The sequence below is a fragment of the Gadus macrocephalus genome, chromosome 19 (assembly GCF_031168955.1).
Source record: "Gadus macrocephalus chromosome 19, ASM3116895v1".
NCBI lineage: Eukaryota > Metazoa > Chordata > Actinopteri > Gadiformes > Gadidae > Gadus > Gadus macrocephalus.
The window spans coordinates 494,784-566,872 of NC_082400.1; the positions used below are offsets into that span (position 1 = coordinate 494,784).

The 72,089-nt window shown below is 44.1% G+C and overlaps 3 protein-coding genes and 1 long non-coding RNA gene across 5 annotated transcripts; 1 reads left to right on the plus strand and 3 right to left on the minus strand.

Annotated features, from left to right (window-relative positions):
• Positions 1 to 5,659: 5,659 nt before the first annotated feature.
• LOC132447848 (uncharacterized) lies at positions 5,660 to 8,544 on the minus strand. Its single transcript, XM_060038844.1, has 7 exons — positions 8,438 to 8,544; positions 8,099 to 8,215; positions 7,941 to 8,016; positions 7,614 to 7,865; positions 7,143 to 7,314; positions 6,858 to 7,006; positions 5,660 to 6,757 (listed from the first exon to the last, which is right to left on the minus strand). The coding sequence occupies exons 4-7, from the start codon at positions 7,741 to 7,743 to the stop codon at positions 6,570 to 6,572; spliced, it is 639 nt and encodes a 212-aa protein (XP_059894827.1). The 5' UTR covers positions 7,744 to 7,865; positions 7,941 to 8,016; positions 8,099 to 8,215; positions 8,438 to 8,544; the 3' UTR covers positions 5,660 to 6,569.
• Positions 8,545 to 14,877: 6,333 nt separating this feature from the next.
• Positions 14,878 to 16,379, minus strand: LOC132447847 (THAP domain-containing protein 10-like). 2 transcript variants are annotated; one of them, XR_009523224.1, is made up of 3 exons: positions 16,029 to 16,170; positions 15,106 to 15,635; positions 14,878 to 15,006 (listed from the first exon to the last, which is right to left on the minus strand). XR_009523224.1 is itself a non-coding variant. In XM_060038843.1 (3 exons), exons 1-3 carry the CDS (start codon positions 16,377 to 16,379, stop codon positions 15,102 to 15,104), a joined length of 720 nt encoding a protein of 239 aa, XP_059894826.1. The 2 variants fall into 2 exon arrangements, 1 of the variants encoding a protein (XP_059894826.1); XM_060038843.1 differs by lacking the exon at positions 14,878 to 15,006 and having other exon boundaries at positions 15,102 to 15,328; positions 15,494 to 15,635; positions 16,029 to 16,379.
• Positions 16,380 to 25,130: 8,751 nt separating this feature from the next.
• Positions 25,131 to 26,780, plus strand: LOC132447852 (uncharacterized). Its single transcript, XR_009523234.1, has 2 exons — positions 25,131 to 25,385; positions 26,370 to 26,780. It is a non-coding gene; the product is annotated as an uncharacterized LOC132447852 (long non-coding RNA).
• A 978-nt stretch (positions 26,781 to 27,758) lies between these two features.
• LOC132447556 (uncharacterized) lies at positions 27,759 to 38,925 on the minus strand. The gene is made up of 4 exons (XM_060038387.1): positions 38,618 to 38,925; positions 37,799 to 38,181; positions 37,489 to 37,698; positions 27,759 to 27,958 (listed from the first exon to the last, which is right to left on the minus strand). The coding sequence occupies exons 1-4, from the start codon at positions 38,923 to 38,925 to the stop codon at positions 27,759 to 27,761; spliced, it is 1,101 nt and encodes a 366-aa protein (XP_059894370.1).
• Positions 38,926 to 72,089: the final 33,164 nt, after the last annotated feature.

A 72,089-nucleotide genomic window follows, 5' to 3' on the forward strand; every position in this document is an offset into this window, starting at 1 on the left:
GTTTGTTTGTTTATGCCACAGACAAATAAAGTGGCATTGTTAACTATTAAAGATGTTGTTTTACTGTTTAAATGAATGTTGCCTTCACAGGGCTCATCTCTTAAACACATGGCAAGTCATGATGATTTAAGATCAGGTTAATAAACAGGGCGATGAATGGATTTTAATGAAGACCTCACTTCATATAACTAACGTATAATGTGTAACAAGCTATAATGTTTAATATGTAACCCTTTTGTACGTAATGCTTGATTTACTGTATAGAATGTATTTTGGGCATCGTAGGCGGGAAGGTTAATGCTAATGAGGAACACGGCCTATAGTTTAGAGCGTTCTGATTGGCCGAAGTGCATATGAGAGCAACACAATTGGCATGAATGACCAATTCCCTCCGGAGATACATGACAGGCGTAAAGTACTTTTCCCTATCATGAGAGAACATCGGAGCCATAACAGCCGCGTTGCCCTGGTAGTCGACAAATTGTACATCAATAATCAACTGTTCAGAGACTCCAGCATCACTCCCTGGTTATTTTAATGTCACAATCCCAGTAGGCCTGTGTATTGGCATGCTGGACTTGTTTTATGGCTAGTTCAAGCATTGATGGGACTTTTTCCAAACCGGGTCTTCCTAAGGGCCTGGCATTAGCTCATTTAAACATCTGCAGCTTGAGGAATAAAACACATGAACTCTCAGCGAAATTGATGGACAATGGAATTCATGTAATGGCTATAACTGAAACACACTTGGATAGTACATTTGATGACTCATTGATATCAATTGAGGGTTTTTCCATGTTCAGAAAAGATAGAAATAGATTTGGCGGGGGCGTGGCAATCTACGTGAAACATCATATACCAGTAAAACTAAGACCTGATTTGATGAATGACAACATTGAGGCATTGTGGTTACAGGTTAATTTACCCCATACTAGCCCAATACTGATTGGTTGTTGCTATAGACCACCCAACTCTAGAATAGAATATCTCAATGGAATCTGTGATATGTTTGACAGAGTTGCAGATGAAAATAGAGAAATGTACTGTCTTGGTGATTTTAATGTGAACTGGTTTGAAGATGGCTGCTCTATGAAGAAAAGGTTGCTTGATATGACCAATACTTGTCATTTGAGTCAAATTGTTTCCATACCAACTAGGAATGCTCTGAACCGAGATGGAGCTCAATCATCCTCCTGTATAGATCATATTTATACAAATGTGCCTGACAGGTGTTCCAAGGTAATGTCATTGTTAGTTGGCTTCAGTGACCATGACCTGGTTGCTGTGTCCAGAAAGTCAAAGATCCCAAAAGCAAAGTCAAAGATAATCTGTGCTAGGTCATATAAGAATTTCAGCAACAATGTTTTCTTAGAAGATGTCAAGTATGCTCAATGGTCTAAAGTCTGTGTTGAACCTGATGCTGAAAAATCTTTAAATATTTTTATGGATTTGTTCGTACCCATTGTAAACAAACATGCACCACTTAAGAAATTCACTGTCAAGCCTATTGGAGCTCCCTGGATTGATGAGGAGTTAAAGAACTTAATGAAACAAAGAAATGAGCTAAAAAGATGCTTTATTGCCTCTGGTTCAGTCAATGATAAAAGTGCATATTGTAAAATACGGAATCTAGTTACGAAGGTGAACAGAGAAAAAAAGAGAGAATTGTATCGGCAAAGGATTGATAGAGCCCAACATGACAGTAAGAAATTATGGAAAGTGATGAATGATATTATCGGTCGGAGTACTAATGCTTCTGCATCCTTCATTGAAACTGATAATGGTGTATTTATTTCTAAGCCTAAGGATATGTCAAATTACCTGAATAAGTATTTTGTGGAAAAAGTTGAAAATTTGAGGGGGGGCTTTTGTACAAATGTAAAGAACAAATCGTGTCTGCTCATTGATGATCTCATAATGAAAGGCAAACAGTGTACTTTTGAGTTCAATTCGGTTGAAATCAAGGAGGTTGAAAAATTGTTACGATCCATTTCTAAAGACTCTGCTGGTATAGATTGTATTGATGGTAAATTACTCAGAATAGCTGTTGATTATATAGCTCTTCCTGTATGTCACATATTTAATTCCTGTCTATCTAATGGAACCTGTCCTAAAATCTGGAAAGAAGGAAAAATTATTCCCATACCAAAAGATACCAAATCAACATTCAGTGGTCCTAACTGTAGACCTATAACAATCCTACCTGTTTTGAGTAAAATTTTAGAAAGGATTGTATATAACCAAATTCATGATTATATGTCTAAGAATGATTTGATAAGTAATGCACAACATGCCTACAGAGAGGGTCATTCCACCTGCACAGCCTTGGTAAAAATGACTGACGATTGGTTAAGGGGGATTGACAATTCATTGTTATCTGGTGCTGTCATGTTGGACTTCAGCGCTGCATTTGACCTAATTGACCATAAGTTGTTGATTGAAAAACTCACGCATTATGGTTTTGGACCTATGGCAATCTCTTGGTTTGAAAATTATTTATCTTTCAGAACTCAACAGGTTTTCTTGAATGGTACTCTGTCCAACAGCATTAACATAGACTGTGGTGTGCCGCAAGGAAGTTGTTTGGGTCCGCTCTTATTTTCAATTTTTACGAATGATCTCCCACTTGTTATTCAAGAATCCACTTTGGTTTTATACGCTGACGATTCTACACTGTACTATTCTGCATCTTCATGCTGTAAACTTAAGTCCGTTCTGTCACAAGATCTGAAAGCAGTGGTCAATTGGGTTACTGCAAATAGACTTGTTTTAAATCTATCAAAAACTGTCAGCATTGTCTTTGGATCTCGGCATAATGTAGCCAGTCAGCCTATGCTTGATCTGCAGATTTCTAGTCAGCCAGTCAAGCAGGAGAGCAAGTTAAAGCTTCTGGGACTTTCTATTTGTAACACTCTGTCCTGGACTGATCATGTTAGGCAGATAGTTGCCAAGATGAGTAGGAGCATTGCTACGGTCCGGAAATGTGCCACCTACTTACCAGCTACTTTACGGAGACAGGTTGTTCAAACATTAGTATTATGCCATCTCGACTATTGTTCTGTTATTTGGGCCTCTGCCTCTAAGACTGACCTAAGCAAACTACAAACTGTACAAAACCGGGCTGCTAGACTTGCCCTTGATAGATCTTACAGATCAAATGTAGATCAGATGCATTCTGATCTCAAGTGGCCTAAAGCTCTTGATAGGTTATCCATTAGGTCCTTGATATTTATTAAGAATGTAATTTCCACTCATGTTCCTAGAGCTCTTTTTAATGAAATTGTTTTTTGCTCTGATGCTCATTCATACGGTACTAGATCTGCAACAGCAGGGCTAGTTGTGCTCCCACACTGTAGGAGTAATAGGTCCATTCTTCTATAGGTCCATTTCTTTGTGGAATATACTCCCTTCGCACATTCGTGTTATACCTGTGAAGAGGGAATTCAAGAGGCAAATTAAATCCTATTTTTATTTATGTTAAATATGAACTCGGGACTCTGACTTGGCTTGGCGCTCAATGAATTATGTTTGTTTGTTTGACTGTTGCTATGTATTTGTAGTTTTGTCACTACTTTTACTGTATTTGAGTGATGATTAATTGTTTGTATGTTCTGATTTTAATTGGACCCCAGGAAGACTAGTCTGCCGCTTCTGCGACAACTAATGGGGATCCACAATAAACAATAAACAATAAACAATGGGGAATATAAATCGGATCCTGAAGACTGTTCGGGAGTTCTTTGCAAACAAACTCAGGTGATGTTGTTACTCTCTGCAGTGACAATTAAGCCTTGATCATTCAACACTAGTTGTAGCTTCCAGCAGAAACAGTTGCATAATTTGGATTATTAGAATAAATGTAAGCTTCATAAAAGAATAGTTTATTAAGAATGACACCACATTTAAATATATATTATATATTTATCTGCATTTATAGTATGTTTACAAGCTTACCTGTTAATGTAATCAATGTATAGCGGAACTATTGTTCTGAGGTGCAAGAGGTGACGTTTATTGTTGTAGCACCAGCATCGGAGCATGCAGCGCATGCCCAACTGCTCGTTGAGATAAGTGGGGGAATATTACATTTGTTAGTTCAACGAGAGACACACAGGAGAGAAGTTGCCTTTGTGTTACCCGTTTCACTCCCTGAAGTTAACGCGGCCAATGAGGTTTGCATAGTTCTTTAACTTGTAATTATTATGTGCTATTCTCTGATAATATTCGTGTATGATTTATATGCTTTTGTTTAGTTCTCACGGCATGTTTGATGGCAAAGAGGATGATGAGACTCAGCTAATAAATGCCCGTAAACAAGAAAGCCTTGTGTCCGTGACTGTTGACTGGAGGGAGCTACAGTGAGAACTCAGCCTGCACGACACGAGGTGGAGACGTGGAGGGAAGATGATCCGCGCCTGCCGTTCGTCGACGGAGCTGCTAGCAAGTTTACATTGAATTCGAGCATCAACAGATAGATTGTGCATACACTGTTAACATATTAAGAGGCAAGCAGAACCCGGGCGCATTGCATGGTTAAACCTACAAGAAGTCTAATATTTAAACCAAGTTAAAGCCCATGGTGCAGGTTAACCGGAAGTTTTGATTAATGGGTACATAAAGCACTCAAAATATGTATATAAAGTTAGAAATGTCTCCAAAATGGTGTTAAAGTCCAGTTTTTGTAGTTTTTGGTTAGTAACGGTTATTTTTTACGCAATTTGGCGATGACGTCACGTAAGGTAGACGCATACTAGAACTAGCATTATGGCGGACGGGGATGAGGAAGAGGTAGCAAGACCCACTGTCAACATTTATGATGGCCCACAGCCATATAATTTCGAACCGGTTAGGCGTATGAGGGGAAATGAGGAAATACCGAGAGCCGATGGCCGTCAAAGACAAATAAATGCATGGTCAGAGGAGAATGAGTGGAGAGTTAGTGAAGTGTCCTGGTGAGTTGCTACCATTTAGAAACGCAGCAAGGAGCGCTGGAGCTAGTAGTCTATGAACAGCAGTGCATACAATAACTTATTTATTTTTACTGTCAGTGAATAGCATCGAATGAAAGTCAACGTTTTCTTTATATCTAGTGACAGTGATTATGTCATTGGCTCAGATAAGTACCCTAAACTTAGTCAGAAGATCCAGAAATAGAAGGCATATTATGCCTTCTATTTCTTCTAAATATGGGCTAGCTTGACAGTCCCACCTGTGAACCCCTAGTGTTTATTCTAAGCTTTTACCTTTCTCCGGTGAAAATGTTGTTTGCAAACGTAGCCGACGCCGAGTAGGCTGGTTATGTCTTCAGTGTGATTATTTTTGATAGTGCTAACTCGTTTTCCTCGTGATTGATTGTCATTGAAACTGTCAGGGTACCGCTTACCGGGAGAGAGCAGTAAGCGTGTCTGTGTCGCTGTGTTTGGCAGGCGTCTGTGTGGGCGGTGTCGTCCCATGGAAACTGTGGTGGAGAGCTTGTGTTGTAGGGAGGTGAGCGCGTTTTGGTCGCTGGTCGAGGAGCTCACCCCGCGGCCAGCAGATATAACGTGCCTAACGCAGCATCCTGGATTTGAGGCATGCTGCCTGAATCCGTTTGTGCTAAAAAATAGCATACACACACTTCAGGCAGGATCATGGTCCCCTTCAAGCCAGCACGCACGAGTATGTTCATGGTTTATGTTTACTTTACAAATCTTTTTACACTGAGTCATTTGAACCAACAGTTATAGGTGACAGGAGATGTGTTGCATACACAATAAACATGCATAAGAAACAGGCTTAAAATGACGTTTCCAACCTACTTACAGAGTTTTAAACTTAAGAATCGTTCCTACTTATCCCTAGGCAATACCGGTACACTGCGTACAGGCAAGCTATACGCTGGGCTTATGGCGTTTTAGGGAGGAGTATAAGGAAGCCTCTACCCTCTTGTGTGGTTTCAACCATCAGACAGCAATTCCAGAATGATGACCAGACGTATCAGGGCTTTCAATGGCCTTGTTTGGATGAAAATGAATAAAAATAATAGTTATGCTTATTCTGTTGTGATCATTCAATTGCCCTTAAAATGTTATAAAGTACACAGAACACATGCATTTTGGATAAAAAAAAGTTGATTGGAATTGCTTGTAATGGTTACTGAACAAAGACACAGGTTGGAATTAAATCTATATAAAAAAATGGTTAGGCACAAAACATACAAGGAACACTGATGAAGGGCTAGACCCGCAATGTTTAATTCTAATTCTAATTAATTCTGCAATAGTGTAGTCATACCCGAGGGTCAGTTGATGGTTCTCTTTCTCTCACACACACACACACACACACACACACACACACACACACACACACACACACACATGCACACTATTTCATGCATGCATACATGCAGTGATACATGCAAAAGCACATCAAGCAGACACAGTGAGCCCAGACAACACCGCACACAGAGGTTGACAAGGCACAGGTAAAATGATTACCAAATTATTTTGAATTATATACAAAGAAATTTCATGCAAATAATAACAACTAAATCATTGGACTTGTCCGTGGAAAAAAATAATAATGTGAAATTAGGTTTTCTTGAAGCGTGACTGCCGGGCTAGGTAGAGGCTGATGGCCTCCTCCTTAGGAATCTGTTCGAAGGATTTGGCGATGGGGGCGGGTGCATCGGAGGACAAATTGGCGCCAACTTCTCGAAGAACCGCGGGTGAATTGGCGTAGCTCTCCCGAAGGGCCTTCATTAATGATGTTGCATAACCTGCAGACATAATAATAATAATATTACTTTATAAAGATCATTGTCACTGATCACTCGTGCGCCATCTCAAAATATGATAGAACTGCCTGACACTGCTTACCGTATGAGGCTGCCTCTTTGATGGGACGCACCACATGGGCACCTTTTCTGAAGCGCGGATACCGCACGCAGTACTTCTCCGTCCCGTCACTTCTCCGTGCTGTCTCGCGATTGGCATTGTGATTATAATGCAGCGCCGCTAAGAGAAGCCTACAAAATAACACATTTGAGAAAACCTTTGAAACTTGGTGTATGACAAAATACTACAATAGGCACGTTAATAGGTACTATTATTACTATAAAAGGCATAATAATTGGCAGTGTTATTCCATTGGATAGCACTGACCTGCTATACATCCCAAGGTATGAAAACCCTGTGTGCTTGGGCGCGAAGTGCAAGATGAGGGAGTGGTAAGCCTCAAGGGAGAAGGTCTGGTGCTGTGGAGACAGCTGATGGACATCTTTCAGCAAGGCAGCCCTCATCATTATGTTCTCCAACTTGACTGCTGCCAATGAGCCTGAAAAGACCAAGACAGGTAGGCAGGGAGGCAGACAGACACACAGACGGAAAACGTACAAATAGACATTAGACAGGAAGATGGATACAGACAGAATTCCTTTTTGAAATGGAAACACATGAAATTGTCCTGCATATGAATTATAGCAAACATAAACAGTAAACAGAATGTTATGAGATTGCCAGGGAATGAAAAAACAATTTCATCACAAAGGTCACATGTCAAAGCATCCAGACAATTACTCAAAGACAGCAAATAAAACAAAACTATGTAGAGTGTGCATAATACCAGTACTGTACCTGGGTCCAGCCACTCTTTGTTGCGCTGATCTCCGTCTAGAGGGCCATGGGCACAACTGGAGAAGGCAGGGGTGTCATGGTCATGGATGTCCTGGATGTGGTTCACTAAACTTCTCCATTTGGCCTCCATGACCGCTGGGTTGCCATCTGGGGTTGAGGCTGCAGTCCAATAGAGGTGATTCACTATAGCTGGCCTCCACAACTGTAGTTGGTCACACTCTTTGGATGCTGCATCCAATGCCTTCCCCAGACCTGTTTTAGAACAAATGGTATTAATTGATATGCACTAACAAAAACTGCTTCAAGGTTCCAACAATGGATACATACTTTTGGCAATGTGCCACACGTCAAAATAATGCTGTGTCCCTTCAGGGATCAGCTCCTCTCTCACCCATTTGGCAACCTAAGGAGAAAAAAACCACTAACATCCAGCTTCAGTGCAATTCAGATATTTACATTCTATACTGCATTTTTATTGTAAATACCTGGCGATGTCGGTCCGTGATCAGCGTTGCCAAATGCAGGTCGTTTCCCCTCAGCAGGGCAACACTGCGCTTGAGCCCTTCAAGCTCACACCATGAGCTGTTGGGGACCTCTGAGCTCTGCAACATGACATAACAGTGTAAGTGTAGAATGCTGGTGGTGTTGAAGGAGGCGTTAATGAACCGAAGCGTTGCTGGTCCAGGCATTATGATACACTACTCTAGTTAGGCAATACACAATAAAGCTCTATGCATGGTTGTAGTGGAAAGATGTTATATTAAGATACAATCCTTTTACCAAATTGCAGAGTTCATTTCTTTGTCTAATAACATCAGGTTTACCTGAACAAGCTGAACATCCACCACCTTGTTCACTCTGTCCTCTATCAGAGAGTATGACCCATACTTTGCGCAGTGCCCAGGAGAATCTGACCTGGAATTAATTACAATTTATGTTTCAAGTTTTTAAAACCATGGTCTGTAAAGACAATCCACCATGTCAACTGCAAATGCCAACTAAAGCCACCCTACATGATAACAAATGACAAAATCAAAACGTGGAACTGGTCTAGCTCTCACACTGGTTTACCTGCAGTCACCAGCAAGAACTAGCCCGCCATCCATTGCCCGTAGGTCACTAAAATTCTTGGCTTGATCATTCTGCCAGGCCTGAACGATTACAGGGATGGTGTAGCGGCGTTGATGGCGAAAGAAACTGCTGGCACTGATGCACTGCAGGCCAAACAGGGTCAACATTCTTAGTGTCTGTGTGGCCAAACATCCAGTAAAATGAATGGCCCCACTTAACAGGAGGTTGCAGGTTGGCATGTTCCTGTGGAGCATTGGCTGGTTTTGCCAGAAACGGTGGTAGCCACATGATGCACAGACCTAGATATGTAATAAAATAAAATAAAACATTGTAATCAACAGTATATCAGGATTCAATATAGAGTAAGTACTGTACATTACTGGTCAAAGGTTTCATATTTTCAATGAAACACACATGACCAATACAGTATAACACTCAAATATGATGGCATCACAAACCAGCAGACTTAAGCCAGCCTGGTACATACATTGTAAATTAACTGGCAAGACAGTCAGAGCTATCAGATTGTAATTTGTTACGTATTTTAAGAATCTAAGCTACCCACACATAGACCCAATGGTGCAGGACCAAACATATTAGCCGTAAATACCATACATAGCCACAAGGGGAGCAAGACCTTATTGGAGGCTGCTCCAGCCACAGATAGCAGCGCTTTTATATATACGAAGAAGCCGAAGCCAGTACGGCACCCCGGCCACGCCCACTAGGCCACGCCCACTTAACGGTCTCTTACCTGTGCACCCAGTGTGAAGAGACCAGTGATAATAACGACACACGCGAAGGGTCACGGGCCTCTGCCCGTGGCCCATAGAGAGAGATTTGCAGCGACACCCGCGAAGGGTCACGGGCCTTTGCCCGTGGCCCATAGTAGCCAGAGTTATTATCTCTCACACGTGTTCCACTCTTTAGCTACAATTCCCTCCGTATAGCTTCACTTACCATGCCGAAACATGCCGACGACTTTATAATAAATGAAGTGAGTTTAAAGCAACCCGGGATTGGACAACTTTCTTCGAGAATATGCAATAGATGGTGACCCCGACGTTTGGAAGGAAGTCCCGAGAAATCCCGGCGGCCGCGACACTAAAACAACTTCAACAGGCCCGCACGTCTGAGGTAAGTAGAACTCTTTGTCTTAAAGATTTAATCTGAAATAGGATTGGTTATAAGAACATTCAGGTGTAAGTTTGTTTTAGCCACCGTCCGGTCATGCTGCTCCAGAGGCTTAGACCTCGACTTAACAAAACATTTTACATTCAAGTCTGTTGGTATTTTGTTATTAAAGACGATGAATTGTTAAAAGCCCCCCTGACCCCCTACACACGTGAAGTCCCCCCCCCCCCCCCCCCACCCTCTCTCTCTCTCCCTCTTCTACCCCCCCTCTCCCCACCCCCCCTGTTTACCTGGGCTCTCCTGGCTGTTTGATAAGGCAATGGTAGCCTGCACAAAGGGACCCCCGGTGTGTTATGCTGTCTGTCTGTCTCTGTCTCTGTCTCTGTCTGTCTCTGTCTCTGTCTCTGTGTCTGTCTGTGACGTATTACCTGTGGTTTTTGTGTTACATGATGAATGTCTCGAAGTTAAGCCGAGACCATCATAAGGTAATTGGTGAATGTCTCGAAGTTAAGCCGAGACCATCATAAGGTAATTGGTGAATGTCTCGAAGTTAAGCCGAGACCATCATAAGGTAAATAGTGAAAGCGCCGAAGTTAAGCCGGGCCACTATAAGGTTTATTTATTACCGACCATAAACTTCCAAACTCTTTACGGTGGGGGGAGGAAAGGTCAGGTTTTTAACGTTAATCTAGCTTAGTTGCATATTAAAACGGAGGCTTGGCCAAGGAGTTCAAATTGGATTGATTCCTCCCGGTTCAGTTAAGTCTAATGTGCAATTTTGATTAGTATAGAACGCAGCCGTAGAGTGTAACCATGTGGTGTTAAAGAGACGGCACGTCTTCGTGACGTGGGTTTCCTTTGTCCAGACGTCCGCCATCTTGGGTCTTGCAGAGACCAAGAGCAGCGGGGAGCCCAACTACAGTGTTACATTCTCTCCCTCTCTCCCCCCCCCCCTCTCTCTCTCTCTCTCCTCTTCCCCCCCCCCCCCCTTCTCTCTCCCTCTCCACCCCCCCCCTCTCTCTCTCCCTCCCCCTCCACCCCCCCCCTCCCCAGAAGATCCTATCATGAAACCCCCCCACTCCCCTTGCCCCAGTCTTCCAGGTCCGGTAGTCAGACCCCATCCCCCTGTCCACAGGTCCAGTCGTCAGATCCCCCCCTCCCCACCCTTTGTCCCTGCAAACATTCTCTTCCCCTACCCTTCCTTATTCATATTGCTTAGAGAAGATCGGGAGCGGTGGGACGGGGGCTTCGATTTAACTAACAATAGAGAGGCAAGTGGCCTCGCTGTTGTTGGTTGGGTTGAGGTTCTTGTCTTATTGTTTTCTTCCCCTTGCCCCCTCCCACCCTCACACCTAGCCATGTGTTGAAACCAACATGTAAATTGAGTTAAGTGTTTGTATATTTGAGGGTCTGTGTGTCTGGATGCTGAAATGCAGAGAGCCACTCCCTAGTTGATATCGGCAAAACACGCAAATATTTGTGTAGATTGTAATCAATGTTTTTTGATTCACCAACATTAATAGTTTAAACGATCTGTAAATGTTCACATTTGTACTAAATTTGTTCTTCCTCTTCAGGCCTTTGCAACCCAAGCAGTGATGGATGCCCGGCATTCATGGTTTTAACCGGTGCACAAGGCAGGAGTTAGCTCAACTGCTGTAGTTCAATTACAATAACATTTGTTTCAACCGATAACTTCTGAATTTTTCTTTTAGGTTCAGTTTTTGTTTAGTTTGTAGAATATCACCATATATTTAATACCCAGATGTGCATAATTGTTGTAAGTTTGAATGACTCTTTATTCTAACTAGTTTAGACGGTTTTGATTGACCTAGCTGAAGGTTCACCAGGTGTCAAGACGTAGGATTGTGGCACTTCCTGGGAGCCTCCGGGCCACACGTTAATCGACTAATCGTTCCTGCAGTGTTCTGAGGTGGTAACGGTGGGGCTCATGGGGAGGCCCCGGGAGAGTTGTCATTCGCGGGCTCACACAGGGAGAAATCGGGTAGGTCGGTAAGTCAGAAGGTTTAATTAATGTATCGATTTGATGTTGACCAACAAAAAACTAGATAATTATAATAATAAATACTGTTCATGTAATGGTATAGTTAGGTCTGGGACCTGCGTAGCTAAAAAAACTGTTTTGGAAATAGTAATGAACGTGTCCGGGACATGTATAGCTATAAAATAAGTCACTTTGCTAAGACATATTCACGTTTGATGTGGTATGCAGAAAGTGGCGATTTAATAAGGCATATTCACGTTTGATGTGGTATGCGATGTACATAGGAATGAATCAAAGTGTGGACAACATCAAATGCGAGCAATAGGTAGAATAAATGAAGATTAGGTCATCCAATATACATAGTTAGTGTAGGACAATCGGGTAGTATGATGAAGGTAACTGTTATTATGAGATACGGTTAACACAGAAGTGATGTTGCACATGCAAATTTTAACATTGTTATTTCCCTTTTACATCTTTCAATGCGCATGGCTGAAGCAATGCGCAAGGAGGGATGTAGTGTGAAATTAAATCAAAGTAGATACTGTAAAACAATTAAAATTAGAATTCATGGAAATATGTTTTTGAACAACTAACTGCTGTACATGAGTTTGTATTTCTGCAATAGAAGAAAAAAAGTTCCAGAACCAGATGCAGACACACCTGGAGCCTACAAACTACCACCGCCGAGCAAGGACCAACAGTCACATGAGGAGATCAAATAACAGCAGGATTTGAATCGCTCCGGATGGGTTGGTGGCCAGGGCGCTAGTATGATTACAATCCCTCAGATTAGAATTGGCAGAGAACTCCGGCATTAATGACCCTTTCACAGGATGGATGGAGAATATGTTTGGGAGGTGGAAAGGCAGAATCCAGTAAGTGCCCGTCGCGGGAATAAATGCAGAGACCGTGTTAATTGTCACCGGCTGCCGTTGTATTCCCTGCGCACGAGGGCTACTGCATCTGCTGATCACCACAGCAATGGGCGCTACAGAAGTGCCAAGTGCCATTCAGGCTTACATTACCTGAGGGGCCCGACCCTATCCAGCTGTAATATCTAGAATAGTCACACCTATACTATTCTAGTAGAATCAACTGTATTTAAGATAATCAATATCCCGGATTTACTTGAATAACACATTTTAAAACAACCATACCAGACTATGTTTGTTATTGTGTAGTGTTGCTTGGTTGCCAGTGCAACCCGTTATTTCTGAATCGCTGCATTGATAATGGTACTGTTGATCTTCCTTGAGACGGTTGTTTTACAGGCCACCTGTTACTGACACGACGACGACGGAGAACCTGTTTGGAGGCTCCAATGATGTAGGAGTAACCTCTCTGAGTTGAGCCCTTGACAAGGAGGGACGAGTCTTGGGTTCATGAATTACAGGCCCGACGGCGTCAGAAGAAACAATGGCTACGATAATAACAACGCCCAAAACCACCCACATGCAACAGCGAACCAATGCACGAAGATCACATGAACCACCCGAATCCATGCTAGGCTATCAATAATCTTGAATTTTTTTAATTGTATTATGACTACCAATTTTTACTTTACTTTTGCACATGATGAAAATTGTATGACCTTGTAGCACATGACCAAAAGTATTAGCTCAGGATTTCTATGAGTGGTTTTGTTTGTGTGCTGTTTGGCCATGCGATTGTATGATAACAAGATTTATGTTCATTGTTGTATTGTTAAATAATGACCTGTATTCCCAATGAGACCCACAAGGTGAATGACGTCTCAGTATTATGAGCGCATTGTGGTTTTTTTCCTCTATTCAAGAGTTTTCCACACAGTTGATGGTGTTGATGATTGATCCTAATTTGACTATGTTTTCGGTGTGGTAAATGGTGTTTATGATTTAAAATATTATTGTATGGTCATCTAAGATGACCAAGGAGGGATTGTTACGTATTTTAAGAATCTAAGCTACCCACACATAGACCCAATGGTGCAGGACCAAACATATTAGCCGTAAATACCATACATAGCCACAAGGGGAGCAAGACCTTATTGGAGGCTGCTCCAGCCACAGATAGCAGCGCTTTTATATATACGAAGAAGCCGAAGCCAGTACGGCACCCCGGCCACGCCCACTAGGCCACGCCCACTTAACGGTCTCTTACCTGTGCACCCAGTGTGAAGAGACCAGTGATAATAACGACACACGCGAAGGGTCACGGGCCTCTGCCCGTGGCCCATAGAGAGAGATTTGCAGCGACACCCGCGAAGGGTCACGGGCCTTTGCCCGTGGCCCATAGTAGCCAGAGTTATTATCTCTCACACGTGTTCCACTCTTTAGCTACAATTCCCTCCGTATAGCTTCACTTACCATGCCGAAACATGCCGACGACTTTATAATAAATGAAGTGAGTTTAAAGCAACCCGGGATTGGACAACTTTCTTCGAGAATATGCAATAAATTAGATATTCAGATTTTCTAATCTGCTTAATCGGCTTTACCGCACCGTTGTAACGAAAAGAGAGCTGAGCCGCAAGGCAAAGCTCTCGATCTACCGGTCGATCTTCGTTCCTATCCTCACCTATGGTCATGAGGGCTGGGTGATGACCGAAAGGACGAGATCGCGGGTACAAGCGGCCGAGATGAGTTTTCTCAGAAGGGTGGCTGGCGTCTCCCTTAGGGATAGGGTGAGAAGCTCAGCCATCCGTGAGGAACTCGGATTAGAGCCGCTGCTCCTTTACTTAGAAAGGAGTCAGCTGAGGTGGTTCGGGCATCTGGTAAGGATGCCCACTGGGCGCCTTCCTTGGGAGGTGTTTCAGGCACGTCCAGTGGGGAGGAGACCTCGGGGAAGACCCAGGACTAGGTGGAGAGATTATATCTCAACACTGGCCTGGGAACGCCTCGGGATCCCCCCGTCAGAGCTGGTCAATGTGGCCCGGGAAAGGGAAGTCTGGGGCCCCCTGCTTGAGCTGCTCCCCCCGCGACCCGACCCCGGATAAGCGGATGACGATGAGGATGATGAGGAGGATTTTCTAATCAGATGGCCACGTAAACAAAACTGCATAAACAAAACTGTACCTGCTTGATCTTAACAAAAGTTCCTTCCTGCTGCACGATGCTACTATCCGACCTCTCACAACAGGCCGGACAGATGGCAAAAAGGCCCATCAGCTCCTCTTGGCAAACAATGAATTTGTCAATGCAACTACAACAACAAAAAATGAGGGGGAGGGGGGCGGTGTCATTCAAACTAACAAAGCATTGAGCATTCAATATGGTCTATGTTGGTTTTCGATTATCTCACTTGTGGTGGGGGTCACACGTGTAAGGTGGCTCCTCATCAAACAATTCCTCCTCATCCATCGGCTCTTCGGGCACCCACGACAAGTCACTGATGACAGTGGCATTATCATCATCATCGTCGTCAACTGTCTGTTCAGGACTAGCGAGGGGAGTGGAGGTTTGTGGGCTGATTGAAGTCTGTGTGCCCACGCTAACCATCTTGGGCTTCAGGTTAACCTGCACAGCTGTGGCAGAGGCAGTAAACATACCCAAACATATGACAATCATGGCAAATCTAAGCGGCTATGTTTTGGTGTAGGCTATGTATTCATTTCATCAATGTGTATGGAAATGTCCTACTTGCAATGTTTTAGACATAATATCTACCCCTTAAAATACCAAAGATTTACCGTGAGACCATCGGGGGGGCTTCAAATAACATTGTGTCCCAGCGTCAGAAGTGGAGGAGGGCAAGGGCTGATCCCCAGTATCGACACTCTCCACAGTGTCTACACTGGCCACGGTCTCCTGCTGTGAGGCGTCTGTCAACATCTTGCGAAAACAAATATAAAAAAGTATATTAGTATAAAGTATAGTATATATAAGTATATAAAAAAGAAATCACGGTCACGGTCAAATACAGTATATGTGAAAGAGAACCGTAGCAGTCTAGCACTAACACAAAACGCAAACACACTTGTGAAAGCCGCTTGATGATGACGATCACTGATCCAAACACTAGCCATGAAGCTTTCATGACGATATGGACATTTACTTCAGGGCAATTTTGTTTTGGCTCATATTCGTGAATCACGAAATATGCTCTTCTAATGTCAGACTGATCATGCTTGTAGAGGAGGCTGTGTCAAAGGGAACACGGTATGCAAAATACACAGAGCTAGCTAACGCGCAGCTTGTAATTAGCAGCTATAGCATGATGCTTACCGTGGCAATCTCTCGCTTGCGGCAGACGGTGTCTCTCGACCTCGGGACAGGGCAGGCAGAGTGGTTTGCATGCACAGACGGCACGGCGGTAGGAATTAACTTCGCCGTCCTCTTACTCTTTAAACCAAGTGAGACCATCTTGGCATCCCCTGAGTGGTAATCCTCCTCCTTGAAATGCGCGCTGCATATTCTGGAGTACGCGGTAACAGAGCTAGCTGAAAAATCTGCCCGCCTAAACTTGACAAATTGCACCCAGCTTCGGAGAATCCCTTTGTCCTTGGGGAAGCAATGGACCCTATGTCCACTTTTGCTGGAGTTGTTGCACCCGCCACAAATACAGTAGAAAACCATGTTATCTACTTATATCTCTCTCTCTCTCTCTCTCTCTCTCTATCTATATATATGTTATGCTATGCTATGCTATCCCTCACTATCTATCTATGTTATGTTATGCTATGCTATCCCTCACTATCTATCGATGTTATGCTATTCTATCTATCTATCGATGTTATGCTATTCTATCTATCTATCTAGGCTATCTCTATTTATGTATTTACTTATATAATCTGACACTGTCACTCTCTCACTAGCGGCTTCGGCTGTCGTCCAAAAGCGGAGTACCTTACGTGACGTCATGCAATGCATTGTGGGAGAAATAAGAATCATCGCTAACCTGTGGCTAATAACCACTAATATATCACCTACTTTTCCTAATATTTATATTTTGTGATACCCTACAACATCAAATACAATGGATAATTGTTTAAATGTTTATTACCAACTAGAAAATTGCCAGAAAAGAAGAAAATAGAAACCTGCACCATGCCCTTTAAATATTACGAAGTGGAATAGCCTTCAACTGCTTTAAGGGGATCTTTAAGTTAAATGTTAATTTGTTATGTACATGTTTACCAGTTGAAGTGATTGCTGTATTCACCACGTTATATTGCTAAGCTATTTGAAGGGTAAATAATCATTTAAAGGGACCATCATAATGTTTCCGATTTTGGTATTATTTTGGTGTTAAAGATAAGTGTTTATTCTGTTCAAGTGAAAATAAGTTCATTTGCATTGTTGAAAGTGTTTCTAGCAGAGTACACTGTAAAAACATACTTTGTTAAATCTAAAGGTAAAGTTAAGGTACATTATTTCAATTTAAAGAAGGCTAACTGGTAACATTAAGCTAGATGTGTCACTTACTGTCGTGGAAATATCAATCATAACTATAAATATACAATCACATGCAAGTTATATTAACCTTGTTTATATAATTATTACGTTAGAAGGAACTGTATTCATTCTCCCTGTATCTTAAAACACATCCCTTCCTCTCTTTTAACTGAGAGGTTAATGTAATTCGTATTTGAGTTCCCACTGGAGCCAGTCAGTCTGGTATTCAAATCAGGCCAATCGACTGACTTCTTTGTTGTGTAAACTGTTTACAGCCATGTCTTACAGACCTGCAGACATGTCCAATATCCACCTATTGTATTACAAATTTACTTACATTTACATTTACATTTAGGGCATTTAGCAGACGCTTTTATCCAAAGCGACTTACAATAAGTACATTTGTCATAAGAAGTGCATCAATATATCGCTGTCGGTACAGAAAGGATGTTCATAGAACCAAGTGCAAGTACCACAATCGCTAGGTTAATCAATTCCCCTTATTACAGACATGATAGCAGCTGCTGCAGTTGCTAAACAGTTAAGTGCTACAATACAATACAGTACAATACAATACACTACAATACAGTGTACAATGGTGGTCAGAAGAGGAAAGGTGGCTATGCAGAGTCGAGGTGAACTCTGAACAGGTGAGTCTTGAGTCCTTTTCGGAAGATAGTGAGCGACTCTGCGGTCCTGAGAGCGGCAGGGAGCTCGTTCCACCACTGAGGCCCCAAAACCGAGAAAAGTTGTGACTTTGCTGATCGACCTTTGCTAGCTCTTAGCGATGGTGGTTCCAGTCGTCCAGCTGAGGTAGTCGAGCGGAGGGATCGAGCAGGGGTGTGTGGCTTTAGTAATGCTTGGAGGTAGGCAGGGGCAGTTCCATCGACTGCCTTGTATGCCAGTACCATCGTCTTAAATTTGATGCGAGCTACTACAGGGAGCCAGTGGAGGTTCCGGAAGAGGGGGGTCACATGGGAGAACTTTGGTAGGTTGAACACGAGGCGCGCTGCCGCATTCTGGATGCGCTGCAAAGGTTTAATCGCAGAGGCAGGAAGTCCAGCCAGGAGTGAGTTGCAGTAGTCGAGGCGGGAGATGACCAGTGATTGGACTAGAAGCTGAGCTGCTTCCCTTGTGAGGAAGGGCCGGATTCTGCGGATGTTGTAAAGTGCAAATCTGCAGGATCGGGCGACCGCAGTGATGTTTGCAGTGCAGCATAACTGGTTGTCCAATACCACACCGAGGTTTCTGGCAGTTGGAGAGGGAGATACAGTAATGTTCTCGACTGTGACCAGTAAGTCCATGTGTGGGCAGTCTTTCCCTGGGATTAGGAGAAGCTCGGTTTTGTTGAGGTTAAGCCTCAGGTGATGGGCAGTTGTCCAGGTGCTGACATCCGCCAGACATTCCGATGTGCGTGTTGCAATCAGGGTTTTCTCAGATGAGGGGAAAGAGAGAAATAGCTGAGTGTCGTCAGCATAGCAGTGATAGGAAAAGCTGTGTGATGCAATTACCGAGTCCAGAGACCTGGGGCCGTATTCACAAAGCATTTTATCTTACCGCTAGGAGTGCTCCTAACTCGCGCTAAAACATTTTACGTAGGAGTTTTTTCTTAAAAGTTATTCACAAAGCCGCTGAGACCTACTCTTACTAAGGATAAGTCACAAAGAGTGAACTAAGAGTGACGCGCCGTTGCTATGGATTACGTCAATTCTCGTGCACGAGTTTAGAAGCAGTCAGTTCGGTGATTGGTTGTTCAGTCGAGCCCACTGAATCACCGAAAAACAAGGAAATAGCCTAGGCTAGAAATGAATTCCTATTAAGTAGTTATAGTGCAGTTAGCAGAAAAAACAATGACAATTTTGTGCAGTCCACGATAATGACGTTGTAGCCTGCACGTTCAAGAGAGAGAGAAAGCAAACAATAAAAATACGTAAAATTTAAAAGAAAATAAATGTTATGAACTACACAAGTGTTGACTGATTTGTGCCAAGGTGTTTACCTAAAATGTGTTTTCAAAGTGATCCCTAAATGCCGGCCAAATTCATTGTCATGTTGATCGCCATCATCATCATCATCATCGTCGTCTGGCTGTGGAATGTTCCTCCGCTTGCAGAGGTTGTGTAGAATGGGGTGAGGCGTATTTCGCCGTGGAGGACATGAACCGACGTTTCATCTGCCCAATTCCTCTCTCCACAACATTTCGTGTATGTTTGTGTGCTCTAGCATATATGGAAGAAATCAGTAAACAATAATAAATATGGATTCAACAAATAAAAGGCGTCAAAGAGCCAATACGATGTGTTTTACACGTAGGACTAAGCGTAATATGCGTAATCACTTACATGTTATACTTTAACTGTGCTCCCGGTTGTGGATTGAGGTAGGGTGTCTAGAGCCACGTCTTGCATGGATAGTCACTGTCTCCCAGCAAGTGACACCCAACTGGTACATCTCAAAAAGCTGCCTCAGACCGCTCTCCATTAAAATGCGCGAATCATGGGTAGCTGAAGATCCAGGCCACTTTGCAACAACATCCAGGCTATGTTAAAATTTGCATCAAAAACAACCTGCGTGTTGATGGAATGCACTTTCTTCCTATTGACGAACACGTCCTCGTCTTTTGATGGCGCAATTATTTGTATGTGCGTCCCGTCAATAGCACCGACCACACCGGGCATACCTGCAACTGCAATTGCCATGAAGTTGGCTTGATCCTGTGTAATTGTTGAATGTCCAAAGGAAAGTTTATGGCACGGCTGACTGATGGTTGCGATATTTTTAAATCGTCGGCATTGCAAAGTTGCATTGCACCTGTTGCTAAATAACGTATGGCCAAACATTTTATTTCGGGACTAATCGGATTATTCCTGTTAGTCGGGGATGTGATTGCATTGCGATTAACTCCACAACAAGTTTAATACCCTAACATTTCGTCTCGCAGGCATTTACGATTCTTTGTGAATAGGTCTTACTGAGTTAGGAGTCCTCTTGAGGACATTTAAGCTCTCCTAGACTTAGGTGCTACTTTTAGGCCTAAAATACTTTGTGAATTGCTCTTAGTGAAAAAAGTTAGGAGTCCTAAATTTAAGAGTGACACGCCCATTATTTTTAGGAGTTACTCCTAAATTCGCCAGTTAGGACCTACTTTTAGCCCTAAAATCCTTTGTGAATACGGCCCCAGAGGGAGAACAGAAGAGGCCCCAGTACAGAGCCTTGAGGGACACCAGTTTCGAGCGTGCAATGTTTGGACAAGGAGCCATTCCATGTCACTTGATAGGTGCGGTTCGTCAGGTAGGATGTGAACCAGGAAAGAGCAGATTCCTTGGCCTAAGGTCACTCCCTACCCACAATGAAAACGTTTGCCTATAAGAATCTTGTTCACCAATTGACTCGCTGAATGTGTTCTTGGTAAACTTTGCTGCCAGTACTTTTCCTATGATCATGCCTTAAGATTAAATCAAATATTTCGCTGTCCGACGTGTCCGTGAGAGAACTTTCTCTTCATCAAATGGCGTTGTCGGCAGGATCCCAATATGAGATCATCAGACTGGTAAGTTATGTTTTTTTTTTAATTGACTATCTTGCCATTCTGACCCTCTGACGGGATCCGGAATTTGGAAAATAGATAAACACATGCAATTAGTATCTGACCTGGACCTTTGGAGGCGATTAGCACTAAAACAACTATTCAGCTCACTTCTTAATACGGACGAATGTAGGGGTGTTGGCGGAGGTTTATAACGACCTTGGACTGCAACGTTTTGAGATTCCTATGAGCAGATGTACAATACTATTGGTAACTCCTTTGTATTGACTCTACTCGCTAAAATACGACTTATTAAGGGTAATAATCCCTCCAGAAACATTGTACATTAAAAAAGAAGAGGGGATAAGTGGACATAGTTGCCTGTATGATAAGGGTTAAGATAACGCCCTCGGGAAGACCGATCTAAAAGCATGAGGTTTCATTTAAATTCTTATTTAGGCGGAGGCTCTGTCTGATATTTTTTGCTAAAATATCCAAGAATTAGGAATCCCTACGAATTGATAATCCGTACTACGTAGGCATCAAGGATTGGCCGGTAGTAGACTGTTGTTCCTACGAATGGAAAGCTTGTGCCTGGTGAATCATTAGCAAGATTCCGCACTGCAGACTCTCTCTTGTTATGTGACGTATTGGCGGAGGACGTTTTGATTACTCTCATTAAGGGTAATAACCCTCCAAAGAACTACGTACATTACAAGAGTTACGTTGGTGTGGAAAACTGTGCATCCCAAGTAAAGCCCATTCAGTAAGTAGCCCAGTAATAAAACAGTTTGGGACCCCACATACGGCCAACCAGTCTTGGACCTCAGATGAATGGGTATGCATGTCCCTCGGAAGTTATGCAATTCTGACCCGGACCTTTGAACGCCGTTTTTGCACTAGCAGACCTTTCACTGGTATGATGAATATAGACAAGAGATCTATTTCAAATAGGGGCGATGATTGCACCCACGGGAAGACCAAGTAGGATGAATTGAGTGACCTCATGTTGTTTGAGCCTGAATGAAATATACACAAAATAGAGGAGCCTCCCAACCTAAAGACACCAATGACGGTGGAAAATTTGATTGAACCACTGTTTTTCTTGTCATGTTACTAAACTTATCTTTTTTCAGAAAAGTGGACGAGTGGTAAAACTAAATACAATAGAGAAATAACGTCCGGCCTTTACGGACGCAAACAGTGCCAGCAGGTAAGTATGGCACTGAAACAACTGAGGGAATAGGCCCCCCTCGGTTGTGAAAAGAAAAAATATATAAAGAACATCGTTGTGTCTCATCCCAATTGTTATGTTATGTATTTTTCGCGCCGTATTTCTATCCTTTCTTTCCATGCTTTGCTTTCATGTTGTCTGCAACCTCTTGTAGACCCTTCTTCTCTCCACAGCGCTGGAGAAGCAGTTTTACGCCGTCCCGAAATTTTAAATGTATTTGAATGCGATTGTAATAGATTTACTGCTGAGTTGTATTAATATGATCTGAGAGATCGTATAGATTTTTTTCAGATAAATAGCAATGTCCAAGGAACGAAGGCCTGAAAAACGTAGCAGTTCAGGACACTGATCCAGAGCCAGAGGACAATTCAACTCTACAGAAGTTTATTCTTCAAACAGGTTTGATTGACAAACCACGAGTGAGTACCCTGAAACTAACATAGAAATAAATAAATCGGGCTCCTTTGAGACATTGACTTTACTCTGATTTACAAATTTGTACAAAATATATTAATATCATTCAGTTAGGTAACATTTCTTTGTTTCTTTATCAAACAGATCTGTGGTCTCCATTTACGTTGAGTTCCACATGTTTTAAAATTATTAAATAACATTAACATAGCCTACTTTTAGCATTAAAGAATTCATGACCTAAAACTATAACCCAAGTGATTGTGTTTTGTTTCGTATATCCCTATCTGTTGTATCAGCTGTGTGTGTATTCCTTTATTTGTATTAATTTGTTTATGTTTTCTTTTTAAGAGAACGTCTGACTCAATCATAAGGAAGAGTAAAATGGACGCCCATTCATCAAAACGGGACGCTAAGGTGACAATAACGGTATCTAAGCAAATTAAAAAAAGAGCGGTCCTGGTAAGAACCCGCTATGGTAAGAAAAAAAACGATCCTATAGTGCCACCAAGATCCCCCGCAGATATAGTCTTGAGAGAAGAAGGCATATACTCTGTCTTTCCATTTACTTATGATGTGTACGAATGGACAGATGGCTGTTGGCCAATAGGTGGTTCTTTTGATTCTTGCAAACTACAAGAATTAAAAGAAACAATAACATCTGGACCAGATCCGAAATGGGATTTTCATTACACACAGAATTGTTTAGATGCATGGATTCGCACGGCAAAACGACACCCAATACCGAAACCAGCTAAACAAGACTTAACTCCAGAAATCGCGTCTAACATTTTCAAAATAACGATGCAAATCAACCCAGATTGGACAGAAGTGTTATGTTCAACAGCTCTGTTGAACATAACAGCAACTAGTAATGCAGAACATGTTGATAAATTAATGACTGAAATAGAGTTAACAGCCGCAGAAGTAGACGCTATTGAAACAGCCCAAAACATAAAAGACAAAACCGCCCTCGCTACACTTTGTGTATGAAGCCAACGTCAACTCGTTAGAGACCTAAACAGATGCCATTACTGTGAAAAGATTGGTCATCGGGAGAGATATTGCAGAAAGAAACACAGCGACGAGGCCAAACCGTCGGCCCCGCCCATGGAACCAGTCCGCGCCCCCCACACCATGAAGAACACGCTCCAACGCCCAGGTGAGTATAATCATTACTAGGACCCCTTGGAGAAGGAAACAAGGATCCAGGCAACGCTTCTTCAACAGTCTTCCACCCCCACCGAAAATCCAAAATGCTCCGTGCAGATGGCAAGGACCAATCCAGGTGTTACTGACCACGAGGACTGCAGTCAAACTCCAAGGAAAACCAGAATGGATCCATGCAAGCCGATGCCGCCCAGCACCCCCGGAAGAAGAAAGCACCAACGCCTCGGATGGACCACACCTCCGGAAGAGGAAAGCACCAACGCCTCGGATGGACCACCCCTACCCTGATCTGCATAATACTCCTGATGAGCCCAGCAGAGCAATGCAACGCAACCACCAGTAACAACGACCGACTCACGACCATAGCGGAACCCCAGCTAACCACATCATCACACAACCAGTTTGCAAGCCTACTTGCTGCAATTCAAACCCACTTCAACACCACCAAGGTCTGTGGAATCAGACCCCACTCTGTATCCTCAGAATTACCCTTGATGGCCGTAGCGCTATCCCCGTGCTATGGCAGACGCTTTCTACTCCTACTACAAATCAGAAAAGCCCCCCTACTCCAATGAAGAGATACCAAATGGAAAATGAGTGACCTAACATACCAAACATAATTTTTTACTATTGTACATTTTTATGGCCTTATTAATGATTGACACATAGTTAATCTTAAGCTCTCTATTTACAAGTTTTACTAATGTACATATTTATTGCTTTATTGTTTATTTTGACTAATTTCTTTGAAATTCATTTTATTTCTTTATTAATGATTGCTTTTACTAATTTCTTTGACTTTCATTTTATTACTTTATTAATGATTACTTTTACTAATTTCTTTGAATTTGCAATTTTACTAATGTACATATTGATTACTTTATTAATGATTGATTCTTACTAATTTCTTTGAATTTTGTTCCTATTATTCTGTTTTAACTTGTTTTACCATCATTTGTAATTCTGTGCCATAATATATCACCTGTAATAAGTGTTGATCTTATGATCATAAAGGGAGGAACTGTCGTGGAAATATCAATCATAACTATAAATATACAATCACATACAAGTTATATTAACCTTGTTTATATAATTATTACATTAGAAGGAACTGTATTCATTCTCCCTGGATCTTAAAACACATCCCTTCCTCTCTTTTAACTGAGAGAGGTTAATGTAATTCGTATTTGAGTTCCCACTGGAGCCAGTCAGTCTGGAATTGAAATCAGGCCACTGACTTCTTTGTTGTGTAAACTGTTTACAGCCATGTCTTACAGACCTGCAGACATGTCCAATATCCACCTATTGTATTACAAATTTACTTGGCCTAAGGTCACTCCCACTCCCTACCCACAATGAAAACGTTTGCCTATAAGAATCTTGTTCACCAATTGACTCGCTGAATGTGTTCTTGGTAAACTTTGCTGCCAGTACTTTTCCCATGATCATGCCTGAAGATTAAATCAAATATTTCGCTGTCCGACGTGTCCGTGAGAGAACTTTCTCTTCATCACTTACTTTATTTAGCTAATTTTTAAGTTTTAGCTAGTAAACAAAGTGTTAAAGGTACGGTGACCAGACGTCCCCGGGGACAGTCCCCGTTTTCGGTGATCTGTCCCCGGTCAAAGCTGTCCCCGGAAATGTCCCCGATTTTGACAGTGAATGGGGGAAAAATGCGCGCAGACTCAAACACCAGTTATTACGGTAGTAATTTAACGCAGCACCAGAGAAGACGTCGTATGACGTACAGACGTTATCAGGACGTACGACCAGACGCAGCAGCGTCAACAACAACAATCTAGAGGCGGCAAAAAGGAAAAAGAGAAGATCAGCGGTCTCATAAATGGTATGTTGTGTATGAACTTATTTATTTTGTGTGAATTGGCAGTAGACTTGGCTGGCTGTGTGTGTGTGTGTGTGTGTGTGTGTGTGTGTGTGTGTGTGTGTGTGTGTGTGTGTGTGTGTGTGTGTGTGTGTGTGTGTGTGTGTGTGAGAGAGAAGTGGTAACGTTAAAATAAGTATGATTGTTTATCTGAACTGAAGACCTAACGTAACGTTATAAAAGTCAGTGAACGTTAAAATCATGACAATGTTTTCATATCGGTCATTAGTGAAGCTGTAATGTTAACGTTAGCATGAGATTACCAGGTGATGACATTGTATGTGGCTCTGTTTTGGAAGAGGGGGAGGTGGAAGACTGCTTTGGTAGCATATGATTTTCCTGTAGGCATAGGGACCTGAGACTGTTAAAATAATAATAATGACATTATTTATCAATAATAAATAAATTAATAATCAGTCAATGGTTGATAGTTGTGTGTGTTAGGCTGCTGTTTTTTGTGTAGGGCTGTGTGCAACCAATGACTGTAGTAGTTATAAATGCAGACCATTTGATTAGCTGATGCCCTGACTCACTGTTTTATGTCAATGTTTTTAGTAAAGGTATAATAAAGAAATAAAGAAGTAAACAGAGTGAAGGAGAGAAGATTAAAAGAGCAGGAGAATAGTATGGAAAGGCAGAAATAAAGAAGTAAACAACAGAGGGAAGCTAAGGAGAGAAGAAAGAAGGGTGAAGAAAAGAAAAGCATTGAAGGAGAAGAGAACAGACGAGAGTCTTACATCTTTTTATATGTTTTGACTTGGTAATTATTACTAATTACATCTTGATGATATTTATGGTCTGGCAGCTGTCTTTGCACATGACACTTAACTTTGGAAGAGAGATTATTTTCTCATGTATTATTCTATATTTGTGTTTTTGACACTGCTGTGCACTACTGATTCATGATATTTGTGGGTGCTGATATTTTGATTTATTAACCTTTTGCAGGGGCGCCACCAGGGATGTTGGGCCCCATGAAAAGATATAACACTGGGTCCCACCATCACACACACAGGCAACGCCAACCATGTGCAGTTTCTGTAACCACACCTCTACCTGTGAAGGCTTCAATTATCTTATTGTCCGATACTAACTTTACAATATGACATTGAGCTGTGATAATATAACACTGTGAAGACATGCAGGAAACATTCTGCATACTGATAGTGTTTGTTTAATTATAAATTTGATTTTCCATTAAAATACATTAATGATGTTTTTTTATTAACATAACTAATGTTCTAATATTTTTTCAGGGCCCCTGTCAGTCACTGGCCCACAGAATTGTCCTAACTTTTCGCCCACTAATGGCGCCTCTGACCTTTTGTGTAATAAAAGCTGGTTAAAATACATGAAAAAGTACTTGTCCCCATTTTTTATTTCATAATGATAATATGTAAGGATTTTTCACCGCCGCATTGAAAATGTCCCCGATTTTCAGTTCAGAAATCTGGTCACCTTAGTTAAAGGGCCAGGGCCCCGTTTCCCGATATCGATGGATCTTCGCTCGTAAGATCATTCTCCCGATGGATCTTTCGAACCATCGATAATTTCTTTGTCGCGTTTCCCGAAACTCCTCTTAACGTGAACGCGCATTCGCTGCACTCATGACGTCGTAGGATTGTAACTGTCTACTGACACGGTGCTGAAATGGGCTCCGTAGGAGGGGGAGACGCAGGAATGTCACAGGAAAATTGTGTTAAAAAGGGTTAAAATATCTCCCCATCAAGGACAACAGCAGAGTAGCCTACGAAAAAAATAGACTGCAATTATATGAATGCTAAAGACATTAAAACACAATTGATTAGGCTTAAGCCGACATATATCAGTCCTAATCCTGAATGCACTGTGCGTTTCACGGCATTTCCCCCCCTGAAATAATTCCATATGACAAAAAATTAAAAATAGCTTGTGTGACAACTACATTTATCTTAATGGGCTGATTTCGGAAACATGCTTTGCGCAGCAAAGAAAGCCGACTTAATCTGATTCCGCATGAAGTTTCCTTGATTGATCATTTGATGTGTGCGGGAGAGGAAGAGAGAGAGAGAGAGAGAGGCCGAGGCGTCCCCGGAGTCGCCTTGTTGCGATCAATGGCCGAATCCGGGACAACTTTGACCCCCTCGAGGTCTACACTGACGCGGCAGTCATACAGCGCTACAGCGCTACAGGGAGGCCATCAGACAGCTGCTTGGGGCGATCAGGCAAGACCTCAGACGTGCTACAAGGAGGAGCTTTGCGCTCACACCGCAAGTGCAGCTCTTGGCCGCCCTCCGATTCTACGCCACAGGGAGCTTCCTGCAGGTGATAGGAGATGGCCAGGGCCTGTGCAAGGCGTCAGTGTGCAGATCGGTCCAGGCAGTGACATACAGCCTCCTTCGTCTCGTACCGCGACAGGTCCGTTTCCACAGCAGAGACGAGATGGGTGCGACCCAAGAGAACTTTTTTCGGTCGTTCCGCATCCCACAAGTGGCCGGAGTCGTGGATGGAACTTTGATTCCAATTCTCACGCCCCACGTTGATGGCCACGTCTACATCTGTCGGAAGGGATATGCCGCTGTCAACTGCCAGGTGGTGTGCGACCATCAGGGCATCATCCTGGATGTCGTAACGAGATGGCCTGGAAGCACTCACGACTCCTTCGTGTTCCGCGAGTCCTCCATCGGACGGCTGGCTGCAGCCTCCAGGGGAGAGTGGCGGCTCCTCGGAGACAGTGGCTATCCGCTTAGGCCTCACCTGTTCACCCCAGTGGCTTACCCGGGAGACGTCCACGAGGAACAGTACAACGAAGCTCACCGTCTGGCCCGGTGCATTGTCGAGCGCACGATCGGCAGGTGGAAGTTGCGCTTCCGATGCCTCCACAAGTCCGGCGGAGGGCTCCAGTTTGCGCCAGCCAAGTCGTGCGCTGTGATCTGCGTGACAGCAATGTTGCACAACATTGCAGCCAAGGCTGGGGTGGCGTTGGGTGAACCGGACGAGGACGAGGAAGATCCGTTTCGGGACGGCCTCCCGGATTACACTGCTGGTTTGGAATCACGCCGAAGAGTGATCGCGGCTTTTTTTAACCCCCCCATGTCACCAAACATCCCCGTCAAAGTGACCAATCCCCACCATTTCCCAGCCTTTTGCCTGCTCCTTTTGGCTTTAATTTGTTTTTCATTTCTTTCATTCATTATTTTGTTTAATTTTTTGGGTTATTTTAGGTGATGTTTTATGAGTAGCCTATGTCAAAGTCTGCACAAATCCCCCCACTTTCTCCCACACATTTTGAGTGCCCTGCCTGCGCAAAAAATTTCTGGACTGTCCCGTTTTATTTTGGCCATTTTAACATCTTTAATAAAGATTATTAATTTATTTAGTAATAATCACCAAACTAAGAACATAAAGGCGCAATGCGTTTTAATAAAACGCATCCAATACACGGAATGTCCGATGGTGACGCCACTGAGGCTGTAATAGGCTAACGATGCTCTTCACGACGTTCGTTACCAACGATGCTTTCGGGAAACGCGGTGAAAACTCTACGATGCCCTTACGACGCACTTCACGATCCACTTAGGCTAACGACGCTTTCGGGAAACGAGGCCCAGGACTTATTTCCATTGTGGTCCTCACAAAAAACATCAGGACAAGACAAGATAAGTCACGCCTAGACACTCGGAGTGTATGACAATCACATTTTTTTAAAGAAAAATAAAAGACAGTAGCTGGTCCCCTGCTCTATTCAGCTACCCTCTCTGGTAACCAGGCCTTGATGCTCTTTTTAAAAGAGTTCAGACTGGATATGACTTTAATTTCCCTGTCTAACTTGTTCCACTGAACTGCCCCTATATAGGCAAAGGTTCCTTTCCCTAAAGATGTTTAAAATGAATATGGACGCAGATCTGATATGCTGCCACGAGTGCAAATATTGTTTTTGTCCTTTACCTTAGTAATAAGACATGATAAAAACATTTGCCCGCTACCGAACAGTATTTTCTGGATCATATTCATCCTTGTCATAATAATGCGAGACTCAACAGGGAGCCAATTGAGCTCCTCAAATTGTGACCTACCTATATGAGACCTATGGCCCACCTTTAGAATGACTCTCATTCATTTATTCTGTGCTGTTTCCAGCACAGAATGTGGAAAAAGTGGAACTACCTTGGCCCTCTTGAGGTCAGTGGAAAAAACACCAGATTCAACCGACATGTTAATATGTTAGATGTAAGGAGCTATATTTGCAGCAGCATCTCGCAAGAACCGAGGGGATAAACCTTCTAACTACCCTAGCGCAGTCTAGCTGTGAGAGCTTTTTTCCTGTCCCCCCTACCTCAACCTTCTGTAAGGCAAATGAGTTGGGTATGGCTCCAAGTTTGGCATAGAATGATTTCACCCTATCAATGTTAAATAACCCAGATGCAGGGTTCAGATTTGAGACCAGCTGTTCTGCAATTGAAGTAAAGTAGGTGTTAAAATGGTTAGCAACCTCTTTTTTATTGAAATTCAAGACACTATTCATTTTTAGTCCTGTGCTTCTTGGCGTCTTGGTATTTGTCTTAGCGGCCCCCATTTCCTTTAGTGCTTCCACAGCTTCCTCAGATTTTCGTTATTATTGGATATTTCATTCTTATAGTGAGTTGATTTTGCGCCTCTGATAAGTTCCTGTGCCTTATTTCTAGGTATTTTTTATAAAATAAACTCATCATGGTTTTTAGTTCTATGGAATGTTTTAAGTGCCTTTTCCCTGGTTTTAAATGCATTATGTATATTTTTGTCAAACCATGTGCTGGAGCCCTGTTTCACTCTGGTCTGTCTAAGGCCCCGTCCACACGAAGCCGAAACAGGCGGAACCGTTACGGTTTCGATCTATCCGGTTTCGGAGTATCTCCGTAAAGACGGAGTCAAGCGAAACCGGGTAGATCTGTAGAAACGCTGTAGTACACATTCCAGGCCCATAAGAGGCGCTGCTTCTGCTACGGAAATCCCGAAGAAAAATAAATAAGAAGAGGAGGCGAGCATGCGCATAAAGGGTGAGACTCCGCGGGCTCAACAGTCATTGGCTAGAGGGTCGAGGGGTGGGGCGATGACGTCATGGTTTACGGTTTCAGGCGTCCACACGAATCCAAAACAAAACCGGGTAGATTTGAAACCACCTCCGAGGGTGGTTTCAGAAGTTTACGGTTTCGGTCAGCGGATTCGCCGGCTTCGTGTGGACGGAAGGCCGAACCGTACAAGACCTTTGCGGTTTCGCCATGAAATCGGCTTTGTGTGGACGGGGCCTAAGAGGGGCCACCTTGTTGATGATATTTAAAAATATGTCTTTAAACTCTGACCAAGCTATGTTAACACATGAACAATACAGAGACCAGTCCACCTCATCAAACAGCATCGTGAAGGTTTCCTGGGAATAATGTTTAAATGAGCTCGATAGTACAGACTTTTGAGAGTGAAAGGTTTTTTTACCTATTTTTCTTGTGCAAAAAATTATATTGTGATGATTTATGCCAAAAGTAACAGTGCCACTTTGAGATATTTTAGTTTTGTCTGAAACTATAATCAGATCAATAATACTCTAGCAAGTCTTGCCTATCCTCGTGGCCTGTTTTACCAGCTGTTCAAAACCAAAATAATGACACAGATCCTCAAGCTTTTTGCAGGTAGGCTGAGCAGAGCTTGACATGTTTGTGTTCAGATCCCCAGCTCAGAGCTCTCTATTTCTGATAGACGCAAGAGAACCTGTTCTAGCTTGTCATAGAAAGTAGCATGGCCTGGCGGTCTGCAGCAAGCCCCAAACTAAATGGGATTGGTTTTTGGTAAACAAAGTTCCATCCAAACAATCTCTAAATCACTAGCAATGTTATCTCTACAGTTAAATGCTACAACTGAGCGCACATATTCCCAAACCCGCCATCTTTTCTATTTCGGTCCCTCCTATAATTACTATAGTGTAATTATTAATGGTAATTTCCTCGTCACTTATGGTTTTATCTAACCAACTTTCCTTAAAGCAGATAACCCCAACTTCTGTTATCCAAGTTCATACATTTTTGGTGACAGACTTCTCACATTTAGATGTGTAAATGTAAACCTTTCTCACCAAGGGTAGATTTAAAATCCTTGACCTTGATCTCCGGAATCGGGTTGTCCGCTGCCTTGCTGTTAGAGGATGTTGTCGTGGTCGATGCTACTCGGGGTGATAGTCTCAGTTAGTCCTACATTGCAGTGAAAGGTGCCTGATATAGGGGGTGAAAGGAGCGCGGCGTTGTGCGACCCCGAACGCAAGCTGCTGGCACACAAGGAGCCGACGGCACGGCCCCGCTGACGGCCAGGGTCTCGTTGCGTCTTCGGTAGGGAGCATTGTCCGATGCAGCACAACCAATTGGAGAGACCACTTCATCGCACGACCCTGACCCGCAAGCTGTTGGCACGGCCCCGCTGACGGCCAGGGTCTTGCTGATGAACCAAAACAATGATTAAGTAGATAAAGTAAGTCGACCAATACTTTCGTCTCTGGTTGCGAGTGCTGCGATATTGCTGATTGCCCTGGATGAATTAGCTGGGAGGCTAAGTTTGTTAGTCCATTGATAGGTGGAGCTAGCTGTCGATGTTGTGCTGCGTGGCTAACAATTGGATTCATGATAGTTGACAGCCAAGGGTGAGGGCCTGGATTCAGCTCGATATCTCCGGCTAAAAGTAGAATAATCGCTACAGGGCTTGACGCTAAGGTTTTTTTCCATTTGCCCAGCCGGGCCGGTGGGTCTGAATTCTACTTGCTGTGGTATCCCGGTGCTCGGTTGAGCCGGAATCCACGTACAAAACTCGCTTGGCGTAAGGTTTTTAGCCATGGCAGGCATTTATTTAACCATCAACATGAAACAATCAAATCAAAGAAGGAGCCGCTGTCTCTAGGGCCTCCGTGGGCCTCTAGGCTCTCTCCTTGCCACGAGCCCTTCCTTCCTGCACCCGACACGTGCTGTGCTGTGCCTCCTTTTAAAATGGCCCCCGTGCTTTCGGCCAGGTGTCCCCCAATCACCCTGATTGGGGTGCCGAAAGGGCTGCTCTCCCTCGCCGGCTGGTGCGTGGGGGTGGTACACCCCGTCCTCCACGGTACCCCGGGCCCGTCCAGGCCGAGGACCACGTGGCGGGATGCCACATTGCCCAAAGTCAATTTTCACTGGCCCCAAATATAAATAGTTTTTTTTATTATTTATCAAATTATCAAATAACGACAACGTTTCAGGTAAATTGTTATATTTTATCTTTATTCACAATGTTTGAATGCGTTTGACATTGTTGGAACATTTGTATTTTTTCTTTTTGAGGTTTTATCCCATATTTTAAACTTTGGCACTCAAATAAATAATAATCCCCTCACACCCGACGTGCTCTCTGACCTACTGACAGCCATCATCCTACAACACGTTCCGCATTGAAGTTGGCAACTGCTGGCCCCTCGATGCTAATGTATAGCAGTTTCCACAGCATATCAACTGAAAGGCTGCAACACCAGTCAGTTTTTACGCGTTTCATTGCACTGAAGCCACACCCACAAGCAGCAGTGGAGAGTGGGAGCACAAGGATTAGCTCAACCACCATCAGCAGGTTTGGGAAGCTCTGTAGCCTGTCATGATCTTTAAAAAAGTCTGCCCATACCTTGGTTTGTTGAGCCTGGGGCAGCGCTTTTATGACCACTTTGGCACTTGGCAACTCTTGGTGTCTTGCCTGACTCCTGTCACAGCCTGCCCTACCCAGTATCTCGGCAAAGTGTTCTGTGATCACAAGTAGATGGTCTGCTCCAAAGCTGGCCAGCTCTGCCTCCTCTGTGGGCCACTCCCTTGGGTCCACCAACCTTGCAGCCGCTAGAAGAATTTTGTCCGACTCCAGGCTCTTCTACCGGTTCCTCAGTCTTTGGATGACCTCGTCAAGGAGTTGGCTCTTCAATCTATCAACATAAGATGTCTTTTTTAATTTTGTTTTAAAGGCAGGGACACAAAATATCATTTAACACACTAATCACAACTAAATTAGCCCTTTTATGAACAACAGGCTAATTTAACTGTTAACCATGTTCTTATTTTCTCTTTTTAATTTACTACCTGTTAAATCTATCCCGCTCTCCTGGCTAAAGCTCTGTAGCTGAACTGCATGGAACTGGCCCTCTGCTGACTCCTGAAGAAAGGTTTCAAGGCTCTCTCCAGCTGTTGTGTGCATGGTTGTAAGCATGAGCAGTGTCATCTCAAATGGCTGTAAGGCCTTGGGGAGTGTAACACCGTCCTCCTGAAGCTTCAGACTTAAACTGTAATGGATTACAATGTCACATATTTGATAAGACTTACTAATACTACACTTTACTATTCACTCAAAGCTATACAGAGGAAAACGTAATAAGCAGAGGTGGGGGTAAGTCATTCATGTGCAAGTCACAAGCAAGTCTCAAGTCATAACCTTCAAGTCTCAAGGAAGTCCCAAGTCACTGTGGTGAGAATCAAGCAAGTCACAAGTCAAGTCATTGCTCAGGTCAAGCAAGTCACAAGTCAAGTCATACAAAAATCGGATGATCTAACCCAGTTTCCACATTTAAAAATCGGTAAAGAGAGTGGTTCATAAGTTGAGTTTTATTTCAACATTAACAATAACAATGTCTTAACAATAACAATAACTCGAACTATTCAAAACATTCCAAAACCATTATGTGCATAGTTTGAAAATGTTTTTTATGATCATTACCTCCAACCTATGAACAGAATCAAATATAACCTCTAGGTAGCTGTATACGACAACAGTTCAAGTCAATCACTCAATCTCCCTACATGTTGTAGAATATTATTTGCAACACATGGCATCAGACATGAAAAAAAAGAATATTTCAAAAGTAACATCACATACACATACTGTAGGAAGGGGAAATAGTAATACACAAGCCTGAAAGCTGGTAGCAATCTTGCTGCCTCGCAACATACATCGATTTACAATGCATTGCATTTGCAAAAAAAATAATTTGACAGTACTTTGTCACTGAGTTCTGAATAATGCGGTCACATTATCACCCCACCATGGCTGAACACACGTTCAAGAGGTGCACTTGATGCTGGGACTGCTATAACTCGTACCTCCACCTTGAACAAAAATACACTTAAAACCACTGAGTTAGAAGTAGCCTACTGACATGAAAATTAAACAAGTTAATCATCTGTGGAACGGGCAGGGCTCGAAAAACTCCAGATTTTCAGAAACACCGAGTGGCATTGGACAGTAAGTACGCCAATCAAACGGTCGTACTGCACTCCCCCTCCCCCCGCGCGTGACCTCTTCGTGCACGTACTCAAAGCTCGTGCCAGAGCAAACTTCTGTTTGTTGTTACCCTGCGGTAGCTACTGGAGCTAGTTTACTAGCTAATCCACATTTGGACCTAGCGCTAGAATACAACCCTAAACTCCAACCTAGCTAGCCTGCCCTGGCCCACTCTCGCGCATCTGTGTTCGCGCTCTTGTGTGATTGCGCGTCCATGTACTTGGAATGGGTGGAGTCAGCGTTGAAGGAGAGGGGGTAGGACCATTTGAGTTGCGTCTTTTCAAAATCTGCTGGCGTGTCACAAATCACATATCCAACCTATAATCTAACTTTAGAAAAGTAATTTCGAGTCAGCTGTCTCAAGTCTAAGTCAAGTCTCAAGTCATGAAGACCAAGTCAAAGTCAAGTCGAGTCTTTTATCAGTGTTAAGGTACGGCCACACCAAACGCGTCACCTGCGTACCACGTGTATAAAATCGGCAATTTTTCCATAGGGAAGCATTGGTTTACGCGCGTATGAGGTGCGTACATGCGTATCATGTGTACCAAGCAACATTTTACTCGCTGTAGGGGCGTATGAGGCGCGTATATATACGCGCGTACATGTACGCGAGGAGTTCAAAAAATTGAACTTTTTACGCTCATACGCGCCGCAATAGCCAATCAGCGTTGAGCTTGACCCGACGTCACTGGCAGAGAGACGGAGAGGACAGAACCGCAATGGAGGACCAAAACCTCATCATCGCAGTGTGCAGCCGTCCTGTCCTGTACAACACCAGGATGGTGTCGTACCGGGACAGGAACAAGAAGGAGAGGGCGTGGGTCGACGTGGCCGAGGATACTGGCTGTCCTGGTAAGATCAGTGAATAATGTGTGTGTGTATTTTGCTTGGCTTCAGCTATCGGTTGTGTTCTACTATGAAAAAAGTTAGCGCCGGTTAGCGGTAGCAACAGTTAGCAGTAATATTAAGTGATACTACTACAACAGACTGTCCCGCTTGTCAGGTTACACAACTTAATATGTATATATGTTCTTGTCAGTGGACGCATGTCGCAGGAGGTAGAAGTCACTCAGGGACAGGTACATGAGACACAAAAAGAGTGAAAAGGCGGGGAAAAAGAGCGGGTCAGCGGCAGGGACAGCGACAAAATGGAAATTCGCTGGGGTCCTGTCCTTCCTCGACCCCTTTGTCACCCCGAGGGAGACCAGCAGCAATTTACTTCAGGGGGCAGAGGAGGTCGAGGAGGACAGGGCTCCAGATACTTCGCTGTCAGGGGCAGGAGAAGATGAGGAGCTTGAGGAGGCAGCAGCAGGGCCATCCCACTGAGCAGGTTTGTTGACAAGTGAAGACACGTACAGCTTCTGTATTATGGCCACAGGAACGGTTTACAGTGCGGCACTATCTTTAATGTGCTGTAATATCGATCATGCATGTATCATCCAAGCAAAAAAAGTATTCTTTCTCAATAACATAGACCACCCCAGTAGTGAGTCTGACTCGGAGGACGCTGCTCCTGCTCCTGCTCCTGCTCCTGCTCCTGCTCCTGCTCCTGCCCCTGTCCCTGCCGCTGGCCCTTCCCGTGTACCTGTCCCTGAGGCTGGCCCAAGACCACAGAGCGGTATGTACAGGACAAAGATGTATAGCATTAATTTCAGGGGTTCAACTATGTTTATGGCTAACCGTTTAAGCTTCAACTGATAAGAAGACGGTTTATGGATTACTACTAGTGCCGTCAAGCAATTTAAAAAATTGATCAAATTAATTACAGGCTCTGTGATTAATTCATCTAAATTAATCGCATACCAATACAACACTTTTATGCCTGTTTATAAACAGCTGTATAGCCTACCGTTTGTTTCTCTCCCTTCTCTCTCTCTCTCTCGTAACTTCTTGATCCTCCCCTGATTAATCGAAATTAACGCGTTAATTTGACAGCCCTAATTAATACTATAAGTTAAAGTTACAACACTTCAAACCAAACACACATGCATGTTCAATAGGCTTTTCACTAACTTACAAATTATGGTGTTTTACATTCCATACAGGGACGAAGAGGAAGAGAGCCAGGGTACCGGAGGGGGACCCCAATATAAAAACAGCCATCCTCCAGGCCCTGGAGAGGCAAAACGCTGTGCCTCCCCCTACCCCGCTCTCCGGGAATGAGCACTTTGTATTGGGCCTAGTTCCTTCCCTGGAGAGATTGCCACCTGAAGTACTGGAGTACGTCAAATTCCAAATTCGAAAGGTCATATTTGACAACTCTAATTTCACACTTAATTTGGAACCTGTTTAAGCTTATTAGCTGGTGGTGGTGACAATCTCTCCAGGGAAAGAACTAGGCTGATGTCACTGTTCATTTGTTATTGTTCCGTTATGTTTAAATTTTATTGTTCTTATGTTATTTGTTATTTATATAATTATTTTTTTAATAAAATAGTTCTCACAACTCTTCTCTCAATATATGATTTTAAGATCTAGCATGCATGGACACAAATATACATTTTTAATAACACTACTTAATTGAACAATTTTAATAACAATTTAATAATAATGAAGGAATCCCTTTGGTTTTGTGTGGGTGGCTCTTAAAAGAGCCGTTTTGGGGTTGTTGTGCACTGCACTATACGATGGTGTCATGCCACGAGAGGGTCCCTTCTGCAGAGAAGTAGGAGGTGAAGGTCTCGCGGATCCGGATGGCCTCTCTCCCAGCGTTGTTGGCAGCCACCAACAGGGAGGCAATCTCTCACTGCTGCTGTTGGTGCTGTTCTGCGGAGGAGGTTGTGGAGCACACAGGTGGCCTTGACGCATCTCTCCGCCAGCTCAGGACGGACCTCGATGACCCTCCGGTAGAACCGCCACTGGGAGGAGAGGATGCCGAAGGCGTTCTCAACCACCAACCGAGCCCGGGACAGTCGGTAGTTGAACACGCGCCGCTCTCGGGGGAGGATGCGTCCGGGGAATGGCCTCATGAGGTCGGTCCGTAGCGGAAAGGCCTCGTCCGCTACAAACACATGAGGCAGGGGTCCTCTCTGCGCAGCCGCTGACAGTACTCTGTCAGCAGGGAGCTTGAGATCGCCAGCTCGGAGGGCCTGACCAAACACAGTTGGCCAGAATTCCTCCATCACTGGTTCTCCCATAGCCCCCCACATCGATGATGCGGAAGCACTTGTCTGCGTCGACAACTGCCAAGAGAACAATGGAAAATGTCCCCTTGTAGTTGAAGAACTGCGAACCGGAGTTCGCAGGGGCCTTCAGAACAACATGCTTCCCATCGATGGCACCGCAACAGAGAGGGAAGTTCCACTGCTCCTCGAACTGCTGCGCAATCAGCCTCCAGTCCTCGGTAGTGGGCACAGCCATGAACTCCTCCACCAGGCAGTCCCATATAGCCGTCACCCCATCGGACACGATGGAAGCCACGGTGGAGGCCCCGACCCGGAAGCTGGTGGCTATCGTCCGGAACGAATCGCCAGTAGCCAGGAATCTGCAACACATGAATAATTTATTGTAGCCTTATTGAGAATTTTAGTTGTATACCAAATATGTAGGCCAATTATCTTGCTGATATCACTGCACAGGTATATGTCTTGACTAGCGATTTGCATCAGCTTATTTTATTTTCAAAAGCATGACAAGGAGGTCAAGAATGAATATGTTGGAGCCATGATGCATTTATTTATTTTGTTTATATAAAACTCAGGTGACATGCATGTATATGAAGATTTGCGTTTAGGTTGAAACCATAGATAATATATAAAAACACTGTTGAAACACTGGGTGGAGCATTGACAGCATTGGAAATAGATGTATGCACTATCAGAACACGCGCCCGAACAATTTCTCCCCGTTGTGTATATAGTTTTTGACTACAGAATGTGCTGATTGTTATAGAGTAATTAGGCTATGAAACCGCAACTTACCGGAGACAGATAGACAGGCGCTCCGCAGCTGATATGGAGCGCCTGTAGTTGGTGTCCTGACGGGAGATCCTGGCACCAACCCGGGCTAGCAGGTCATCGAACTGGGCCCGACTCAGTCGAAAGTACCGCTGAAACCGGCCGTCATCCAGGCGGAGTTCTTGGAGCAAGTGGTGAAACTCACCCAGCTGTGGCCGTCTCCGGAGGATGTCGTGCACCCAAAGACGACGGCGTTTGCGTTTGCGACGGTCCTCGGACTCCTCGGACTCCCACAGCAAATAAAGCGCAGCGATGTTGGCGATGCCAGCCATGTTTCAGCAAAAGAAAAATGGCAGGGGGGGGGGAAGTTTTGGGCGGTCTCATCTACGCGCGTATGCGTACACGCGTATCTGACCATTTTTGACACAAAATGGTCAAGCAACATTTTCGCTGCGTCACGCACGTACATGGTACGCGAGGTACGCGCTTGGTGTGTTCGCAGCTTTAGTCAAGCAAGTCTCAAGTCCTCAAATTTTCGACTCGAGTCTGACTCGAGTCAAGTCATGTGACTCGAGTCCCCCATGTCTGGTAATAAGTAAACTGACCAGCTCTAAACATGCAGGATATCCTGAACCAGGACCACAAACAGTAGACGGCTGTAGTCCTTCAGGATCTGGACACACTGTTTGGCTCTCCCGATCATGTGGCAGATGCTGGCAGATCTAAAATAAGCACAAACAGCGTATCGTTTTTCAGTGAGAATAAAACGCAGTAATGATAATACAAGGAAAATTTAAGGAAAATATTGCTTCAGAAAAACAACTTGCCTCGTCTCAATTGTGTTCTCCATGTGTGCCAACACAACAGGATAGTCCTTCATGAGGGTCTAAAGAGTATTTCAATATGTGGGAGCCACCTTGTTCCCCCCAGATTGGTCGGCTTCCAGATCTTCTGCTGACGTACACCCCCTTGAGGTCACGGGTGAAGAAGTTTTTGGCCTTTAGGATGAAGAAGTTGAAGAACTTAAGAAGTTTTTGGCCTTTAGGATGCTCAAAAATGGTTCCCAAAGGTCATCAAATATGACCCAACCCGGTCTCACGAAAAGACGTGACACTGTCACGTTATTTAATCTATTGAAACGTGTTCAGGATCACGTATTTTCAAATTTTTCGTGTTTACAAGCACAAATTCCAAACCCATGTATTTCAATTGGAAGTATTTTGTCGTGTCACCAGCACGACTTCCAAACTAAGGTTCTGTGCGGGAGCGTTCTCCCTAATGTCCCTTAAGGAGCTCCGTACAGTACATTTATTGTTAAAAATTGTGAACGATATGACAGCTTTAGGCCACCCGTTTCTACTTTCACCTTTGATTCTGAGAAATTGTGACAATTCACGGATATAGGCTATTAAATGCAGGTGCGCTGCTCAGGCAAACCGCGAAAGAAAAAAGGGTAGCTGCTTAATCTGATTTTTTTAGAATTGTATGTCTTGATGTTTTGATCTAACCATAGATCTATTGTCTTGTTTTTGGCTATGTGAATGGAAGTCCGCGTCGATGCCTCGCAAGTCCAGTGTCGCGAGCGGACGTGACATCTAGAAGTCATACCGTATAATAATGGGTTATCACTATCCTCGGGCCGGGCCTTTGATCGAGCGTTTTTACTTTTATTTTATCATTATCATAAATTAGCCTAATCTGAGGAGAAATCTATGCCATAAACAGAAATATTATGGGTCTTTATTACACGGGTCTTCTCAATGCCGTGGAACGCTCCGTTCACTTGCATGGGTCCGGGGATATCTCGGGATTGGTTTCTTTATTAATCGAATGGGAAATGCAATAGGCCTATTTTAGGACCGAATCACCGTTGAACTTGTTTCTAATAACATTTCTAGCGAGAAATATACTTTTTACTTGCATAATCTTTAGTCAGTGATTACGTATGATCTTTAGTTTTATAGTTATTAGGAAGATTTTATCGGCTCGCTCGCATGTTTCAATGACGTCAGGTTGCTAAGGACGCTGCTTTCGCTAAACTAGCACACACACACACACACACACACACACACACACACACACACACACACACACACACACACACACACACACACACACACACACACACACACACACACACACACAATGCATTTCGCTGCAGATATTCCCTCAATTATTATTACTTTCAAAACGTTGGCCAAGGTTGAATATTTGGGCTGCTTTTTATTTGGGCTGCTTCTAGGACATTTTGGGTGGATTTTGAACGGTATGTGGGCGGGACGTTTTTTGCAGGACCTGGCAACCCTGCGCTGTTGCCCGGGGTGCTGAAATGCTCCGGGACAGATCTGGATCCACTATGCCCCCCCCCCCCCCCCCCCCCCTTAAATAAATTCTATGGCAGAATAAAGAATAAATTCATGCATTATCATTCAACTTGAACATGTGTTTTTACAGTATAGCGTGGTGGAGGGCTGACGTATGTTGCCCAACCCGGAAGTGAGCGTCGCCCTGGTTTCCCTTGACAAAAAGCCAACGGGTTTTTCCATTGGATTTTGGATTATTGCAGAAAAATTAGCATCTTTGAAGCACCTCCTCAAAAACTGAAAATAAATTAATAAATAAAAGATATCTGTGCTCCAAAGAACGAAATGTAAACCAATGCATTCTGAATAATAATAATAATAATACATTTAATTTAGAGGCACCTTTCAAGACACCCAAGGTCACTTTACAGAGCATATAGTCATCATTCAAAACTATGTAAAACAGACTAGGAATAAAAGAAAAACAGAGGTTAAACATGAAGAATAATAATAATTAATAACACTCAAAGACGCCTACAGTGAAGGGGGGACCTCACTAACCACCACCAATGAGTAGCACCCACTTGGGTGATGAATGGGAGTGTTTCTCCGATTTTTCCATGCTACACAGTAAACCATGGTAAACCATGCAAATAAAGACTTCATGTTCATAATCATTTGAATATCATTAATCTCCTGAGTGTGTCGAGTGGTATTCTATTTTTTTCAACGGGGCTGCATCCAGTCACAGGCCGGAAAAGGGGCGTGACCTCCAACAGTACAGTAAATGTACATAAGACAGAGGTTAGTTTCTAGTCCCCATTTTTTGTGGGATGGATGTGTACATTTGTGGCTTAAGGTGTGTAGACACAGCTGGCCTGTGGCCACGTTTTTGAAGTCTGGGGTCAAAAGGTCAAAAGGAGCCGGCACCACGCCGCTTATGAGGTAACAAAAAGTTCATGCGTATTTCTCTCATAACTTTTTGTCACTATTAAAGAGAGGCCTGATTCTAAGATATGCATGTTGGATGGCTAGGGTGTAGGTCTGGGAAGAACTTCAGGCCAAAATCATACAAGCGAGCCGCTGGGTGCAGGTGCAACGAGATGGAGGGGGGCCTGGACTTTCATAATCTTCGCTCAGTGAATGTGAAGGATGTTTGGTCGGATAGTTATGACGAAGAATCATAATGTGAATCGGAATATTCTATAAATGTCTTGATATCATCTTTCGTCTCAACACTTCTGCTGCAGCCGCCTAAAGTCTCACTCCATGAACCTTAAAATATGAATCAATCCATTAGAAGTATGAAAATATCTTCCCGGAGGCGTAAGGGGGAAAACAAGGTGTCCTTTGACATCTACGTTTCGAGGCGATTGCAACAGTGTCACACATGATCATATTTGAATATGTTTCGGGGTAGTAATTAGCTGTCGATTTTGGGGGCCTTTATCAATAATGACCAGCTATAGATTTGCTTCCCGATGGAGATTCTTGACAAATTACATGTTATTTAGCATCTACACGTTAAGCTGAGTCCAATGAGATCAAGCTTGCCCTCTTGCCACACCGAGATCATGTCCTAGACCATATGTACCATGTAAAATACATTTGCTAGAGTGTCATGCTTGGTGTCATTGGACTCAGCTCAACGTGTAGATGCTAAATAATATGTCATTTGTCACAAATTTCTATCGGAAAGTAAATCAATAGCTGCTCATTATTGATTAAGGCCTCCAATTTCGACAGCTAATTACTACCATTAAACATGTTCGAATATGCTCATGTGTGGCACCATTGCAATCGCCTGGAAGCGTAGATGTTGAAGGACACCTTGTTCGCCCTCTTACGACACCGGGAAGATATTTACATACTTCTGATTGACTAATGAATTGATTCAGCTATTCCCTCAGAAGTCTGGGGTCAAAAGGTCAAAAGCAGCCGGCACCACGCCGCTTATGAGACAACAAAAGTTTATGTGTATTCCTCTCATAACTTTTTGTCATTATTAAAGAGAGGCCTGATTCTCCGATATGCAGGTTGGATGGCTACGGTGTAGGTCTGGGAAGAACTTCAGGCCAAAATCTTGCAAGCGAGCCGCTGGGTGGGTGCAACAAGATGGAGCACTTGCTGAGTAATTTCCTGTAAGCCACAGGTTGAAGCGTATATGCGTCCTTTGAGACCCCCTTTGATATATAAGAGACCCCAAGGCTTACTTAAATGTTGTCGACTCAGTCACCTATTGCATCACTTCCTTTAGGGCTTCGGCCTCCTAATTGATCATTGTAGTATAATTGAATGCCCTCTTTCATATATATGATACCTCCACCACCGGGACGTGGCAGCAATTCTCCAAATCCATATGGGGAGGGGGGTGATGCTTGCTGACAGTAGGGGTGTACACTAGACATAAATAGGAAGCAAACTCAGGAGAAGGAATGACCTCTCATAAATATTTATTCAATAAATTGTTTCAAATAACCCTGCCTCGTTAAATCAATGAGCTTGGTGTTTTGCTTTCAAAAATAGGTTATAGAAGAAGTCTAAACTGCACAAAATAAAAACATCCAAGCTGCCTTTTAAGGATACCTTGGAATATCTGTCTATTTTTTAACCATCTGACCCTAGTTTACGACAAAAACAACACAATGCCGCGTGGTTTTTAGAACCATGTAAGGATTAGAGGGGGCGGTCAAGTGACTGGATGCAGCCCCGTTGAAAAAAATAGAATACCACTCGACACACTCAGGAGATTAATGATATTCAAATGATTATGAACATGAAGTCTTTATTTGCATGGTTTACATTTCGTTCTGTGTAGCATGGAAAAATCTGAGAAACACTCCCATTCATCACCCAAGTGGGTGCTACTCATTGGTGGTGGTTAGTGAGGTCCCCCCTTCACTGTAGGCGTCTTTGAGTGTTATTAATTATTATTCTTCTTCATGTTTAACCTCTGTTTTTCTTTTATTCCTAGTCTGTTTTACATAGTTTTGAATGATGACTATATGCTCTGTAAAGTGACCTTGGGTGTCTTGAAAGGTGCCTCTAAATTAAATGTATTATTATTATTATTATTCAGAATGCATTGGTTTACATTTCGTTCTTTGGAGCACAGATATTTTTTATTTATTAATTTATTTTCAGTTTTTGAGGAGGTGCTTCAAAGATGCTAATTTTTCTGCAATAATCCAAAATCCAATGGAAAAACCCGTTGGCTTTTTGTCAAGGGAAACCAGGGCGACGCTCACTTCCGGGTTGGGCAACATACGTCAGCCCTCCACCACGCTATACTGTAAAAACACATGTTCAAGTTGAATGATAATGCATGAATTTATTCTTTATTCTGCCATAGAATTTATTTAAGGGGGGGGGGGGGGGGGGGGGGGCATAGTGGATCCAGATCTGTCCCGGAGCATTTCAGCACCCCGGGCAACAGCGCAGGGTTGCCAGGTCCTGCAAAAAACGTCCCGCCCACATACCGTTCAAAATCCACCCAAAATGTCCTAGAAGCAGCCCAAATAAAAAGCAGCCCAAATATTCAACCTTGGCCAACGTTTTGAAAGTAATAATAATTGAGGGAATATCTGCAGCGAAATGCATTGTGTGTGTGTGTGTGTGTGTGTGTGTGTGTGTGTGTGTGTGTGTGTGTGTGTGTGTGTGTGTGTGTGTGTGTGTGTGCTAGTTTAGCGAAAGCAGCGTCCTTAGCAACCTGACGTCATTGAAACATGCGAGCGAGCCGATAAAATCTTCCTAATAACTATAAAACTAAAGATCATACGTAATCACTGACTAAAGATTATGCAAGTAAAAAGTATATTTCTCGCTAGAAATGTTATTAGAAACAAGTTCAACGGTGATTCGGTCCTAAAATAGGCCTATTGCATTTCCCATTCGATTAATAAAGAAACCAATCCCGAGATATCCCCGGACCCATGCAAGTGAACGGAGCGTTCCACGGCATTGAGAAGACCCGTGTAATAAAGACCCATAATATTTCTGTTTATGGCATAGATTTCTCCTCAGATTAGGCTAATTTATGATAATGATAAAATAAAAGTAAAAACGCTCGATCAAAGGCCCGGCCCGAGGATAGTGATAACCCATTATTATACGGTATGACTTCTAGATGTCACGTCCGCTCGCGACACTGGACTTGCGAGGCATCGACGCGGACTTCCATTCACATAGCCAAAAACAAGACAATAGATCTATGGTTAGATCAAAACATCAAGACATACAATTCTAAAAAAATCAGATTAAGCAGCTACCCTTTTTTCTTTCGCGGTTTGCCTGAGCAGCGCACCTGCATTTAATAGCCTATATCCGTGAATTGTCACAATTTCTCAGAATCAAAGGTGAAAGTAGAAACGGGTGGCCTAAAGCTGTCATATCGTTCACAATTTTTAACAATAAATGTACTGTACGGAGCTCCTTAAGGGACATTAGGGAGAGCGCTCCCGCACAGAACCTTAGTTTGGAAGTCGTGCTGGTGACACGACAAAATACTTCCAATTGAAATACATGGGTTTGGAATTTGTGCTTGTAAACACGAAAAATTTGAAAATACGTGATCCTGAACACGTTTCAATAGATTAAATAACGTGACAGTGTCACGTCTTTTCGTGAGACCGGGTTGTATGACCATGGCAAACCTTAAAAGAGACTAAATGGATAGCTTTCATGAATCTTACTATAACTTCATAGCTGTCACTCACAACATTTAATCCAAATTCATTCCCCCAGATTTGTTTTTAAAATCACAGCCACGCACACACCTTGAACCTAAGCACCATAACATGGCTCTAATAACACAATTACACAACTAATATAGCCTATATATATAAAAAAAAAAAAAGCACTTTTCTTGAGACACAGATTTTCAAAATAAAAGCGTGGATGATCGTTTTTTTTTTTTTTTGCTTCGAGTCCTCCACTCACCCGAATGGGCAAGTGGGTTGTCATAGTTACTTGCCTGACGTGGCGTTTTACTTGCCCTGTGACGTCGGGCAATCTTTATTGTTGAGCCCTGCGCTATTTGGGCGAGACCCTGGTTAGCTGATTGTTTCTTGCCTTCTTTTGTCGAGGACGGAATGCTGGCATAGACATTTACAAAGAACTTTGAGTGTGGTACGTGTTGGCTTCTTGCCGCAGGGATAAACAAACAGACCTCAGTCCCCGACGATAGGATTGCTTACCATGTTTGAACAATTATCAAACATGCAATTATTATGGCTTTATTATTATGGGTCACTGGCCATCTATTTTTCGATTGAGTAGATCAGGGGCCGTATTCACAAAGGATCTTAGGGCTAAAAGTATTTCCTAACTGGCGAATTTAGGAGTAACTCCTAAAAAGAATGGGCATGTCACTCTTAAATTGAGGACTCCTAACTTTTTTCACTAGGAGCAATTCACAAAGTATTTTAGGCCTAAAAGTAGCACCTAAGTCTAGGAGAGCCTAAAAGTCCTCAAGAGGACTCCTAACTCAGTAAGACCTATTCACAAAGAATCGTAAAATGGCTGCGAGACGAAATGTTTTGGAGACAATGGAAGACTGTGAGTTGATGAAGAGATATAGGCTAAATCGTGAGGGTATTAAACTTGTTGTGGAGTTAGTGCGGGATGCAATAACATCCCAGACTAACAGGAATAATCAGATTAGTCCCAAAATAAAATGTTTGGCCACACTACGTTATTTAGCAACAGGGGAAATGCAACTTTGCAATGCCGACGATTTAAAAATATCGCAACCATCAGTCAGCCGTGCCATAAACCAAACTATCAACGCGCTCACTAGACCACATATCATCCAACAGTTTATCCGGTTTTATTTGGACATTCAACAATTACACAGGATCAAAGCCAACTTCATGGCAATTGCAGGTATGCCCGGTGTGGTCGGTGCTATTGACGGGACGCACATAAAAATAATTGTGCCATCAAAAGATGAGGACGTGTTCGTCAATAGGAAGAAAGTGCATTCCATCAACACGCAGGTTGTTTTTGATGCAAATTTTAACATAGCCTACTGGATGTTGTTGCAAAGTGGCATGGAGCTACCCATGATTCGTGCATTTTAATGGAGAGCGGTCTGAGGCAGCTTTTTGAGATGTACCAGTTGGGTGTCACTTGCTGGGTGACAGTGGCTATCCCTGCAAGACGTGGCTCTTGACACCCTACCTCAATCCACAACCGGGAGCACAGTTAACCCATTCAGACCGGATCACGCATACGTGTGTATTTACCTTTAAGACCGGAACACGCATCTATGCGTAGTTACCATTAAGACCGGGAAACGCGTCTGTGTCATTTTCAGCAATGCAGTCTTTTTCAAGGTACATGACCAGTTATACTCACAGTGATTGGTTGATATATTCTTGGGGTGAGCGAACGAGATGCTTGGGATTTTTTTTTTATTAATAGCGAAGCATTCTATTGGTCGAAATACACGTGGATCATGTTTTAGTCAGTGGGACGTTTAAACTTTAAATCACCGAAGCGATCGAATATGGCATCGAACATGGCAGATTCGAGTGAAGGTAGTGACATCTAAGACACTGAATTAGATAACTTAGATGAATTAGATAACTTGGAAGAAAATATTTTACCATCTGATCGCGTGGTAAGAGAGCAATGGATTCAAGCGATGTTTGGGGAGGAAGAGGATTTGAGCGAGTTTGAAGGCTTCGCGAACGAGTGGAAGAGTGGCAACTTTCACTCGCGGGAAAAGATTCCATTCAATCGCCAACCTGGCATAAAGATCGAGCTGCCAATGGCAGATGTTATAACACCGGTGCATGTATTCTCCCATATCTTCACGGAAGAAATGTGGATGCGTCTTATAACGCAAACCAACCTCTATGCTGAGCAAACGCGGAGTGCAACGCCTTCGAACAGCAAGTGGGATCCCGTCACAATCCATGAAATGAAGACGTTCGTGGGACTGTGTCTGGCCGTGGGGATACATGATAATGATTTGATCCTGATACTAATTACAATACGTTATGTCACAAGTCACTGATAATAATGGATGATTTGGATAATAATATGATACATAAAAACAATACAAATGACAATTAGGCCTATAGATTATTCTTACGATAAGAATTCATGTCTGATGATAATGATTTGATCCTGATACTAATTACAATACGTTATGTCACAAGTCACTGATAATAATGGATGATTATGGATAATAATATGATGATAATATGATCCATCAAAATAATACAACAAAGAAAATGAACATTAATTAATATTGAAATTATTAGATATAGAAGAAGTAACCCTCTGTTTTGTTTTGTTCTATATCTGTGTTTCAGTGTCCATCACTTGTCACTTTGGTACCTCAAAAGTATGACATAGAAGCAGATCTCAGGGTTTCCCCCAGCACTATCTTGTTAAGGCGGCCGCCTTAACAAGACTAGGGCCCCGCCTTGACTACCAATGTATTGAAAAAAATAAAAAGTAAAAAAATAAAAATAAAAAATGGCATTCGTAATACTCAGGTAATACTGTTTACAACATTAGTCGTGCCAATAAAGTTTTTTGAGTGTAATTGAGACGGGGACATCTGGTGGTTGAATATATTGTTGCATAGTCTATCATAGTCACCTGTCAATCTACCGCCAGTGACGTGCGGTGAGGTCAGTGAGTGGGTAGGCACTGAGTTCTGAAAGCCAGATTTCTCTAAACCTATATATTGTTAAATCAAAAACAATAAACAACAAACAGGCACGCACGGCCGATTTCAAATACGGTAAGTTCCTCCCTTTCACTCACACACACACGCACACACACACACACACACACACACACACACACACACACACACACACACACACACACACACACACACACACACACACACACACACACACACACACACACACACACACACAGACGGGACGTATATGAAATGTCACGACGGTGACTTCAGGTTTGCCCGTAGCCTACTGTAGTTTGGACTAAATGATTAAACATCGCATCCATCGACTTAACGGACCCCTCCCTCACACCGAGGGCCGAAAAATCTGCATGTTTGCACAACATTTGTACCTACTGTTGTTTATTTATATGGAAATAAACAGTCGTTTATTTCATTATTGCGTACTGGCATCTTTGAGCAAAATACCCCCAAATTTTTTCGGGGCGGCGCTTTGCGCCGCGCCAACAACACCACCGACTGCTTACCACCTTGACTGAGACATTTACTGGGGGAAACACTGGATCTGTATTGATTTTCAAAATGTTCTTGATGTTTTTGATGTCTATTGATTTTTTAAAAATATGCAGTTGAAGTTTATGGCCAAGCAAGTCAGTCAAGTTGACAGCCAAATAATTAATCTCTCAAATGCCTTTTACCTCATGTTTTTATCTGCTATAGAGCCTGAGAAATTAAGGTTTTATTAGGCATTGACAAACTTTGAATATTGTTCTGAAAACCTTCAGGTTTTGAGAGGGGGTTTACAGAAAAGTTCTTAGGCATAAAAAGGCCTTTTTTAGTACGCGTTTTAGGCCTAAATGGGTTAAAGTATAACATGTAAGGGATTATGCAGATTACGCTTAAATCATGCGTAAAACACATCGTATTTGCTCTTTGGCGCCTTGTATTTGTTGAATCCATATTTATTATTGTTTACTGTTTTCCTCCATACATGCTAGAGCACACAAACATACACGAAATGTTGTGGAGAGAAGGAATTGGGCAGATGAAACGTCGGTTTCATGTCCTCCACGGCGAAATACGCCTCACACCAGAGAGCGCAAGCACAGTCATCACTGTATGTGCCATTCTACACAACCACTTCAAGCGGAGAAACATTCCACAGCCAGACGAGAATAATGATGATGACGACGACGAAGAGGACGATGACCACGATGATGATGATGATGGCGATCAACATGACAATGAATTTGACCGTGTGGAACCGAGTGGACTGGCATTTAGGGATCACTTTGTGAATTCACATTTTAGGTAAACAACTTGGCACAAATCAGTCAACACTTGTATAGTTCATAACATTTATTTTCTTTCAATTTTACGTATTTTTATTGTTTGCTTTCTCTCTCTCCCTCTCGAACGTGCAGGCTACAACGTCATTATCGTGGTCTGCACAAACTTGTCATCATGCGTGTATTCTGCTAACTGCACTATAACTACTTAATGGGAATTCCTTTCTAGCCTCGGCTATTTCCTTGTTTTTCAGTGATTTAGTGGGCTCGTCTGAACAACCAATCACCGAACTGACCGCTTCTAAACTCGATGTAATCCATAGCAACGGCGCGTCACTCTTAGTGATTCATCCTTAGTAAGAGTAGGTCTCACGCCCCGTGCCCACTACCTCCGTCAGTTGACCGTTGCCCATTGACTTTGAATGGGGACAGACGCGCAATGCATTGTGGATCCGTCCGTTCAGTTGGAGCGTTCGCCACCGTCAGAAAGTTGAAAAATGTTCAACTTTTTCGGCAGCGACGGTTCCGTCATCCAATCAGATCGCGTATGCAAATTTAAGCACTGTGACGCGACTCGGGCTCTGACGATACTGGAAAGCGGGAAAGCGGGTAATCTTGCATCGCAACAAGCAGGAAGAAGCGGGAAGAACCCGGCGAAGCGATTTGATTGGCTGACGGATGCCTCTGCAAAGACTACTCCCCCATCCGTCAGCCACGCCTTCCCACGTCCGTTGACTGACGGCGCAGTGGGCACGAGGCGTCAGCGGCTTTGTGAATAACTTTTAAGAAAAAACTCCTACGTAAAATGTTTTAGCGCGGTAAGTCACTTGCTTTGTGAATACGGCCCCTGGTTTCGTATTTACATGACTCTTAGATTAGGTTTTGGTGCTATGAAAATGATGATCCTGGCTCCAGGATGGCAGCGGTCAACCACAATCTCTTCTCCTGACTTCAGGGTGTTCCTGGAAGTATGCAGGCCCTTCAGGAATGGCAGATAAAAAACACAAGCAGTCGGCTTGACATCGGGTCTGGTTAGCTCAGGAGGTAGAGCAGTGCTCATGTAACCGAACGGTTGCCAGTTCGATCCCCAGTTCCTCTGAGTTGAAAGTTGATGTGTCCCTGAGCAAGACACTTAACCTTAACTCAGGGGTCTCAAACTCGCGGCCCAGGGGCCAATTGAGGCCCTCTGGATGATATTTTGTGGCCCCCTACTTGACTTCAAAGTTTAGTGTCAGTGCGGCCCAACCGTTGTTGTCAAACACACATATTTGCTGAGTCGCTTGCCATGCTTTTTTATCACTTGTGATAGGGTGACCAGATGTCCCGGTTTTGCCGGGACAGTCCCAATTATGAGTTGCTTGTCTTGAGTCCCGGCAAAAGCCAAAGGACGCTAAAATGTCCCGGTTCTCCACCAACCACTATGAAATGTCCCCTGTTGTCAGCGATTACATAGCCAACGTGATCTATTTATTGCCCGATCATTAACTTAGATTGGGTCAGTTGCGCTCCTTTTTTTTGTGGAATACTTGATGTGGCCGAGCCTGACCCAGACTCTACCTCCAGCGGCCCCCAGGTAAGTTGAGTTTGAGACCCCTGCCCTACTGCTCCTGATGAGCTGGCTGTCGCCTTGCATGGTTGACTCTGCCGTTGTAAGTCTCATTGGATAAAAGCATCTGCTAAATGCCCTGTATGACATGCTGCCGTCTCATTTTGTCTGTGACATCACTGTTCAAGAAATATGTTGCCTATAAAAAGAGCACTATACTGACATTTTTTCATCTTCATAGTTATTGAAATCAGCAGGCTTACCATATCAGCGTGAGCTGTGGGTATGCTTCTGACTGGTGAGGAGATTGATGTCAGGTCCCATTCCAGTTACAGCTAGTCTCAGAGACTGATGCAGATGTTAATCTGAGAGTCTTGATCTCGTCAGATTTTTTATCAGCTTCATGCTTGAAAAAGTTTGCTCACAGATATATGTGCTCCCAAAAACTGTGGACATCTTCATTGCGTGCTTTCTTATGTTGGGGAAGGTCTCGTTTGGGAAGGAAGCATAGTAAACTCTGCCCCGGCTTAACCATCTGACTTCAGCGTGGTAAAGCACGTCTCCATGGGCAGACTCCAGCTCAGATCGGAAAGCTTGGAACTGCCTGTGTTTTAGTCTGTTTGCTCTGATGAAGTTTATGCAAGACACAACAACCTTCATGACAGATTCCCACTTCAGAACTTTGCAGCACAGTGCTTGCTGGTGAATCAGGCAGTGAACTTGTAGTGGGGGGGTGAGGCCTCGTTCCTCCATTTCTCTTTTTATGCGCCCCACTAGCCCCTGCGACGCACCAACCATACTCGGAGCACCGTCAGTTGTGACGCTAGCCAGCTTAGACCAGTCTAAATCCAACTCTTCCATTGTTTGGCTTACTTTATAAAAAATATACTCTCCTGTCGTAGTATCCGTGAGACTTTGTAGAGCTGCCAGCTCCTCGGACACTTCAAAAAATGAATTTACTCCCCGAATAAAAATCAGCAGTTGTGCCGTGTCCTGCACGTCATTGCTCTCATCCATTGCCAATGCAAAACACTCAAAATCTTTAGCTCTCTCTTTCAGCTGGACATTTACATTATTTCCTGTCCGGACACACCTCCTCCGCGACAGCGTTCAAACACTTCTTAACAAACTCCCCATCACTGAATGACTTTCCACAGCTTGCAATTAGTTGAGCTACCTTGAAGCTGGCCCGAACGGATGACAGGTTCATCTGTGTTTGGCGTAGCATTGTACTCTGTTGGGCAGCAAATCCACCGCCACCGTCTCTTTGCAGATTAGACAAACTGCCTTGCTTGCACTGGACAAAAAAATAGTCATCTGTCCACTGCCGAAACTCTGCACTCTGAATCTTTTTTCCGTTTCCCTAACAGTTTCGACATTTTCTTGTCTTGCTTTCTACCGTTCTCCACGCCCGCGCTTATTTGCTGCTTGATCGCTGCACGCACTTGCAGCTTGATCTCCCGCTTGCACTTGCAGCTTGATCGCCCGACATTGCGGCGCGAACTTGGTGACGTCACGTTGCCAAGCGTTATTTGACATCTCAAATATATGAAAAAGTACTATGTAAAAATTAACAATTGACTTGTATGTTATATTAACATTTTCACGTCCCTCGTAAAAAAAAGAAGAAATTAATTAATATATATATATTATATATATATGTATATATATATTTTTAAACAGGCCATGTTTAGAGGGATTGTTTGGGATCGTTAAGGGGGCCACTCCAGTTGTATGGGTAGGCCCGATCCGGCCCGGGGGCCGTCGTTTGGGGACCCCTAGAGCAGATGAAGGTGATGAGATAATCCTCTTTGGTTGTTTAAGCGGCAGACACCGTGGCTGCCATCCATGCTCTGAGGCGGCCATGTCTGTGATCGGAGTCCCTGTACCAGTCTCTGCAGTCCCTACCTGATTTTTCTGAGCTCTGTCTAGTTAGGACTGCTTCTTTATGGTTAAGACTGGTCCTGACTCCCCCTAACTAATTTTGCCTGGTTAGAACTGCTTCTGTCTGGTTAAGACTGGTCCCGACTCCTCTTGACCAGTTCTGTCTGGTTAGTACTGGTCCTGACACCTCCTGACCAGTTCTGTCTGGTTAGGACTAGGGATGTAACGATATGACATTTTTAGTACGATACGATACGATACGATATTAAAATGAATATCACGATACGATATAAACTTTTTTTGAGACGGCTAAATTTAGATTGTGCCCAAAACACCCTCACCACACTCAAGGATGTTGGTCATCTTCAATGTTCCTCATGTTGGAGGCATTATCTGTTGTGAAACAGACAATCTTCTCTTTTGGTATTTTCCAAGCCTGGAGAATACTGTCGATCATTTCTAAAATGTGGGAGTGGGTGTGGTCTTCCGGGAAATACATTGTTTCCAAGCAGTGGGACATCAGCTTCCAATCCGGGGAGATGTAGTAGATGGTTAAACTGATGTAGGGTTCTGCTCGTCCACAGATCTCCCTCAGACACCTTTTTCTGAACAGTCGCACGCACCTTTTCAAACATCTGGGGAATCTCTGAATCCGAAAAAGTAAACCCGAGATGGTAGCTTGTAGCGTGGGGCCGTCTTCTGCATCAAATGCTTAAATCCAGGCTTTTCAACCACTTGGAAAGGCATCATGTCCTTTGCAATAAAAAATGCCACTGCTTCATCTAATCCTTTGCCTCTTTTGATTTTGGTTGCTTGATGGCGCACTTGAAGGACTATCAAATCTATTTTTATTTAACAGTTATCTTAAGTCATTCTGACTTAATGAAATAAAAAAAGGATTACGATATTTTTATTTGTTAATTATTATTTAAAAACATCTGTCTCAAAATGTATGTTTTTACAGTGCACAACTTCTCACCCCTCCCTCCCTCTCACTATCGGAGGTGGGCAACGTCATAGATATATTGTGGCATCCCGCCCCTGTACCTTGGCACGGGCGGGGCCGAGGTACAGTGGTAGACGCCGTGTACCGCCGTCACCCACCAGACGGCGACCGAGAGCAGCCCTTTCGCCTCCCCAATCAGCGAGATTGGGGGACACCTGGCCGGAGGCAGAGGAGCCATGTTTAAAGCAGGTCGAGGACAGACAGGAGGACAGCACGGCAGCGACGAGGAGAGAGAGGCTCACGGAGACCCTATAGGACTAGAGGCTCATGGAGACCCTATAGGACTAACTGATTGTGTTCCATGTAAACCATGGGTGTCTGTTGCAATAAACACCGCGAACGGCTTTAAACCCTGATCCCTGTGTAATTCATACCTGGACCCCGACCCTCCAAGGACCGGGTTACCACATATGGTGGAGAATGCAGGCAAGCTGAGAAGACCCCACTACAAAACCTGTCGGCGGAGACGGCCCGGCAGTACCCAGCCCTGAAGCAGTCGATATTGGCTTATTACGGGCACAACCTCGCGGCCCGCGCACAGCGCTTCCACGACTGGCGATTCGACGTCCGGGGCCTGGTGCGGACGCAGATTGCCCCAGCACAGCCGCCTAGTAAAGCGGTGGCTGTCAACCGGAGAGGGACCCAGCCCTAGGGACTGGGTCCTAATAGACAATACGCTCCGACAGCTCCCGCCAGGTGCCCGAAGGGTACTGGCCCACCACCATCCCGACACGGTGGACGACCTCGTCAGACAGCTCGAGAACTGGCAGGTGGCCCAGCAGCTGAGCGACGGCACCGGATACACCCCACGACCTGCCGAGACCCGCCGGGGAACCCCGGCCGGCGTCCCGGCCCCTCCGCCCGACCCACCAATCGTGTCCCAGGAGAGTCTCGACGTCCCACGGAGAGTCGACGGAGGACCAGGGGTCCGAGGGGACGGTCCATCCCCACCGAGGTCCCCTATCCGCACGGGGGGAGGAGGGACCGTCCGAGACGGATCGCCGGGCCCCCACGCCCGGGGAGGACGAAAGGTTCGGCCCGACCAGGCCAGTTCGCCAGCGCCCAGCTACAAGACGAGGCCCCGAAGCATGCCTGGAGCCACGTTGTGTCCCACGACGGAAAGCCCCGAGACTCGGTGAGTCACCTGCCACACCCACACTTCAGCACTAGGGGGAGACTGTTGTACCGGGTAGCAGAAGGAGAGGGGGGAGTGAGGGAACAGTTGGTAGTGCCCCGAGCGTATGTAAGCAAGGTGCTTTATATGGCCTACACCCACCTCCTGGGATTACCGTTGACCCGGGCTGCCCGGGAGAAGACGGCGTTCTCAACTCCAGGGGGGCTGTATCAGTACACCGTCTTACCCTTCGGAGTACATGGCGCTCCGGCCACCTTCCAGCGCATGATGGAAGAGCTCCTGAGGCCCCACCGGGACTACGCCGCCGCCTACATCGACGACATAATCATCTACAGCTGGGGTGTCCACATCCACCAGCTGAGGGCGGTGCTGGGGGAGCTGCGGAAGGCGGGCCTCACGGCCAACCCAGCCAAGTGTCGTCTCGGGCTGGAGGAGACGGGGTACCTGGGGTACCCCGTGGGACGGGGGACCGTCCGACCACAGGAAAGCAAAGTGGCCGCCATTCGGGACTGGCCCCAACCCCGCACCAAAAAACAGGTGAAATCGTTCTTAGGACTCGTCGGGTACTACCAGCGGTTCATTCCCGGGTTTGCCACGCTGGCCAGCCCCCTGAACGACCTGACCCGGAAGACCCTGCCAGATCGGATCACCTGGTCCGAGGCAGCCAACCAGGCCTTCGGGACGCTCCGAGAGGCCCTGTGCTCGGAGTCGGTTCTCATAACCCCTGACTGCTTCCCCCCTCATAGTGCACACGGACGCTTCGGAGGTTGTGCTGGGAGGAGTCCTGTCCCAGGTCCGGGCCGGAGAAGAACACCCCATCACCTACATCAGCCGGAAGCTGCTGCCAAACGAGTTAGACTGTAGAAAAGGAGGCCTTGGCCATCAAGTGGAGCCTCGATAAATTGAGGTACTACCTCCTAGGGAGGGAGTTCACCCTGGTCACCGACCACGCTCCCCTAAAATGGATGGCCGGCGCCAAGGACACCAACGCTCGAGGGACGCGGTGGTTCCTGGCTCTCCAGGACTTCAGGTTTACGGTGGACCACCGACCGGGCAGGGAGCTCACCAACGCCGACGCCCTATCGAGACGGGATACCTGCTTGGGCGGGTTCCTGGGCTACCCGAGGCTTGAGCAAGCGGTGGAGGAGTGTGGCATCCCACCCCTTAAACCTCCGCCCGGGCGGGGCCGAGGTACAGTGGTAGACGGCGTGTACCGCCGTCACCCACCAGACGGCGGCCGAGAGCAGCCCTTTCGCCTGGCCGGAGGCAGAGGAGCCATGTTAAAAGCAGGTCGAGGACAGACAGGAGGACAGCATGGCAGCAACGAGGAGATAGAGACTATTTCCGTCGTTACAACGCCGTTACTGTTACTGTACGAAAAATGCAGTGCGTTACTATGAATTGATTGAATAAACTGCGTAATCCGAATGCACCCCTGGCTCCAAACACAAACTGCTAGTGAGGAGACCGGGTAGATCAACAACGAGATAAGCGATTATGATTGGCTAAGGCAAAGTCATATTTCATGGTAGCCAATCGGAGCCAGTGTTTTTACAAACAAGCCAGGACACGCGCGCCACACACGCAAACGCACACACCAAACCGATTCGATGAAGCAGCAGAAATGGCGAGTCCGGAGCAATCCGATGAAAAGTTGGCTTTTTCTTTAGTATTTGGCAGATGTTCCACAGCCTTTGCAACCAAGCAAATTGAAACCCAGGCCCCATCCTCACTTACCCGGGTAAATGTTAGGGCCCGACCGATTTATCGGCCTGCCGATTTAATCGGCCGATTATAGCCTTTTTGAAAATAATCGGCATCGGCCAAAAAGACGCCGATTACAACCGATTTTTTTTTTATTTCTTTTTTATAAATGTTATTGCGATTAGTATCCTGCAGATTGCGCTCCTACTCGCCTTGCTAACTAACAACTTTAGCTGGAGTAAAAAAGAGGAGATTGAATTTTACCGTACAACATGAAAGCACGCTCGCTCAGGCAGCTGCGCGCTCACCTCACCAATGTACACAAGACGCGTTGTTTGAGCATGTTGTGCCTGTTTTTCTTTAGGTCCAAGGCCATGTTCATTTGTTATACTGTAGACTCTAACGGTGAGACCATACTGCTCAGCACGCACGTGTTAGTCACTGCTCACGAGCGCAGCACATTGGGAGTTAGTTATTTATTTTACATTTTACATTACCCTCATTTTTGACTGTAAATGTATTCTAAAACACTGCATTGAATGCAAGATTCTGCATTCAATTCACATATTCGTCAAAAGTGTTTAAAGTATATTTAAGGTATCAAAAACTACGTTTTATATTATTATTATTATTATTATTTTTTTAAATCGGCCGATTAAATCGTAATTTTTCTCTGAAAATAATCGGCATCGGCATCGGCACTCAAAAATCAATATCGGTCAGGCCCTAGTAAATGTAAAAACGAAACGCAATGAAAATGATCGCCGTCCACTCTATCGTTTTCATATCGTTTTCAGAATGTTTTGCATCCACGTTCCACACTGAAATTATTTTGATAAACTTGTAGTTGTTGTCATGGTTACGTTTCTCCGCCACGCCTCTCTGTTTAGATTACAGGCGCGCAATCAGATGATATTTACAGTTGATCAGCTGGTTAATCATTTTCGACCCGGTCTTGTCCAGAAACGCCACTCCAAGTAGGCTACGGCTTGAACTGTCGTCTTTCGAGAACTCAAGAACTTTTTTACCACTGAAGAACATTAAGTACAGCGCTCGCCTCCGGCGTTGGAGCAACGAATATGTTTGACTCAATATGTCGAGTTGTTTCTGGAGAAAAATTAGTACAATATACAGAGAGATCCTCATTTGTATTTCACCTGCTATTCTTTTGATGAGCTTCTCGGTCTCTAGCGCAAGCCTGTGGCAGTGTCATGGCAGTGTCATGGCAATCGAACGTCATCGTTTCTGAAAGCCTCTGTCTGTCCACACTACAACGCGAACCCAGCGTTTTTACATTTATCCACCTCAGCGATCGTTTTCGAAAAGCATCGTTTTCAGTGTCAGAATTCTCTGTTTTAGTTTGGACGGAAGGACTAAACGGATGAATATTGATGCATTTGTAGATTTACCCTGGTTAGTGTGTACGGGGCCTCAGTTGGAAGCATATCAGGGCCTTGAATGGGCAGTTCAACCATTTAACACATTAAGGCCAAGTGAAAACTGCTCAGAAAAATCCAAATCTTTCACATATAACAACTTCTTTTTTTTTTAAAGTAACGCAAATAGTTACTTTCCCTGGTAACTAGTTACTTTTATTATAGAGTAATTCAGTTACCAACTCAGTTACTTTTTGGAACAAGTAGTGAGTAACTATATGTAGCACTTTTACCCCTATAATAAAGAGGGCAGGGCCCTAGGTTCTTCTATCAATCTTAACGAGACTAGTTTTGATTTCCTATATTTGGTAACCATATAACAAGAGCATCCTTAATAAATATTAAACCCTAAATATACACAATATCAACACTGAATTAGTAAACAGCCAACAAAAAGGTAAGTAGTTGAACGTTTACTTATTTCAGAACTAAATATAAACGCATGTGCATGTCACAGATACCATATCACAATATCACAATACAGGCTATAAGTAATAATAACATCACTAAACTAAGCCGGCATAATATATAAAAGAAAACAAAAGAAAACAATCCCGTACAAAAATAAAACCCTGTTGCAGGCCTGTTGATATAGTAGTCCTCTTCGCTCCTCTGAGCCAAAGAGAACACGGTAGGCTACTCACACGTCCAGGTGAACGACCAGTATGGGGAAAGTCCGAAAAAGTCTGTCGAAAGGACTAAGGCGCTCCTCACTGGCTTGTCGCTTGATTCCTCTTCGCCAGAGGAAGGCGAGCCAACCCTCGTGGTCACACCCACTATCTGGTGCGGAGCTCCACAGGAAAATCCCTTGTAGTAGCGTCGCTAGCTGCGCTGGTTAGCAGGCCACTACTGTTCAGCTACTTGCGTTAATTAACTGACCGGGTCGTTTATGTGGACTGGTCCGGTGGAGCTTTCAGTAAAGTTTGTGTTGAACTTTATCTTGAATTTTAAGAGTTGCTGATATGTCATCAACAGACTGTACTCCATCGAAAAACATGTGCTCCATCCAACGAACGTCTTTCCTTTCTTCTTCCCAACTCCAGCACGTCTTCCCTTTCCTCTACTTTCCCGCCTTCTCACATTCACCCACAAACACCTCATCGTGCCCCCTCCTGTCTGGATGGCCATATCACAGTTCAATTAAGCAAAGGATATATACAACATTTACAATATATCAAATAACATTTACAAAGTTTGCAACCATTACACAAACGTCAAAAACATTATGAAAAATAATTACTTTTTTAAAGTAACGTTCCCAACACCGGTTCCATGTGAACCATGTGTGTCTGTTGCAATAAACGACGCAAACGGCTTTAAACCCTGATCCCCGTGTGATTCATACCTGGAACCCGACCCTCCAAGGACCGGGTTACCACAATATATATTAACTAGATGCCTCGTCCGCGGTGCTGGCCAATGGAGTCGAACGTCACCACTGGCGGCCATCTTACCACAGTAAGCTGCTCACCAATAACATTGTGTTTGTAGTGATTCATGTACTTTTTAAATAACCATAACTTGCTCAATTTTCAACCGATTTTCAAACGGCTTGGTTTGTTATAAACGTCAGAGATGTAAGTATGACAGTACATACTTATGAATAATTTTTAGGTTCTAAGAAAAATAGAATAATGTTCTAAAATAGGTACAAGATTTCCCTTTACAAACATACATCAAGAAAGGCTGCATGTTGAAATCCCCACCCTGTAGAGATGTATTTATGTAATTATAACCATGTGTTTTCATATGAAATGAACATTAAACAGAACAGATAGGTGCAATAAATACACACATGCACAAGGTATTCATGTTATTTATGTTAAATCAATATATGGGCTACTAAAACTCAGCAATCTATTGTGTTGGTAACTTAAAAAAGTGAGAAATGCACCCAGATATATTAATTATTGTCAACATTTTCAATCAGTATTTAAGATTAACCACACTAAAAACAATAAGGTGTCCGAAATTCCATTCAGCGATTGTGTTAACAAACATATTCTAAAAAGCCTTGTGTCAACAACAATCTAGCAATACTATTATGTCATACTTGCCCCGCTGTTCCTGTGTAACAGGACCTGTATTGTATATAATTCCACTAAGTAACTAACGATTATCCTAAAAATAAGTCCAAATATTGTAATATCCTACAGGTGAAAGGTGATCCCACGGGTTCTCGTTTCGAGAGTTCGCAGATTAACGCATCCGTAATATGCACAAAAGTCTGGCAACTTCACTTGTCAGCAATTTCCTGTAGAATTCATAGTGTAAGACAAACAAACCCGATTGGAAATCATGTGCAAATATTCAGTTTAATCATGTTCAACCCAAATTATATTGAAAATAGCAATTCTGCCTCTCCCATCGATGTAAAATTACTGGGTAGGGGGTAATCCCTGTTCCCCGGGTCCTTTGTTCCCCGCTTGGGAAACATAGGACCCTTTTTTAAAAAGAAATGGTCCTATGTTCCCTGTTTTTCCCCAAAAAGGGTCCTATGTTCCCCTGTAGTCATACATACCGGGGAGCATAGGACACTTTTTGGGAAAAGCGGGGAACATAGGACCCTTTTCTGGGAAAAGGGTCCTATGTTCCCCGCAATCTATCAATCTTTAAAAATATTTAAACTTTGACGCGACATTCGCGTGATGACAGCCAATCGGCGTTCAACAGCGTGGCCACTGAGTGACATGTGTAACGCAACAGCCAATCAGCGTTCAACCGACCAACTCAGTGCAGTGCACTGCAGTCCGGGGTGAACTGCATCACGGAGGAGAAAGTGATTGTTGCCGACTCCCGGAGCTCTTTATATAATAGTATATAATATAGCTAATATAATTGTATAATAATATCACGGCCAAGAGCTCTGTGCGCCTCCGGATGTCCGTAGCGCGGGGAGCTCTCGTAGGGATTGGGCTTCTCGGGGTTTGTTTACCGTTGTATGAATAGACTACGTCAGGTTCTCCGACGTCTCTCCCTCTTCTACAAAAGGTAAAGAAATACAATGGTAGTTATTTCGGCCGGAATTTGGCAGTAATGGTGGAAAAAGTAACGGACCGGGGAACATAGAACCCTTTTTTTAAAAAAGGGTCCTATGTTCCCCAGTCTCATACAAAGAGGGGAACATAGGACCCGGGGATCATAGGACCCGGGGAACATAGGACCCGGGGAACATAGACACGCTCCCCTGGGTAGCTAGTATCCTACCCGTGATACACAATTAAGCTGCATGATTAAGTCGTTTTTCGAAGAGAAAAGCTGCAATTTAAACATGTTCAAGCATCCAAAATTATAACCACGTTAATAACGTTTGTAAGAAACCAAACCGTTTGTAAATCCGTCAAGATTTCAGAGAGATAAGAGTACACTCTAAGAAATGCTGGGTTAAAAACAACCCAATCTTAACCCAGCTGCTGGCTTAATATAGGACCGACCAAGCGTTGAGTTAGGATAACCCAACCAAATGGGTTCAAAGTTTAACCCAACATGTTGGGCTACACGGTAACCCAGACTGCTGGGTCATTTTAACAAAGCTTTTGGTTATATTTATACCACAGTTGAGTTACTTTGCTAACCCAGTATTTTGGTTGTATTGACTACAGAACTAGGTTAACTAGTCAACAAGGTTGAGTTAAAACAAATGGGCTATTTCTTCTTTATTTAATTTTATCACAATTCAGTGATAATCCTGAATACACTTATTTAATTGACCAAACATTAAATATATTCTTAATATTTCATACTATTTTTTAATCTGGCCTATGCACAGGTATGGAGTAATGAATAATGATCAGACCAAATGATAGGGAAAACAGTTTTTATTTTTGCAATGATCTTGTGCAAATAACAATAGTAACAACAGCAATATCAATAGCAACAATAACTCAACAATAACAAAATCTATAAGAATATAAAAAATTCTAAGAATATATACAAATCAAAATAGTAACAATAACTGAACAATAACTCACAAATCAAAAAATATATAACATCTTCTAAATTTGGCCCCCAGCCACCCTTGGCCACCCCGGTCAGATAGACAGTTGGGAGGCCAAAAATGAAACAGCTGGAGCTATTGGTCCTTCCATCTTGTAGAGGGTTTGGAACAGCTCCCACACATGGGGTATTTGATGTCAAAGACGTAAAATATTTTAAAACAAATGTCGACAGCCCCTAACAATGTCCACTGCTCCAGTGCCTTGCCGGCAAAAACCACAAAGGCCTGGGAACAGTTGTCCCCCAGGATCAGTATGTAGGGGTATGTCCTCGCTGCCCCAGCGTCCAATAAATAGTCGACCATGTTCGTTCCAATCTACAGCACAGAAAAGAAAGGGGGAAAGGCCTCATATTAAAAAAGGTATATATAGATATATATTTATTTCCGAGACCATAGTATAGCTATAAAGCAATAACCAAAACAGTAGCAAAAAGGGGAGAAAGGACTTACTGGTTGAACATCAAGGAAGGCTCCTCTGGCCTCCTCCACACTATGACGAAGGGTTCGTCTTCCAACCCTGTACACACTGTTGGGCACAAGGGCTGGCAGGATCTTCACGGCCAGGAATGTCTTGGTTTCTACAAAATCAGAAACAGAAATGTGCTTTAATATCTTTGTCTTATCATGCAGTATAATATTATCAAGGGAGGGCCTTCTGCCATATTGGGAGTTAAATAGTCTTTATAGCTTAACTAACGTTTAGGCACTATTCAGATTTTGAGGCAATGACTTTGTGTGTGTGTGTGTGTGTGTGTGTGTGTGTGTGTGTGTGTGTGTGTGTGTGTGTGTGTGTGTGTGTGTGTGTGTGTGTGTGTTGATTGACTGCTGACCTGGGCCCCGTTTCCCGATAACGATGGATCCACGCTCGTACGATCATTCTCACGATGGATCTTGCGATCCATCGTCAATTTCTTTGGAGCGTTTCCCGAAACTCCTCTTAACGTGAACGCGCATTCGCTGCACTCACGACGTCGTAGGATTGTAACTGTCTACTGACACGGTGCTGAAATGGGCTCCGTAGGAGGGGGAGACGCAGGAATGTCGCAGGAAAATTGTGTTAAAAAGGGTTAAAATATATCCCCATCAAGGACAACAGCAGAGTAGTCTACGAAAAAAATAGACTGCAATTATATGAATGCTAAAGACATTAAAACACAATTGATTAGGCTTAAACCGACATATCAGTCCTAATCCTGAATGCACTGTGCGTTTCACGGCATTTTCCCCCCTTAAATAATTCCTCTTCACACCTGTGAATAACCCGGGAGACGTCCATGATGAGGAATACAACGAAGCCCACCGTCTGGCCCGGTGCATCGTTGAGCGCACGATCGGGAGGTGGAAGTTGCGCTTTAGATGCCTTCACAAGTCAGGCGGAGGGCTCCAGTTTTCTCTGGCCAAGTCATGCGCCGTGATATGTGTGACGGCTATGTTGCACAACATTGCAGCTAAGGCTGGGGTGGCATTGCTTGAACCGGAGGACGTTGAGGACGATGACGATGAGGAAGATCGGTGTGAGGACGGCCTCCCTCATAACTACGCGGCTGATTTTCATGCGCGTCGAATAGTGATTGAGACTTTTTTTTAACCCCCTCCACCCTCCCTCATGTCACTAAACATTCCCCGTCAACGTGACCAATCCCCACCATATCCCAGCCTTTTGCCTGCTCCTTTGCTTGTTTATTATAATTTTTTTTATTTCTTTATTTTTTTTTTTTTTTCATTTATTTTATTTCGTTATTATTTTTTTTTTTTAATTTGTTTAATTTAATTTAATTAATTTTTTACATTATTTTATGCTACGTTTTATGAGTAGCCTATGTCAGTCTGCACAAATCCCCCCACTTTCTCTCACACATTTTGAGTGCCCTGCCTGCGCAAACATTTTCTGGACTGTCCCGTTTTATTTTGGCCATTTTAACATCTTTATTAATAAATTAATTAATAATCTTTATTAATTACCAAACTAAGAACATAAAGGCGCAATGCGTTTTAATAAAACGCATCCAATATACGGAATGTCCGATGGTGACGCCACTGAGGCTATAGCTGACGATGCTCTTAGCGTCCTACGAGTACCTACGAGCACCCCTGGAGTACTCGTTAGCTACGAGCGTTTTCAAGACGTTCGTTCCCTACGATGCTTTCGGGAAACGCGGTGAAAACTCTACGATGCCCTTTCGACGCACTTCACGATCCACTTAGGCTAACGACGCTTTCGGGAAACGGGGCCCTGGTTCCAACGGTCATGACGTAATGTTGATGTGAGGTTGTGATAGGCTACATGAGCTGAGTATTGTGGTTTATTTAGAAAATTGACCGGATGCCCTTTGGCTTTTACTTTTTCACTTACTGCCCGGCTCGATCTGCTCTGTTGAAATTGACGCGGTTCAGCAACGGCTCGCGTCAAAAATAGAAGTGCTACGGAATGATAGCGGCTTCTGGGACGCTGCTGAGATGTTCCGCAGCGCGCCCGGTGGAAATGGTTTCATTGATTAGAGTGGCAGCGATCAGCAGCAGTGACCGCGGCGCTTACGTCCCCAGTTGAAATCAGGCGTAAGGGCGCGAGAGTTGTAACTGCTGAACCAGGCTTGTGACTAACATGCGAAAAGGTAAACGCCAAAACGCGTTAGTTAATCAGATGAGACAACGGGACAATGCGGGGGTGGGGGCACACTCCATGAACCTGTCCGGCTGCGGTTACAATTCAAGAATGAGAGGTAGAAGAAGAGGCATTTGAACATTTGAAGAAAAGAAACAGATGTAGCCTACCACCCGTAGGAGCTGGCTGGCTATCATGTTGCGGAGCCTCTGTACGTTTTTAGCCTATTTCGATCGATAGCACTGTGTGTGTGCATATAGCAGCTAACCCCGTTCGCATAATACTGTTCGGATACCATGTCCAAACTTAATTTAACTTCATTAATTGAAGTGAGATTCATGAATGAAGGCCGTAACGGCGTGAAACATTGGTCTCCGTGTGAGCGGGTGAATGCAGGCTGAGGGCTAGCCTAAATGTTCGCCTTAGATTTTGGATGTTCAGTGTAGGCTAACCCAGAGTCAATCATGTTTTCAGGAGATGGCTGTCAGTTCACTTCGGCTCCATGTCATTTCTCTGACGCTCCATTGTTCCGAACTCACGGTCGTATGTTGACTCCTCCGGCGGCGGTGCTGCGGGAGGAGTCCAGCCGAGTACAACCGAGAGGTCGGAACAATGGAGCGTCAGAGAAATTACATGGAGCCGATGTGAACTGACAGCTGTCGCGCACACGGATACGCAATCCCTTTCTCCTTCATGTAGCGTTTCAATCTGGACTTCAGAGTCAAAGCCAAAGTTCCTGTCCCCAATTCCTTCTCCACCATGGCCGAGTTAACCCCCACTACGAGTCTTTGTTGTGGAAGTACCAGAGAGTCGGAGAACCCGACACATAATATCAGAGAATATCCCCGTCAGTTCGGTTGCAGTGCAATGAATGAATAAAGATCGTATACACGTCAGAAGAGAAAATAATGCATTACCTTGGCCTAATCCGTCAGTTGACACCTGAAGGTTCCTCTTGATCGGAGCGAGATACAGGACTTTCTCCTCCAGTTCCGGTGTCCACGTCCGCATAGCGGAGTCAGGGTGGATGGCTTGAAAGTCCTGTGCAATCTTAAACACACACAAACATAATATACCAATATAAATCCCGACCAAGGGGAACGGGAGCCTCTGAGGCGGGGACTTATTCTTCAGGCCCGTATTACAGAAACTTTCTTTTACAGAAACTTTATCTTAAAGATCCCATGCCATGCTATTTTATGGATGCTTTAATATAGGTATTAGTGGGCCACAAACACAGTATTCAAAGACGTCCCCGAAATTCAGCCGTGGTGCAGAGTTACAGCCACTCCGAACCAGTCGCACATTGAGCTTCCCCCAAACGCGCTGTTTCGGTGGGCGTGTCAAGGCAGGTCAAGGAGGGGGGTGGGGGTGTGGCCCTGAGCAGCTTGTAGCCACAGTACCATGCGCTCTGGTTACGGTGGGCGTGTCAAGGCAGGTCAAGGAGGGGGGTGGGGGTGTGGCCCTGAGCAGCTTGTAGCCACAGTACCACGTGCTCTGTTTACGGTGGTCGGTGGATGTATCGCAATGGCTCGTAGAAACCCATATTATACATAGATGTCTATATAATATAATATATAATATATATTATCACCTGGCCCTGAGCAGCTTGTAGCCACGGTACCATGCGCTCTGTTTACGGTGGATGTATCACAATGGCTCTTAGAAACCCATATTATACATAGATATCTATATCATATAATATATATTATCACCTGGCCCTGAGCAGCTTGTAGCCACGGTACCATGCGCTGTTTACGGTGGATGTATCGCAATGGCTCTTAGAAACCCATATTATACATAGATATCTATATCATATAATATATAATATATATTATCACGGCTAAAAGCTGTGTGAGCCTCCAGACGATAGGCTATTATGAATCTCAAACGACCGCGTCTTCTTCAGATTGATGTGGAAGTGGAAGAACCAGAGACGTCGGAGAACCCGACGAAGTCCTTTGTGATTCATTATATCGTCTGGAGGTGCACACAGCTTTTGGCCGTGATAATGTGTATTATTTGATATAGATATCTATGTATTATATGATATTATTTAGATGTAGAGCCCCAGGACTGTAACGCAAGTGTTGAACACTTCCTTGTTATTTGGATAACCGTTCTGCTGTTGGTGTGATGGCGCATAACACGTCGGACTCTCGTCTCTGGTATTTCTACAACGAGACTCGTAGTGGGGGTTATCTCAGCCATGGCTGAGAATGAATTGGGGGAAAGGAACTTTGGCTTTGACTCCCTGAAGTACATGAACCACGACATGGAGGAGAAGGGGATTGTTGGCCGCGAATGTATCCCGCTTGAGCCCTGCTTCCCGCCGCCTCGGCAGCAGTCAGCGCTAATCACCGCCTCCTGAAGCCGAGGCGGTGGTCCATCGGCAGCGAGGCTCCGGCGGGAGACGACCGCGGTCAACAATCCCTTTCTCCTCCATGTCGTGGTTCATGCCTACTTCAGGGAGTCAAAGCCAAAGTTCCTTTCCCCCAATTCATTCTCAAGCATGGCTGAGATAACCCCCACTACGAGTCTCGTTGTAGAAATACCAGAGACGAGAGTCCGACGTGTTATGCGCCATCACACCAACAGCAGAACGGTTATCCAAATAACAAGGAAGTGTAGGCCTACAACACTTGCGTTACAGTCCTGGAGCTCTATATCTAAATGATATCATATAATACATAGATATCTATATCAAATAATACATATTATCACGGCCAAAAGCTGTGTGCACGTCCAGACGATATAATGAATCACAAAGGACTTCGTCGGGTTCTCCGACGTCTCTGGTTCTTCCACTTCCACATCAATCTGTAGTAGACAGAACCGCTCGCTGCCTGCTGCCTGCTGCCGGCGCGAGGCACCACCGCCCGGCTGCCCGCTGCCGGGCGGTGGTGCTTCGCGGCGGTGGTGCCTCGCGGCAACCGGCGGCAGGCAGCATGTCGCAGTTCATGTACTTCGATGTCGTTCTGCCATTGCATTCAAAATTCTGTAACTAGTCTGTTACTACGAACTATAAGCAACTACCGTACACGTATTAGCATTTAGCACTAGCTCAATCACGACTCCTTCAGAATTCTTGTGGGTGGTTACGAACCAACCAAGTGGGCAGGGCCATGAATAACAGTTTGACAACGCTACGTCACAGTGTCACCTTATCCAGATCGGCTCATTTCTTCTGCCTTTTTCCTTTCATTGCCTATTGCATTCAGCAGACAAACTGCATAGATTCAAACTTACCACAGCTCACAAACTTATTCAGACCTATGTTATTTAACAAACAATAGGAAAAATGTGATTTTAATGGCATGGGCTCTTAAAGGAAAGAAACACTGCAGGCCTATGTTTCTTTCCTTAAGATAAAACAGAAAATAGTAAAAAAGAAAACCAACCTTAATGAGTTTTTCCCCTGGATCTCGCCCCTTTGCCAGTCCATGTAAAAAGACAGTTCAAAGAAAGTCAAAGCTTTATATATTCTTATCAGCCCAGTGTCTGAGTTTAAGTAATCCAGTGACTGGGTTATTGCAACCCAGTTCATTTGACCCAACCTGACCCAACTAGTAACTCAGCAGCTGGGTAGAACTTAGATACCCAACATGAGTAAAAGTAACCCAATAAAATGACTCAGCAGTGTCAACCCATCGGTTGGGTTGATATATTAACCCAGCATTTCTTAGAGTGTATTAGCGTTTGTGCAGATCACTGACTTACGGCCGCTACAACAGATTCCACCAGAAAGCTTTACTGTGGTAAGATGGCGGCCTATGGTGACGTTCTAGACGCCGCCGTAGGGCATCTATTTCATATATATATGGCAACGTCACCTAAGTGTAACCTTGTAATGATTCCATACTTGTGCGCAAAATGCCACACAAGCTAACGTAAAGTTATGGTGAACATATAAGGATCATTGGACATATTTATATCATCTTTCACGGATGTTCGCCAACCTTACCGTGGATTTGAAGATTTTGGCATGGTCTTGTGGATGTTTCTCACGGGGATGATGTGCCATGTTGGACGTGTTTGCCGCTTTGCAAGGCACTTTCCGCTTGCAGCGTTTGCAAGTCGGCATTCCATCTAGAAAACTTTGCTGTCTTCATCCTTTAGATAGCCGAAAAATTCCCACACTACAGACCTGGTCCGTTTTGGTGGCCTAAATAGTGGAGATGCGTCCTCTCCTTCTGCAATTTCTTGTTCGCCTGGATTCATAATTACTGACCCGTTATGAACCACTTTCTGCTCCAACAGGTAAGCTAGGTACAATCGCTTTTTTTAACCTTTTCTCTCCTCCAACAGGTAAGCTAGTTGCAATCGCTATTCTTTCTCTTTTTTATCTCTGCTAGCGTTTTCTCTTCTTGGCTGCTGTGTGCATAATGTTGTTGTAACGGACAGTGCAACACTGAGCTGGTTGGTGCTTTTTTACAAACAAAGGTCCACGTGAGAGGGGACCGTTGATTTTCAAGTTAGGAGTCATATTTCAGTGGTGTTGTGTCAATGCTTTATTATTTTGTGTGGTGTGGGCTGCCTGGGCATACCGTGTTAAATTTAGTGCAACGTTTTAATGACAATGTCGCTCACCAGACTCCCCACAATGACAGTGCGCATTTACCATGCAATCTCGCGGCTATACCGCGACACAGTATTACATGAAAAAACGTACGGTTGACATTCGTGGCCTTTTCATATCGCGATATACCATTTTACGGTATATCGTTACATCCCTAGTTAGGACTGGTCCTTATTCGGCCTGACCAGTTCTGGCTGGTTAGGACTGGTCCTGACTCCGCCTGGATAGTTCTGTCTGGCTAGGACTGGTCCTGACTCCTCCTGACTAGTTCTGTCTGGTTAAGACTGGTCCTGACTCCTCCTGAGTTCTGTCTGCTTCTGACTAGTTCTGTCTGCTTATGACTGTCCCTTTCTTCTCCTGCCTAGTTCTGTCTGGTTACGGCTGGTCCTTACTCCTCCAGACTAGTTATGTATGGTCAGGACTAGTCCTGACTCCTACTGACTAGTTCTTTCTAGTTAGGACTGCTTCTGTATGGTTAAGACTGGTTCTGTCTCCTCCTGACCAGTTCGGTCTGGTTAAGACTGGTTAAGACTGGTCCTGACTCCTCCTGACCAATTTTGTCTGTTTAAGACTGGTTTGTTGGAGCCATAACCGAAATATGGCAATAATGGAATGGAAATAATAATAATTTATATAACGATGGTGAAATTGAGTTTGTATTCTGTCCGTCACTTCTATTATTGCATTCATTCAGCTAACGAAGGAATTTAATAAACCTGCGGGAATGTGACACAAACGAGAGTGAGAGGGGGAAGCGGGACAGTTTTTTGACCGCAAATGTTTGTTGAAAAGTATAGTTATCAAGACAAATCATTTTTGTTTGAAGCTTTATTTAATGATGCATTTTTGTTTAAACTTCGAATCAGCTTTACTTTGACTTTGGATTGCGCGTTGTCTTCCCCGCTCCTATAGTGACTTCTAATCTCGGCAAAAAGCCACTATACTGGTCCTGACTCCTCCTTAGGCCCCGTCCACACGAAGCCGATTTCATGGCGAAACCGCAAAGGTCTTGTACGGTTCGGCCTTCCGTCCACACGAAGCCGGCGAATCCGCTGACCGAAACCGTAAACCGTAAACTGAAACCGTAAACCATGACGTCATCGTCCCATCCCTCGACCCTCTAGCCAATGACTGTTAAGCCCAAGGAGTCTCAACCCTTTATGCGCATGCTCGCCTCTTCTTATTTATTTTTCTTCTGGATTTCTGTAGCAGAAGCAGCGCCACTTATGGGCCTGGAATGTGTACTACAGCGTTTCTACAGATCTACCCAGTTTCGCTTGACTCCGTCTTTACGGAGATACTCCGAAACCGGATAGATCGAACCGTAACCGTTTCGCCCGTTTCGACTTAGTTTTACCTTATGATTTCTTCTGTCTTGTTAACATTGGTTCTGAATCTTCCTGACTAGTTTTTCCTGGTCAAGACTGGTCCTGACTCCTCCTGACTAGGACTGTCTGGCTAGGACTGCTTTTGTTTGGTTAAGATTAGTCCTGACTCCTCCTGAGTAGTTTTGCCTGGTTAGGACTGCTTCTGTCTGGTTAAGAGGGGATGTCTATGTTCCCCGGGTCCAATGAGACTGGGGAACATAGGACCTTTTTTTTTTAAAAAGGGTCCTATGTTCCCCGGTCTGTTACTTTTTCCACCATTACTGCCAAATTCCGGCCGAGATAACCACCACCATTGCATGTCTTTACCTTTTGTGGAAGAGGGAGGGACGTCGGAGAACCCGCGGCAGTCTATTCATGATATTGTAATGACCACAGAAGAGGCAGTGAATGAACTATTGATTAGACAGAGATTTATTAGATAGGCCTACCTAATAAACCGTTGGAACACACAAGACCGGAAACCATAGTAACGCCGGTAAACAAACCCTGAGAAGCCCAATCCCTACAAGAGCTCCCCGCGCTACGGCCATCCGGAGGCGCACAGAGCTTTTGGCCGTGATATTATCTATTCAATTATATTATATTATATACTATTATATATAGAGCTACGGGAGTCGCAAACGGCAACAATCACTTTCTCCTCCATACTGCAGTTCACCCCGGACTGCACTAGTGTTGGCTCGTTCGTTCGCGAACCGGTTCGAATGAACGAGTCTTTAGGACGAACGAAGCGAACCGGTTCGTTTCTCTCGTTCGTTCGTTCGTCTCGTTCACCATTCGATTCACCAGAAACTCGACTGAACGAACGAACAAGTTTCCGGTAGCACCATCTCCACTGAGTCTGACTGACAGCTGAGAACCGTGCAATGGAGTGCATTCCATGATGCGATTTACCGCTACTGGAAACCAGGCTGAACGAACAAACGATTTGCGAACGAGTCCTCCCAGTTCAGTCGAGTTT

Excerpts from the sequence above, each read along its gene's own strand:
- LOC132447848 (XM_060038844.1), bottom strand. The coding sequence starts at position 7,743 with ATGGAGGCCAAATGGAGAAGTTTAGTGAACCACATCCAGGACATCCAT. Across the intron at positions 7,315-7,613 it reads CAAAGAGTGGCTGGACCCAG|GCTCATTGGCAGCAGTCAAG; the intron begins GTACAGTACTGG and ends TGGTCTTTTCAG. Across the intron at positions 7,007-7,142 it reads TACCTTGGGATGTATAGCAG|GCTTCTCTTAGCGGCGCTGC; the intron begins GTCAGTGCTATC and ends GTTATTTTGTAG.
- LOC132447847 (XM_060038843.1), bottom strand. The coding sequence starts at position 16,379 with ATGGTTTTCTACTGTATTTGTGGCGGGTGCAACAACTCCAGCAAAAGT. Across the intron at positions 15,636-16,028 it reads GCAAGCGAGAGATTGCCACG|ATGTTGACAGACGCCTCACA; the intron begins GTAAGCATCATG and ends TGTTTTCGCAAG. Across the intron at positions 15,329-15,493 it reads GCCCCCCCGATGGTCTCACG|CTGTGCAGGTTAACCTGAAG; the intron begins GTAAATCTTTGG and ends CCTCTGCCACAG.
- LOC132447556 (XM_060038387.1), bottom strand. The coding sequence starts at position 38,925 with ATGGCTGGCATCGCCAACATCGCTGCGCTTTATTTGCTGTGGGAGTCC. Across the intron at positions 37,699-37,798 it reads TGGAGGAATTCTGGCCAACT|CGGACGAGGCCTTTCCGCTA; the intron begins GTGTTTGGTCAG and ends ATGTGTTTGTAG. Across the intron at positions 27,959-37,488 it reads GAGATGCGTCAAGGCCACCT|ATGTAGACGTGGCCATCAAC; the intron begins GTGTGCTCCACA and ends CCCTTCCGACAG.